Below are 72,089 nucleotides of genomic sequence, written 5' to 3' on the forward strand. Positions count from 1 at the left end.
AATCTGGCACAAAAACGCAACAAGCGGGCACCACTAATTTACATACTCCACCAAGCTCAGCCAGGATGACGTCTAACGCCATCCGGTTCTGAAGTGCCACTAACCTTATTGCTTTTTGTTCTAAAGTCATGTTATAGAGTATGTCAGTGGTCCGGTTGATGGTCCTCTCCAGTACTCTCGCTAGTCTTCTGATATCTTCAGAATTCAATATTTGCCCCCAAAATGGTACAAAGGATTTAGCTACGGCACCCAGAACTTGTGCTGAAGTATCGCCATTCTCTTCCCGCCTTGGACGAGCCTTTGAGATTTCTACAGTTCTTGCTATGAATACCCCGGGTAACAGAATCCCTAAATAACAGGTTCCCTGCCAATCCCTAGGTAACCATGGGAAAGCTTCATTACCGCAAACAAATTAGACAGGTTCGCCTACATACAAAGGTCTGTCCTCACTGGTCAAGTTCGCAACGTTGGCGCAACCCTTGAAACCACAAATTGACTGAGTACCATTCCTCTGTATGCAGAAAGAAACTGAATCGGGGCTGTGTTTAACAGTATAAGAAGGTGGCGTGGCATCCCTATTGCCTATAGGAGCCATCTTGAAAGAGATCAAAGATTGAAAAAGGATGAGACAGTCTATCAGAAGGCCTAATAGAAGCAACATTAAGCTTGCTCCTATTCGCAAAGAGAAAGCATCCCAGGGGCATTAGAACACGTTTCTCAAAATCATTCAAATTAGTTCCATCAAAGTTCCCTGAGATGCTATCGTTCCATCGGCCAAAAAACAGTGCCCTTAAAGAAGCATAGCATGCAGTAGTCAGAGGTAAAGGATCGATATACCAGCTCAGCCCCTTATCCCCATGTTTCGGTAAATTCGAGCAGACCCAACAATTAGATTTGTTAAAAATGGCATGTGTGGCATTCATGATGAGTAATAGAGTGTTTTTTGTGGTAACTCTGTGCTGAGAGTCTCTAGGAGATAGAGTGTGCAGATGCATGAAGGGTGTAGAAACAGTAGGTACATTTTCAGTGGGTAACAAATTCTCAAGCGGATGTACTTCTTCCAAATACCAAAATCCTAAGGCAATTATTATTGTGAAACCAGTTAACATGATCACAAGACAACAATACGTTTTCGGGGCCCACGCATTTGACTGTTCATTACTACGGTTGGTCACACAGTCCCTTATCTGTTCCGTATGAGTGGGAGCGGTTGCAGGCATTGTTTCTTCAAACGAATACTACAAAGTCTGTTTGCTGGCGATCTCCTGATCGCGTGTTTTCTTAATCCTTCCCAAACCCTAGCCAACAGAATTCCCTTATGTGCAAAAGAACGGGACAAAAAGACAAGCCCTCCGATGATTTTTCCTGATGGCACAGCCGAGCCGTGCAGTAAGTCTAACTCAGAGGTTGCAGATCGTACCTTGTGACTCCTGGTACTGAGTGATCTGCAAACAATATGTCGTTGCTTCCTGATGGAAGCGGTGAATTTTTATCAGACTCTGACAATGGTGCAAAAGGATCTGTTGGAGAGTGTGGAGATAAAGCGGCTGTTTCCCCAGGCCCCACGTGCTCAGGGAGAGTCTCTGACGCACTCTCAATGCTGCTTGATGTTACGTGATTGTTGGTTGCAGCGCAGGTAAGGGTATCTATATCTTCTGTATTGTGTGGCAAAGGGAAGGGAATCCTCTTGATGTGTGACGCGTGGATCCAGTGTTTCCATCCCGCCACTCGCATTGCGATCTGTGTGACCAAGAGAACTTGATGCGGGCCCCGCCAACGAGGTGCGAGGCAGGATGCTCTTTCAAACGACTTCATGAGTACCCAGCTGCCAGGCCGTATGCTGTGACCTGGGCCCTCGTATTTGACAGGGTGAGCTTCTCGCACATGTTGATAAATCAAATACAGATTTTTAGTTAACTGGTACAGTAATCGGAAAGAAGTACATGTCCAATGTCACACAAAGATCACGGTTTAGGCAGGCCCTAAATGTTAGCTGGCCTACTCATCACCACCTCAAATGGGGAGAGCCCAGTCTTAGTCTGTCGAGTCATTCTCATTGATAATAACACGATCAGTAAGGCGTCCGGTCATTTCAGTTTGGTGCCGGCACACGTCCTAGCGAGCTTGTTCTCTATGATGCCATTGTGTCTCTCTACCAAGCCAGCACTTTGAGCATGTCTAGCTGAATGGAACAATTTATCGATCTGTAATCCCGCGCATATCTGCAGAATTACAGCAGCGATAAAATGTGGACCATTGTCCGACCAGATGACCTTTGGCAAACCAAACCTAGGAAAATATTCCTTGAGCATGGTCTTTGCCGTTGTCATTGCTGTGGCATCTTTAACAGGAAAGGCTTCAACCCATTTACTAAAAGCGCAGATTACCACTAGTACATACTTGTAGTAGTTGCAACGCTCCATTTCAATGAAATCGAAATGTATGACCTCAAAGGGGACAGAAGGTGAACCAAAACTACCCCTAGGAGTCGATGTGCCCTTTCCCATATTATGCTGCAAACAAATCATACAACTCTGAACAAAATGTTCTGCTACTTTGGAGATTTTATCATTCACCCAGACATAGCAACCATCATTGTAATGTACGCATCCGGCAACAACCATGTTCCTTCTACTTTATCCACCCAACAGCCATCATCATCCAATCTTGCCAAACCCTCAACCCATTTCTTAGATTCCTCTAATGTGGCATCAGCTTGAATACTTTTCACAGATTCGATACCCTCATCCAAAGTACAAACATGTGTGGCTTCCCTTGAAGTATACATTTCTGAATAGAGATCAGTGGCAGTCTGTTTGGCTATCTGGTCAGCGAAAGCGTTCCCTTTTCCCACATTATTTATAATCTTCTGATGTGCTGCGCATTTCATAATTGCTGACTGAGTGGGGAGTGCAAGCGCTGAGAGTAACCGTACTATCAAGGAGCCGTACTGGATTTTGGTTCCATGCGAGGTCAAGAAACTTTGTTCTGCCCAAAGTCTACCGAAGTTGTGAACCACCCCAAAGGCATACTGACTGTCAGTATACATATTTACGGTAAGCCCTTCGGAAAGTTCACAAGTTCAAGTCAATGCTATAATCTCTGCGGCCTGCGCAGAGTTATGCGTGATTCTTTTGGTCTCCACAACCGTGCTCAATGTGGTGATTGCATGAGCAGCTGTGGATGTAGAGGCAGTCATATGACGCTTCGTCACTGCAAGCAGTACCCTGTGGGAAAGGTGAAAGTTCAGCCAGATTCAGGACACAACACCTCTGTATTTTAATGTGCGGAGCAAACAAGATCAATTCGTATATCGTTAATCATGCAGAGGTGAGGTGTTGCGTTTGTGTTCTGTTTAATAGAACATCTACAGAGTGAGGTACCATCAGGGTTAAAGCATGGCCTAGGACAATTCCCTCACTCTGTTTTACAGACGCAGCAGCAGCTGCGACAGCCCTCAAACATCTTGGCAAAGCGCATGCAACAGGATCAAGGGCAGAAGAAAAGTAGCCACACGGCCTATTCTTCCCTCCATGTTCCTGCGTAAATACAGCCAAAGCACATCCATCACGTTCATGCACATACAACACAAAGGCCTTTTCATAATTTGGCGTGCCCAAAACTGGTGCGGAACACAGTGCAGTCTTCAGCAGATCAAACGCTTGCTGGTGTTCCAAGTTCCATGGCAATGGCAAAGAAATGCCCTTCTTTGTCAAAGCCAACATTGGTTTAATCGTTAACGAGAAGTTGGGGATCTACTGCCTACAGTAAGAAGCCATTCCTATCAAGGCTCTGACTTCCTTCTGTGTATTTGGAACAGACATGCTAGAAATTATTTTTATCCACTCAGGCGTCAACCTTTGTCCCTCCTTTGACAGGAGATAGCCTAAATAGACGACCTCCTGTCGACAATACTGAAACTTTTTGAGTGAAGCTTTGTGTCCATGTTTAGCTAGGTGAATAAGCAACAACACGGTGCCCTCCTTACGGGCACTCTCTGAGTCAGCAGCTAAAAGTAGATCGTCTACATATTGAAGCAGTGTACAAGTGGTGGGCAACTCAAGTGTATTAAGCTACTCTTTCAAAGCCCTACTATAGATGCTAGGACTTTCCATGTAACCTTTCGGCGCATGGATAAAGGTAAACGAGCCTCCCCCTAAGGTGAACGCGAACAGATATCTACTATCTTTGTGTATAGGAAAGCTAAAAAAGCTAAAGAAAGCGTTCTTCAGATCCACAACACTAAAGTAAGTAGCAGAAGCCGGAATCATAGTTAATATTGTCATCACATCAAGCACAAAGGGAAATTGTGGAGCAACAATCTTATTAATGGCACGTAAATCAATAATGAAACGAAAAGGAATTGCATTATCACCTTTTTGTACACGGGCAAAATTGGACTATTGTACAAACTACCTGCAATTTCCTCAATTACCCCACGATGCACACAATCGGAGACTATGCATTTCAAAGCTTGCTCACCATCAACCGAAATCCTATACCGGGGAATACGTGGCAACTTTATTCCATGTTTCAAAATGATCTTAACATGCTCAATTTGTAGAACGCCGACATCCTTATCATCAATTGCTCACAAACACTTCGAAACATCACAAAATTCAGGCAGCAAAGGTCTGGTCAAGAACTGAGAGACAGAAAGTTGCTGTGGTGAAATCGTCAAACGCACTCCGTCCGAAGAACAATGAATTACCGCATTTAATTCCTTCAACAGATTCAACCCCAGCAAATTCTCTCCACAATTCGTAGTCAAAAGAAATGGACAGGGGTCGTGAATGGACCCAATGTATTGGGTACCGGTGAAGAAACCGGACAGACTACTGGTGTGCCAGAAAACCCTACAGAAACATTGGTTTGCCCTGACAGTGGAATGTTTGAAACCCGTCAATGGTCAATGGAACACTTCTGTGTTCCTGTATCTATCAAGAATAGATGTTTCCTATTTCCCACTATCATCTCAACATAGGGACCTTTCTGATTAACGGGAATAGGCGTTGGTTCCAAACCCTGCTTCGGGCAATCTTAGTGAAACAGAATGTCATTGAAAGGAAGTTCTTCAGAGAGGTAAACAGCAGAAGGATGATCAAAAATGTTTCTATTATCCACACTCGGTACCTGATTATCCTGCGAAAAAGGTTGCGAACTTTGTGAAAACTGACTTCTACCAGGACCCCCTACCCCAGGGCTTCCTCTAGATCGTCTACCCATGTTACCAAATGGGTTATTCGACCTCTGCTGGAGGATCGGGCATTGTGCACGCCAATGACCCTCTTGTCTGCAATAAGCACACTTTTTTATGTTTACAGGACCCAACGGCACAGTCCCTTGTGGAGCATACTGTCCCCTAAATTGTGAATTACCCCCTTTAGGGCCTCTAACAATTTGCTGTAATAGAACCTTTGTTTTCATGCCTCCCTTTCGTTTTTCAATTCTTTCTTTTTCGTTATTGACACGGTTCTCACAGTACTGAGCCATATGCAATACTTCAGACTGAGACTTATCTTGCCAAGCGCTCTCGGAGGACATAATTTGCGACTCAATGTCAGGCAAAAATCCACGTAAAAATGTGTCCACAAATAATCGTTTTCCAGACTCTGTGCTCAAATCTTGTCCACAGTAATCTGAGAACACTTGTTCGAACTGATTAATGAATTTGGTAGCACCCTCAGACTTCCCTTGGACACAAACAGTAAGTTTGTCCCAAATAATACTTCTTTCAGGAATTATAGTTTTCAATTTTGTAACTATTCTATTAGGCAAAATCAGTATTACGTGTGGCGGTCTCTCGCCAGCTGGCCTTTCTCTATCTAATCGAACTATATTTACCCATGTATCCCCTAACCCAGGTACATCGTCTACAGTCCTAATTTGTTTCCACAAATCAATAGGTAGGAGCACGGGAAATAACAAATCAATATCGCTCAAGATAAATACTGAGTACTACAAGACAGATTCTATCTCCTTATAGAACCCTGTTGGATTATTTCTAATATCGGGAATGGATTGTTTAATGGTGTTCACTTCCTGCCTTGAGAACGGGACATTAACGAACTGCGACACATAATGTGCAGGAATATCCTGAGCAGGTGCACCCGTTGCAGGATCAGCTGGAATCTCAACTTTTGGGACAAATATCGGAGTAACCTCTCTCATAGGCAACTGAGAAGTAGGCAAGTCCAAACACTTACTGAGCAACAGAGCTAAATCGAGCGCTAAAGTAGCTGAAGGAGTGTCAAACGAAAAAGCTCTCTTGTAGACATTCAATAATTCTACGGGACAACAAATCTTTCTTTTTATAGATTCATCCTGCAGGTATTCTACCATTACCTGTATCACTTTCCTCTGCATTTCTGGCATATACTGACTATACGTGTCATGTAAGCAAGTATGGATAGGTTGTTGTTAGTGCAAAGTAGCTGTAACGTTCCTTTAACAAAAGTTTTAGCACTGAAGTTGCTAGGTTGTTCTTAGGGCAACTGAAGCATAACGTCCCTTCACCAACATTTTTTCACTGAAGTTGATAGGTTTTTAGTAGGCCACTGTAACCAGACCCTTCCTTTAGCATAGTTTTTTCAGTAAATGGGATAGGTTTGTAGTAGTGCAACTTAACCATAACGTCCCTTTAACAATGTTTTTTGGTTAGTGAATTTCATAGGGTTTTAGTAGGCCACTGTAACCAGAATGTTGCTTTAGCATAGTGTTTTCTGTAAAGATGATAGCTGTTTGTTACTGCAACTGAACCATAACGTTCAGTTAACAATGGTTTGTCACTGATTCCTTGGCTGCCCTCATGATGAACTTGGGGAAAGGCTGAATTATCCAGTGTATGTATCCATTTGTGCTACTCTTCCTTTTTCTAATGGTGTTGGTGTACCTTAGCAATTACAGATGTACATGGTAAGTGTTGGTGAGTGTTTGAGTGGTTTCTATTTTCGTGTTAACATTGCATGGTGAATCTGTGCCGCACAGTACTGGCCGAGATGTCTGCAGGTGAGCAATATGGACGTTTTCTAGGGAGACCTCACTTGGCCGGCGTATGTGCAATCACACTGCAAGCATCCATAGGACTCCATTAGTGGCTGCATGGCCGCATCTTCGAATGCACTTTTAAATAGTTGTGGGAGCACACGTGTTTCTGTTTTACAGCTATACCCAAGCGTAGGGTATCCTCTGTGTGCTGGTAATACCACCCCTGTTGCCAGCCCTAAGGATTCATACGTACGTTACCGCATTTCAAGCACTCCTGCCGACTACGTGGGTGGCTCTGCAAACCTACCAATGTATGGTTGCAGCATGCCTGGCTGTGTGAGGCCCACTGGTAAACAAGGAACAGCAACCTCCAGTGTAACGTGGGCATGTTAAATGTCACATTAATTTCATTGATGTGCTGCTTGCCTTTCATGACCCGTGAAACAGACGCACCGTCTTTTCACTGAGCACTGTGACGGAAAGTGTCAAGGGGCCGCCTGCAGGTCGTACAGTTGAATAAAACATGTAACTGCAGGTGTGACAGTTTGTAGTGTGTCTGCAAAATGGCAAATCTGGTGCAGCTTTGTCACGCACATACTAGTACATGTAAAGGCAAGTCAGCAAACAGCAGAATGTTCAGAGAGCAAACAATGTTAGTGGTGGTTAGAAAAGTACTGTAACCACATGGGTCACGCTGAATAATTGTCTTCCTGCTCCACGTAATGAAGCTGTGTTTTACGTTGTTGTAAACATTCTTGTATTCCAGAATGTTTGCATCTCCATGAATGCTCCTGCTGTGGCTTATGGCATAGCATGAAGTGTTTGTACTGCATGTGACGACAACTGAAATGGAAGCACAAGGGACCAGTATCAGTCTACCAGCCTTCCAATAATGCAGTAGGGTAATTTCATGTTCAGCATTTTCCACATCTGCTGCGGCCAACAACAGGGGCACTACTGTAGGGCAGCGGAGCTCTAAAACATCCTTGCAGAACCTTTGCCGCGCAACAGACCCTTACCCGGCAAAGGGCATTGTATTGTGTATGCACTGCAACTAGCTACTCTACAGAGGGAAGGTATTTGGAAGTGTGTGGTAAGGGTCCGTCCGGGAGCATGACAATGACTGGCACCTGGAAATAAAAATAAATCCTTTCAGAGTTCAACAATGGAATTGCCAATGAACGGATGCAGGGCGGGGCGCACCGTATACACTCCACACAATGTGCGCAAAATCAAGGGAGGCGTGTCACTGTGATAAACATTGTCTTGAAATCTGCTGGTAAGGGCTTCACTGTAGAAAGAAGTTTCTTTACGTGTTGCAGAGCGTTTTGAAGAGTTTAAGTGTGCAACACTTAGAAGGGCAGCAAGGCAATTTGGATGCAGTGTGCAGAAATCAGGATGGCAGGAATAGTAAGATGAACGTTATTGGTGGGGAAAACTGTTTGTGCTGTGAAACGTCATATTCCCATGTGTGAAGTATGCCATTGGCACATGTCGTAGTAGGGCACAAATAGACTTCTTCGCAATGTACCGCACTTTCTCCATTTGCGGACCAAATTTCAAATAACACAGCCACGTCGGTTTCTGCGTAATGTGATAGAAAGTTATGCAGGAGATCGGAAACAGACACATGACCTGGGCAAGTGCCTCCTTCATCGCAAACGGCACCGAAACTCGTGTAACCGCCGGTGCCGTCCGTGGATCCAACATGGTGACAGTTAAAAAATATATGACGCACCTCACGTTTACAACATCCAATCAGCAGGCATGTATGATATCTGCAAACATAACGCTGCCCCCTTAGTGGCCCAGATGTATCTGTGATCCCAGAATTGGGAAGTGATTCTGCAGACCGGACCCAGATATAACTAACTATTTGTTTACATACTTTTTGGCAATGTTTTAAAAAACTACTGAATGGATTTACACAAAATTTACATAAGCACGTTTTTAAAACCAAGCTGCCATTCCTGGTGCAAATTTGATGAAAATTCGTTAAGCGGTTTGGGCAGTAGGCACAGCAAAATATTGTTTCCATTGCGTCTATGAAAATGTCCTCAAATTTTGGGACTCCCTTATAACTTTACCTCCCCACCACCCCTCTCCCCAGACGAAAACTCACCAATCTTTGCAGAATCATTCCAAGGGGACCATACACTTTCTTTGCAAAGTTTAGTGAGGATTCATCTATTGGAGGCAAAGTTAAAAGCCACCCAAAGAGTTCTCTTTCTATGAGTTGAGCAACTTAGCCATAACTACAGGGCCACTGCTGCAGGTCCTGTAATATAAAAGAGAAATGTGTGGATATGTGTGTGTGTCTGTTTGAAATGTTCATCATACTTCCCAACATGCTGAAACCTGAAATTTGGCATGTGGGTAGGTTCCATGGTGTAGATAATGTAAAAAGTATAAAATATACAATTTTCCTAAAATAAATGTAACGGTTTTTGTGATGGTCTGCAATGCTTGGATAAGTGTGTGTGTGTCTGTTTGAAATGTTCTGCATACTTCCCAACATGCAACACACCTGATATTTGGCATGTGGATAGGTTCCAGGGCGCAGAAAATGTAAAACCTATGAAGTATACATTTTTCTTATTTTGCTTTTTTTAAGGGTTCTGCAATGCTTGGATAAGTGTGTGTGTTTGTTCCAAATGTTCTGCATACTTCCTAACATGCTAAAAACCTGAAATCTGACATGTGGGTAGGATGTATGGCGTAAACAATGGAACAAGTATACAAATATACCTTTTTCAGATACATTTATTTTTTAAGTGGTCTGCAATGCTTACCCCTTCCATTTGGCTCTTCGCGTTGTAGTTTTGCTGTAGTTTTACCTTTATTGTTCCTAAAGTTCAGCAGTTCATGAAAACCTCAGCAGTTCATTGTTCCTAAACTTCCCACACTATCAGAATTCTAGCTGACATTAGCGGCACTCACTTTTGATGTCATGCAGTGATAAAATACGGTGCTTTTGTAGTAATGCTGGTGACAGGAAAGGGTGTATGTCTCTTCAACAGCGTCCGCAAATATGTTGTCCATCACATCATGGCAAATCTCTCATGACAATTACAAAAACGTAATTTACCATTTATGTTGATGTTGCTGCTTCCTCAATTGTAGATCAGGACGCCAATAATGTTGCTGCACAGTTTCAACGCTCAAACTAAAAGTTGCTGGAAATGATTTGCAGGATTCATGCTTTTCTCATGGTCAGCTTTAAGTGGCTTGCCCCAGAGTTGGAAACAAAGACAATTTGTTCACACTAGCTCCTACAGGAAAGACTTACAATATGGTCTACAAAGAGGCATTGGTTTAGTTCATTAAATACACTTCAAACTAGGACTGAGGTACAAATTACGTGCAAAGCATGTGTACACCTGCAAATAGACAGTAGAGAAAAAGAGATGTCAAAGAACTCAAAAAGCAGGACACTGGAAGTCCTACAGACCTCACTTCAAGTCAAACCAATGGCAGAAAAAGACTGGTGAGTATGTTTGAAATAGTTTTTATTTAGTGAAATATAACAATGCCAATATTATTCCCAGTTTTTTAGCAAATTGGGCAGGGAATATTAAGTAAGAAGAAATAATAAGTATAATAACATTCATTCAATTATTGAGTGTGATTGGGCCTGATGTGATAGGAAATGTTATTCTAAAAGCAGATCCTGAGTCATGGTTAATCTTACTAGGTATACTCTTCAGAAAATCCTAACTAATTCACTGACCCCAATTCTTGGAAAATTGTTCATATTGTGCCATTTTGTAAAAAAAGGAAATAAAATTAACCCAACGAATTATCATCCTACTGTTGAGAGGCAGATGCATATGCCATCCATAGCTTCTGCACCTCGCCCAGCTCAATACTCCTCGGTGAGAAACGTTACTCACTAACGTAACCGTACCACCCTTATCCCAGGCATGTTCAGCAGGAGATGGACACAATCTAAGCTGGAGATAGCACGAGTAATTAAACTAATGCTGTGACAATACATGTGCATGCATTAGACATGAAGCAAATGCGCACACAACATGAAGGAGGCTTACATTAGGTAATATATGCATTTATACATGAAGAATGTTAACTGTCATGCCCCGCGTTCCTGCACACGGACGACTAGGGTCATCCGTTTCCATGTGGAAGTTGCCTTGGCGACTATCTCCAAGTCGCGGGACACGCTGCACTACATTTCCCAGCATTTCCCCTTTTTGCGATCACGTGACACGCCGGCAACGCGTCTCACGTCCTGGGAAAGATAATCGTACTTAACTCAGCTTGTCCATGCAACGGGTGCTCCTAAAACTAAGCAGTTAGTTAAAGTGCCCGATTCTCGTTATCCTGTTTTCTGAATTTCCTGGACCCGGCTCATGCTTTAAGGACTATTCCGTACGTCTCCTCCCTTACCATTTCTGGCGCCAAAACCAGCGACTGTTTTCCCTTTGGTAATCGAACTCCTGGCTTTGTATACGGATTGCTCTCTCCTGCTCCAGTTTGTTGTGACGCTTTCGGATTTGCTTCCCCATCACTGAACTTCCAATTAAGCTCTGTTTATCCCCTCTGGCTGCTATCTTCACGGACTTCCTAATTCCCCTTCATTATTCTACGCATTCTGGATTGTTTAATGGTACTTTTCATTTTGTCACAAAACACATCACTCCACGCATCAACGTGACTATATGAACGCTCTCCTGATTCTACTGGTCACTACCTGGATTGCTTACCTTCACTTCAGGGACGCTTTGCTGAATTGAATAAGGGATTGCTTTTTGGACACTAGCTGCGCCCTCGTGCCGTTCGGGTTAGGTGAATCTCTGCACTAACTTCTACCAACTGGGACTTTCTTCCTGCATCACCTGGTTGCCGTGGTGTGTTTGGACTTACATAAGGTTGTGGGATTTCTTTCTGGCTAAGCAGGTAAGAGAGGGTAATTGTGGGTGGCTGGTCGCTGCATTTTGGGTAACCTTAGTTACTCTTTTGAATCATTGTTTTGTTTGCTCCCTTAGCTCTGTTGTCGCTGCTCCTGCCTTTTCACTCAAGCCCCTGGCCTGTTAGTTATAGTTAAATTCCTACAGGCTATGCTCTTGGGGGGAAGTCTTGTTTAGCATCACGCGCAAGGTGTCCCGGAAGAATCTGGTTCGCTGCACGTTCAAGTTACCTCAGAGCGGAAGGGCTCCCCGAAAGTGGATGCTGACTGTATCCTTTACACGGCTGTATCCTTTTATAAAGTTTGTCTAAACTGTGACAGATTTAGGAGCCTATTTTATTTTTGCCTGTCGGTCATGGACACCGGAGCTGATCAAATGGCTGCCTTGATGCAAGCCTTTGCGGCTTTGCGTACCGACATGGCATCAGCACATGCGACCCTCCATCAGCGCATGGATGTACTACAGAGTTTCGTGCAGCCACTACCACCTGATGAGGAGTTAGGTGATGCTGTTGCAGCAGCAGCTCCTCCTACACCCCAAGTTCAGCCTCCTGCTTCAGCCCCCATTGTGCTTCCTGGACCTTTCCCCTTGGCCCCTCCGGAACGCTTTTTTGGAGATCCAAAAACATATCGGACCTTCATAAATCAGTTCCGTCTGCATTTTCTGTGTTGGCCACTGGCATTTCCTGATGCTGTTACTAAAGCAGCGTTCCTTCTTTCCCATTTGGGAGGAACAGCAGCGGCTTGGGCTAACCCGTTACTCGAAGCCAACGACCCAGCCTTGTATGATTTTGATACCCTTATTCAATCCATGAATAGAGTATTCGACATGCGTTACAAGGCACAAACTTCCGATCTCGAGTTCCTTGCTATCAGCCAGGGCAAAACGGACCTTTTATCCTACCTTGCCCGCTTTAATCAGTTAGCAGCGGAAACTACCTGGCCCGAACAGAAGAAAGCAGCCGTCTTCTATAAGGGACTTTCGGAAGAGTTAAAAGACGCTCTATCAGTGGTACCGGCTCTACCGTCCAGTTTTCCGGAACTGGTAGACTTGGTTTTACAGGTCGATGCTAGGCTACGACAGAGACGTGGCGAATGGCGTATCCCTGATCTTCGTCTTCCAGCAAAGTCAGAAACCTCCTCTTCTACCTCTCCAGGACAGGTCGAACCGATGCAAATAGGGGCTATCAGAGTTCCATTAACCAAAGTCGAACGGGAACGGCGTATGGTTAATAATCTATGTTTCTATTGTGGCCAGTCAGGCCACTACATCCGTGTATGCCCTAGGCGAACTGTCAAGACGGCGGGAAATGCCAAGACTCGTCCTTAAGCCGAGCCCTAAGGATGAGTCACCAAACGGATGGCTCGGAACAATGTTCTCCCTCCTCACACATCTACCTGGCTATGTATTTTGTGATCCCTGGTGTGGAGCCTTTCACCAATCCAGTCATGATTGATTCGGGGGCTAACGGTAACTTTATGGATATACAGTTGGCTTGGTGCCATGGTTTAATGGTAGTTCCTAAGGTTAGACCTGAGGAGGTGCATGCTGTAGACGGTTCTCGTCTGGTATCCGGATGGGTAACGGAACAGACAACCCTGCTTTGCATGTCCACCACAGAAGGCCACACTGAACATATAGTGTTTGACCTTATTTCGGCCCCTCAGTTTGGGATCATTCTTGGTCTCCCCTGGCTTCGTCTCACAACCCTGTAATCGACTGGATCCAACAGACGGTGCATTTTTCTTCTGTGTTTTGTACCCAACATTGTCTTCAAAACCCAGATATGACGTCTGTTTCTCCTTGTTTGGCTTTGGTGGCTAATGTCCCCTCCATTAATGCCACGCGGAGGGATCCAACGTCCGAACTGCCGACGGTATACAAGGACTTTTCTGATGTCTTTGACAAGGGACTATCAGAGAAACTCCCTCCACACCGTTGTTACGACTGCCCCATCGACTTAGTGCCTGGGGCAGTGGTGCCTCACGGTCGTGTCTACTCCTTAACCATCAAAGAAGAGGAACATCTAAAAGAGTATGTGGATAAAGCATTGCGTCTGGGACATATTCGACCTTCCCGGTCCCCTGCTGCCTCTCCCATATTTTTTGTGCCAAAAAAGGAGGGGGACCTACGCCCTTGCGTAGATTATAGGGCCTTGAACAAGATAACAATAAAAAACCAGTACCCGCTACCCCTCATAACGGAACTACTTGACAAGATGACATCTTCCACCATTTATACCAAATTAGATCTCAGTGGGGCATATAATTTGGTTAGAATGCGAAGCGGTGATGAATGGAAAACCACTTTTAAGACGAAGTTTGGGCTCTACGAATACTGTGTCATGCCCTTTGGGCTCTGTAACGCCCCAGCCACTTTTCAGCACTTCGTTAATGACATCTTTGGAGACATGCTGGATTGTTATGTAGTGATCTACTTAGACGACATACTGATATTTTCGGATTCACTCACTCAACACATCCAGCATGTCCGCTCCGTGCTGCGGCGTTTACGTACTCACTCACTCTATGCTAAGCTAGAGAAATGTGTGTTCCACGCCGCCTCAGTCGAGTTCTTAGGGTTCCAAATATCGGCAAAAGGGGTGCTCATGTGCACTTCCAAAGTCAAAGCTGTGATGGACTGGCCGGTTCCAGACTCTGTAAAAGCGCTCCAGTCTTTTCTGGGTTTTTCAAATTTTTACAGACGCTTTATTGCCTCCTTCTCTGAAATAGTGGCACCTCTTACCCGTCTCACTAGTCGCAAAGTCCCCTTTGTTTGGAACAACGAAGCCCAGTCGGCCTTTGAGGCATTGAAAAAGGCCTTCACCACAGCTCCTGTTCTACAACACCCAAAGTCCTCTCTCCCTTTTATAGTGGAGGCTGATGCCTCCGCAATAGCGGTGGGGGCCATCCTGTCTCAGACCTGCCCTGCTACAGAGCGGTTGCATCCGGTGGCCTATTTCTCCCGAAAACTGTCCCCGGCTGAACGCAACTATACCGTCATGGAGAGAGAGTTTCTGGCAATTCGAGCGGCTTTCAAGGAGTGGAGGCAACATCTCCTGGGTGCTCGACACACCATAACGGTGTACTCTGACCATCGGAACCTCCAAGCTCTTTCACATGCAAAATGTACCAATGCCTGCCAAATACGTTGGCATTTGTTCTTCACACTATTCGATTTCACGGTTACATATCGCCCTGGCCTTCTACATGGGAAGGCGGATGCCCTATCCCGTGTCGGTACCGATTTTAACACCCAGGACTCGGTGTCGCCTATATTGCCCTCGGGTTCTGTGGTATGTGTCTGTTCGGTCTCCGCCTCACTCCTTGACCGAGTACGACAGTGGTCCAAAGATCATGCTTCTTTTCTCAATACTTTGGATGCCCAAATCATTACGGGTCTTCCTTATGTTCATGGGCTTTTGTATTTACCTGATGACCAAACCAGACGGAAGGCCTTGGAATGGGCACATGATACCCCGTTGGCTGCGCACCCGGGTCAGCTTAAAACCTGTGACCTGTTACACCGATGGTGCTGGTGGCCGGGCATGAAGAAAGATTCTGATTCATACGTATCTAAGTGTGCGGTGTGTATTCAATGCAAGAGACAACCTGGGAAACCTTTCGGTCTATTGCTGAAGATGCCTCTCCCACCACATCCGTGGCATACGGTTACTCTTGATTTCGTGGTGGAACTCCCCTTGGTCAGGGGGATGTCAACTGTACTTGTGGTAGTGGATGTTTTCACAAAGATGGCACGGTTTATACCATGTTCTGGTCTACCTACTGCTCCATTGTTGGCTAAACTATTCTTTGATCATGTGGTGCGTTTCTTCGGTCTTCCTACAATCATGATTTCCGATCGGGGCACCCAGTTTACCTCACGGTTCTGGAGAGCCCTTACCCATTCCTTGGGCATAGATGCACGGCTTTCATCATCCTACCACCCTCAAACGGACGGACAAACCGAACGCACCAATGGCACCAGGGAGCAGTACCTTCGTTGTCTGTGCTTGCAACATCAGACCGACTGGTTGTCCGTTCTGGGAACCGCAGAATTTGCCTATAATAACTCTCGGCACTCTTCAACAGGTTGTTCGCCGTTTTACGCTTTGTATGGTCTACACCCAAGGATTCTTCCACATGTCCTACCTTCATTGGACCAGATCCCTGCTGCAAAATCTACAAGAGACACATTGGTTGCTATACGCGATTCGATTATGTCTCATCTACTGGCTGCGCAGTCCCGGACAAAAACACAAGCGGATAGGCATCGTTCACCTGCCCCCTCCTATGCACCGGGTGATCGTGCCTGGCTCTCGACCAAGCATCTCAACATTCGGGGTAAACGAAAGCTTTTGCCTCGCTATGTAGGTCCTTATAAGGTACTGCATTGTCTCAATCCTGTTGCAATCCGTTTGGACATTCCATCTCATTGGCGGATTCACCCTGTTTTCCATGTTTCCCTCCTCCGCCCCTTTGTACCTGGTACCCGGCTTTCTGTTGCTCCCGCTCCCATCGATGTGCAGGGGGAAGACGAATATGAAGTGCATGCTATACTGGACACTCGTCTGCGTCACGGAGTGCGATCTTACCTGATTTATTGGAAAGGTTACGGCCCCGAAGATAGAACTTGGGAACCGGCCTCAAATGTGCATGCACCCCGGCTTTTGCGTGCCTTTTTTTTGGAAAGATTGCGTGCCCGCAGAGGTAGTCGCTCTTTGCGGAGGGGTACTGTCATGCCCCGCGTTCCTGCACACGAACAACTAGGGTCATCCGTTTCCATGTGGAAGTTGCCTTGGCGACTATTTCCAAGTCGCGGGACACGCCGCACTACATTTCCCAGCATTTCCCCTTTTTGCGATCACGTGACACGCCGGCAACGCGTCTCACGTCCTGGGAAAGATACTCGTACTTAACTCAGCTTGTCCATGCAACGGGTGCTCCTAAAACTAAGCAGTTAGTTAAAGTGCCCGATTCTCGTTATCCTGTTTTCTGAATTTCCTGGACCCGGCTCATGCTTTAAGGACTATTCCGTACGTCTCCTCCCTTACCATTTCTGGCGCCAAAACCCGCGACTGTTTTCCCTTTGGTAATCGAACTCCTGGCTTTGTATACAGATTGCTCTCTCCTGCTCCCGTTTGTTGTGACGCTTTCGGATTTGCTTCCCCATCACTGAACTTCCAATTAAGCTCTGTTTATCCCCTCTGGCTGCTATCTTCACGGACTTCCTAATTCCCCTTCATTATTCTACGCATTCTGGATTGTTTAATGGTACTTTTCATTTTGTCACAAAACACATCACTCCACACATCAACCTGACTATATGAACGCTCTCCTGATTCTACTGGTCACTACCTGGATTGCTTACCTTCACTTCAGGGACGCTTTGCTGAATTGAATAAGGGATTGCTTTTTGGACACTAGCTGCGCCCTCGTGCCATTCGGGTTAGGTGAATCTCTGCACTAACTTCTACCAACTGGGACTTTCTTCCTGCATCACCTGGTTGCCGTGGTGTGTTTGGACTTACATAAGGTTGTGGGATTTCTTTCTGGCTAAGCAGGTAAGAGAGGGTAATTGTGGGTGGCTGGTCGCTGCATTTTGGGTAACCTTAGTTACTCTTTTGAATCATTGTTTTGTTTGCTCCCTTAGCTCTGTTGTCGCTGCTCCTGCCTTTTCGCTCAAGCCCCTGGCCTGTTAGTTATAGTTAAATTCCTACAGGCTATGCTCTTGGGGGGGGGGAGTCTTGTTTAGCATCACGCGCAAGGTGTCCCGGAAGAATCTGGTTCGCTGCACGTTCAAGTTATCCCAGAGCGGAAGGGCTCCCCGAAAGTGGATGCTGACTGTATCCTTTACAGGGCTGTATCCTTTTATAAAGTTTGTCTAAACTGTGACATTAACATAGCATCCATAAAACATGAAGAATACTTGCATAAGCAATGTATAAACTAAGTTCAACATGAAGGACTCACACATATAGCTCACTAATAATGAAATTAAACAGTAATGGGCAGCCATCTTTTCCAAAATGGAGGCCACAACAAGTTTCTAATTAAATGAACTGCCTGAAGGCACAGGATAAGAACGGCAGTGAGAAAGCATGAGATAACGAGTCCCAAGATGAAAAGCACATATATTCTCTAACTAATTCAGAATAAAACCAGTCTTTGTAAACCAGGTGCAGGACAACTAAAAGCCAAAAGACTCCATGAAGAATAACTCAAGAGTGTCCACAGTGGTAAAAGAAACCATTACACTCACATTAATATTAGCTAAATTCCCAAAGGATGAAGGGTGAAATAATTCCAAACATTGCCTCATAACATGTGACCTATAATTGGAGAACACTGTCTATTCATTAGCAACACTCACTGATAGGACACCTGTCTTACTCCTTACACGTATCCCCAGATAAGAGACACCACACAAGGCAAAATCCAAAGAGATTACCCTGGTTCTTGGTCTAGAAAAGAGGGATGGTACCTTCCTTAATTGAAAGGAAAGCAGTCCGTGGACCTCTCTCCCCCTGCTCCTGTTTGGCTTTTGTCTTCATGACCTGTCTTATCCAAGCTTGGTCAGTATGATGCCAATGCAAACCCCCAGCGTTATGCCACCCACGAAGTAAGGTGCCAGCCAATTACATATTGAAGAGATGATGTATTTTTACCCTTATCAGTTTAGATGTGGTCCCAGGAGGAGCCATCAGACAAGCGTTACCCAATTAGAAATGTAACTCCAATAGAATGCATATGTAATCACCACTATTATCCAATTTGCGTACCTCGCAGGTTTTGGTAACTAAGATTACAGTATGATGTCAGCTATGACAAATATTGTATATGTAAACCATTGTTTTTGATAAGCATGTTGAGAGAGCCAATACTTTAATGCATGTATGCTGTCATTGCTTTATTTGGATGATAATAAAGCTGGGTTTTGCCTTATACTTTGTCTATTTCCGTTCTTGAGTCTGGTTTGAAATGGCTCCAGAACCTCTGCGTAATTTTGAACTTTCCAGGCCGATTTAAAGGGATAGTCCAGTAAAAAAATTTAGTTAAAAAATAGATAGGCAACATTAAAAAAAAAAAATACTAGCACTTTATTTTTTTTCAAACTTCCTATGTAAAATTTTGAGCTATTCAAGCTCAAAATTCGCAAAAGCGATTCTAGAACTGTCAGCTCCAGGGATGGCAGCTTAACTGCTGTGCTTCTGTGCCTGAACTTTGTTTTCCTTGATAATATTCTTGATATTTGGAAAAATATGTCAACTCCTAATACCCCAGAGGCCAAGAGACAGAAAGGAGGTGGAGAAGGTGATAATGGAGAGAGCAGAGAAGACAAACTCTTTGATATGCTGAGTAAAATGACGCTAGACATTGGAGAGATAAAGACAGCTCTTTTAAAGTCAGAGGAGAAATTCACTACAGTTGTTAAGAGAGTGGATTCTGTGGAGGAACATCTGAATGTAGTGGATGAGAAGTCTTTAAAACTATTGGACCAGATCAGAGAACTGAAGGCAGTAAATGAAAAGATTTCCTTAAAACTATCGGAACAGGAAAACTTCTCACGAAGAAATAACCTTTGCCTTGCAGGCTTTCCATAAAATGCAGAAAAAGGTAATGCCATTGACTTTCTTAATAAGAACTTGCCAAAACTACTGAATTTGGATACAGCTGTATCATTGGAGATAGAAAGAGCTCATCGGTCTCTTGGACCTAAACCGCCCTGGGTGAGAGGCCAAGGCATATTATAGTTCAATTCCTGAGATTCCCTGTGAAGGAGATGGTGTTAAGAAAGGCTCGGGAAATGAAGGATCTTGCCTGGGGCGGCAATAAGATCATGGTGTTTGTGGACCTTAGTAAAGATGTGATGGACAAGAGGAAAGCCTTTATGGGGCGAAGATAAAAGCTCAAGAGAAAAAGTTAAAGTATTACATGATTTATCCTGCAATCTTAAGGTTAGTGGTGGATGGTCGTTTGCATTCATTCACAGACAGCAAGTTGGCTGAGGCTTTTTTGATGGACTTGGACACAGACCCTATGGAAGGTACATCATCAGCATTTGAATCTAGGCTGCGGAAGAAAAAGGGAAGAGCTGTTCTACATTAGGATATGATAGTATATGATCCTTCATTATAACACTTCCTTTGTTTTTTTTAACACTTTTGCTCTAATTTTTTGTAATTGAGTTTTTGGAAAGTACTTGGAAAAATGGCCGCTGCCACATCAGCTTCGTTATTTACAATGAAATTGGAATGTTCGGTTCCTTGAAAATACACAGGATTGTGGTGAGCTTTCGGTGTTATGATGGAGAGAAAAGCACCTGCACAACACATTACGTTACGTGGACGTAACAGAGAAGACGTGCCCATGGAACTCACTTCCTCCCTGTGCCACGCCCCTTTCGCTGTGTTATACTCGGAGTTGCCTTGAGTGGAAAAGCGACGGGCTCCTTCTGTGTGCCTGCGCCGTGGATGGCAGTGCGCGGGCCCGGGACCCAGCTTGAGGCCTGCAGGAACAGAGATCTACGTGTTACAACGAGACTGTTTCTCGTATGGGAGGCACGTACTTTTTGATGTTCGTCAGGCTTTGTTTCCTACCCTGATGCAAGGTAAACTTGCCTCAGTAGTGTTGTGCTCACCCCTTGGTCCCTGGATCTGACTGTTCCACTCAGCTCCACTTGAGTGTGATACGTTTGGGTATCGACCAGGGTATGCACGCCGCATGGAGTCTGAAGTGAATCCACGTTTGGAGGATGTTGCACCGACATGTTCTAGGCAACGTTGTACTTTGGGAGCAACTGCTCTTTGGTCATTCTGCGGCAGGGGCTGGGTTTAATTGGCCATCGGTCTGCTGTCCCCGAAGAAGGCTTGGTATATAACGGTAAAGCCTGTCATTGTAGCCCCATTACTGTGTGTCCCTATTTCAGATGGGGAGAGTTAGTCAGCACATGAGACATGGGTGCAAGAATTGCTGTGGGGCTGCATTAAGATTGAGACTCCCTCTGACTACCATGGTGCGCATGAAGGTCTTTTTTTTTTTTTTGTCTCCGCATTGGCCCAGCCACCTGCCGGGGAAATAACTGGAAGAACAGTGGCTATTGATGTTCCCCAGACCCTTCTTCATTTTGCTAATGAGTTGCACACTCCTGAAAAGGGTTTTTTCAGTGCTACATCATTTTACATGACTGTTACTATGGGTGATTGGATGGGGAGGATTTGGAGACTAATTGCAGTAGTTCATACGTGTGTTGGGATATTTGTTGCTTGGCAATTCATATTTCCGCGTGTGACTCAGGGTGAAGGACCTCTGGCTGCTCTTTATTAATAGCAAGTGGGGGGCGGTTAAGTGTGGTGTTGGGAGTTATTTTTTGGTATTCTATGTGCCTGTAGCAGTATACTCCCGGCACTATATATGGTGCACCCTTTTGTGTGGAGGTCATGCTTCTACGCTCCATAGGCTCCAGTGTTAAGTATCTTTGTGTGACGCCCTATTGGCTTTGACCAGAGGAGGTTGAGTGGATCTTTTTATTGTAATGTACTGGGAATGGTGGCGGGGTGTGGACTGTGCCACTTTGTTGCAATGTTGATGTTTGCCTCAGACCTGTTCAAGGGGCAAGTGGGTAGATTGTCCATTAGAATATTAATGAACAAATCTGTTCTCAGCTTATCCTGATGGCCACAGTTAATCTTGTTGTGGGATGCCTTTATTAGATTTTAGCTGTTCCGGTCCACTATTTGCCAGTGTAGGAATGGTATGATTGTTTCAGGTACGTGAGGAGGGGTATAATTGGGAGGACTCACCTTGGTGATGGTTGGTAGGCTGGGGAGTGTGGAGCTAGTTGTTTCCCAGTTATTCTGGCTAGGGTAATTATTCTTTGTACATGGGATTATTAGTGGGTATTGTCCGGTGCCATTTACTTGCGGGGGGGTGATGATCTTCGTCTGTTTATTTGGCGGGAAGGGGGGGGTCTTATGACAACAGAGGTGGAGTATGTGGTTTGGAGGGGGGTATATATTGAATATGGGGTTTGGGGACCTCTGTATATATGTTTGGTTCATAAGGGACGAGTATCTTGGGGTGGTGTGGAAATGGGTTTTTTTTCTCTATCATTGTGATTTTTCTAATCTTTCGATTAGTAAGTGCTGTAAAAGTGGAGGTCGTGTTTGATATACACATTGGAATCTCACTGGGATACACTGGGTATTGGTGTGCAAGATTGGTAGGGATATGGGAGTTAGAATAGGCTTATTTATCATAGGGATGGTATTGGTGGTTAAACGTATGTTGTTCGGGCGGGTTTTTTTTCGTTTCTGGTGGGTATAGTTCAGAATGTTGTATTTGATGTATATAATTACGCTAATTTTGAGTCTGGTGTTTCTCAGACTAAAAATATGATACAATGCATTTATTTTATGTTTGTCTGTTTATGTATATGTCTTTTGTTGTTGTGTCTGCCCTTTCCTAGCTTGTTACTTTTCTTTTATTGGACCCTGCCTTTTGAGCCTGGAGGATACTGCAAAGGTATAAGTGCACGATATAGAGAGTTATGGTTGCTCTAGCTTTTGTATCTTGGAATGTTAAAGGGATTGGTAATGCTGTGAAGAGACGCAAGGTTTTGGCAAGCTTATGGAGAAGTAGAGCTGATGTGATTTTTCTTCAGGAAACTCATTTGGATGAACAGACTGAAAAATATTTGACCAATTCACGGTACACTAGGGTGTTCTCGAATGGTTACGATGCTAGGTGTATAGGGGTGAGTATTTTATTTAGAAAGGGCCTTCCGGTTACGATTGAAAAGTCGGTTATGGATGAGGTAGGTAGAATCATATTACTTGATATACTCCATGACGGAAAAAAAAATGACGATTGGAACTGTGTATGCACCTTGCTCATCAGCGGTGTCTTTTCTCAGTCAGTTAGGTCTTTTACTAGATGGTATGGATGGTGAATCATTGGTGTTGGGGGGTGACTTTAATATGGTGTTGAATAGTAGGAAGGACCGGAAATTGGACTGTAAATATTATAATGAGAAGATAAGTGATGAATTTAAGGCGTTTGTGTTTAAATACAAACTTGTGGATATCTGGAGGGAACTTCATTGTGATGAGGAGGAATTCTCCTTTTATTCACCTGTTCACAACTCATACTCTAGGATTGATTATTTCTTTGTTAGCGTTACGTTGAGTAGTCAGACGGAGTCCACAAATATATTGGAAAGGGGAATCTCTGATCACACCTTATTGGATTTGCAGTTGCTTTTGGATAATGTAGTTGTCAAACCAAAAAGGTGGAGAATGCAGGCTAATACACTAAAAGATAGTGTGGTTACAGAGGGCTTAGAAGCATGTATTGCCAGCTACTTTGAGGAAAATTTAGATTCAGCCGGCATTAAATCTGTTTGGGATTGTTTTAAGGCAGTATTGAGGGGTGAACTAATAGGTAGGACTGGGTTAGGCGATCCTCTGCACACCGATCCACTGCACACCAGAACACTGCTCACATTTGCCCAACATCTCCCTCCAGGGTTCGAGGCTCATGTGATTCGGTTAACCCAAAGGACCGAAAGCTCCGTACCAGGTATGGTGTACGGGCTCGATTGCAACCCTTCCTGCACTGGCAGTTGCCATGGAGAACATACAGCAGAAGGGGCGGTGTTACATCTCCACGCCGATCACGTGATCCAGAGTGGCGTTCCTCACGTGACCTTGGTGGACGTCACATGACCCAGAAACGTCACATGACCCAGAAACGCACAGTATATAAGGCTTGAGACACGGAACACTCATTGCTTCTCAGCTGTCTTCAGACCCTGTTTGGCGTTACGTTTTGCTCTTCTGTTTACCTTGACCTCGGAACTCTATCTTGGACTCCTTTGTACCTTTGCTTGGAACTGTTAACCTGTTGCTGGATTTTTGGACACGACCCTGACTTGCCTTTGGATCATCCCTTGGTACCTTGTTGAACTCCTATGCCATTTCCCTCTTGGGATTCAAGTCACGCCTTCAGTACTACAGGTGGCTTATCCTGCATCCACGCTATTCTGCGGTTCTACTGTTCTAGGGACCGCCTCATCTGAGTCTCGAACCTCCCTCCTAGGTTTCCTGGGTTTTCCTAACACCAGATAGGTAAGACTATTCAGATCCTTTGGTTAACGTGATATATTGCAATTGCCTGGTACTTAACCTCGTTCTTTTTGACAGCAGCATCGGTGTTCCAGAGGTTCCGTGGATCCGGGAAGTAACATCTCCCACCTGTGGCCCCAAAGGTCGCACAACGGGTTTCTTTTAGTTCCCCTGTGCGTCACTTGAGGACGGAGGTTTCAACGGTCTACACGACACTCAAGTCAGAACAGACTGAGAAGCCGTATAGTCGTGTTAGACAATGCAGGGATCCATGGAAGAACCCATAGCTGCTTTAGTCCAGGCGATTACAGTATTAAGGGCAGATATGGCCACCCCGAATACGGTGATTCACCAAAGATTAGATTCCATACAGAGTGTTCAGCATTCTCTTCCTGCAGACCCTGAATTCGGAGATGCTAGCACTTCAACCACACCTCCTCCCTTGGCAAATACCCCAGCTCCAACTCCGGTGGTCCTCCCAACCCCTTCCCCCATGGCCGCTCCTGAACGTTATCAAGGTGACCCCAAGAAATTCAGGACTTTCATCAACCAGTGCAAACTACATTTCTTGTGCAGACCTCTGGCCTTTCCTAATTCCACTGCTAAAGCCGCCTTTGCCCTTTCACATTTGGCCGGGACTGCTGCTGCTTGGGCTAATCCTTTATTGGAGAAGAATAGTCCGGTTCTTTATGATTTTGATCTGTTAATCCTAGAAATGTCTCGAGTCTTTGATACCAGACACAAGGCACAGTCTAGGGATTTGGAGTTGTTAGAACTAACTCAGGGCAGAGGGACTTTGATAGATTACATCACCCGGTTTAATCAATTGGTTGCCGAGACATCATGGCCAGAAAGCAAGCGGGCAGTTATCTTTTATAGGGGGTTGAATAACGTAATGAAAGATGCTCTAGCAGTGATACCTTCCATGCCCACTCAGTATCAGGAACTAGTGGATCTCGCTCTGCAGGTAGATGCACAGCGTTCAGAGCGCAGAGCTGAGTTGGGGTTTTCTTCCCACCCAACAGTTGTCAGTACCCCTGCTTCCAGTACTGAAGAACCTATGCAAGTAGGAGGGTTACGTAGCCCTATTACAACATCTGAGAGAGAACGTAGAAGGGTGGATAATGCATGCTTTTATTGTGGCACCACGGGACATTATGTGAAGGAATGTACTCGACGTCACAAGAAGAGTCAGGTTTTTCGGACAGCTCGACCTTAGATCCGGAGATCAGGTCGAGTGTTCAGTCTTCATCTCCGGGTACTTCTCTTGCCTTTGCTCGTGTCCAGCCCATCTCGGTACTGGCCACTCTTTGTCCCTCCACAGGTATTTCTCATGCAGTCACAATCATCATTGATTCAGGTGCCACTGGGAACTATATAGACATTGCGTTAGCCCATTCCCTCAATCTACCTTTAGTGGTAAAAACCCGACCTGAACCTGTTCAGGCCGTAGATGGCACTGCACTAGTCTCTGGTCCTGTTAGACACCAAACTGCACCTCTATTGTTGACCATACACGACATTCACACAGAGACGTTAAGTTTTGACTTGATTACCACACCTCAATTCGGTATCATATTGGGAATACCGTGGTTACGTGAACACAATCCTTTGATTAATTGGCAATCAGGCACAGTGCTCTTCGAGTCTGAGATTTGTCAGAACTATTGTCTCCCAACCCATCAAGTAACCGATACTCCTTCTCGGGCCTTGGGAGCTCTAGCTCAACTCACGATGCATGATGAAGGATCAGAGGTTGTGAATACCCATACCGTTGGGGGGGTGTGTCAGGGATTCCATCTGAGTATAAAGCATTCAAATCAGTTTTCGATCGCAGTTCTTCCGAGGTACTACCTCCACATAGATCATATGATTGCCCGATTGAATTAATCCCTGATTCCACCATTCCTTCGGGCAGAATTTATTCCTTGTCTCCCTCGGAAGAGCAAGCATTGAAACAGTATGTACAGAACGCCCTACGATTAGGACACATCTGCCCCTCTACTTCACCAGCTGCAAGCCCTATATTTTTTGTACCCAAGAAAGAGGGGGATTTACGTCCTTGTGTGGATTATCGGCGTCTTAATGCTATCACGAAAAAGGACAGATATCCAATTCCGTTAATCACACCCCTGCTGGATCACTTATCTCATGCTTCTATTTTCACCAAGCTGGATCTTCGCGGCGCATACAATCTAGAGCGCGTTCACGAAGGCGATGAGTGGAAAACTGCTTTTTGTACCTGTTACGGCCTGTATGAATATCTGGTCATGCCCTTCGGCCTATGTAACGCCCCGGCAACATTCCAGCGTTTTATGAATGACATATTCAGGGACATTCTGGATGTATACATGGTTGTTTATTTGGACGACATATTGATCCTTTCACGAAATTTTGATGACCATGTAAAGCATGTCCGAGAAGTATTATCCCATCTGAGGAAACATTCACTATTTGCCAAACCCGAGAAATGTCAGTTCCATAAAACGTCTGTTGAATTTCTGGGAATCCACATTACCCCTGGGGCATTATCCATGAACGAATCCAAGGTTAAGGCAGTCCTAGATTGGCCAGTTCCTCAAACACTCAAGTCCTTGCAGGCCTTTTTGGGCTTCGCCAACTTTTATAGGCGTTTTATTTCCTCCTTTTTGTTGCCCCACTCACGGCTCTGACCAGCCCTCAGGTACCCTATTGATGGCAGAGGGAACATCAGGAATCTTTTGACGCTTTGAAAACTGCTTTCACTACCGCACCGGTGCTCCAGCACCCCAATCCCGATCTTCCGTTCATAGTTGAGGCGGATGCCTCTTCTTTTGCTCTTGGTGCGGTATTGTCTCAGACATGTCCTACAACAGGCAAATTGCATCCGGTGGCATACCATTCCCGTAAGTTCTCCAATACGGAGACCCATTATACCATAACGGAGAAGGAACTTCTGGCTGTCATGGATGCCTTTCGTGTCTGGCGTCATCATCTTCTGGGGGCTAAGCATCCGATCACTGTATACTCAGATCACCGAAATCTACAGGATCTGGCCTCATTGAAGTGCATCAATAGCAGACAGGTCCGGTGGCATCTTTTCTTTTCATCTTTTGATTTCCATATTATGCATCGTCCTGGAACCTCACATGGAAAAGCGGACGCCTTGTCACGTTCCCCGGGTCGGGTCGAGTTGCCAACCTTCCCTGACACTGTTCTCGGAAAGAGTCATGTGATTTGTCTCTGCACTTCCTCTTTGTCATTGTTAGATTCTGTACGATCTTGGACTAGCAATCATTCCGACCAATTGCGGGATTGGGACCCCGTTTATTCTGATGGTCTGCCTTTCGTGCATGAACGTCTGTTTCTTCCCACACCTGACACTCGTAACTTGGCCCTTGAGTGGTCTCATGATGCTCCCTTCAATGCCCATCCCGGTCAAGAGCGCACTTTGGATCTCCTAAAGCGCTGGTGTTGGTGGCCCTCTATGAAGTGCGATGTGGAATGCTATGTCAATTCATGCGCTGTTTGTGCTCAGGCTAAACATCTAAGAGAACGACCGGTTGGGCTGCTGCTTCCGCTTCCGGTGCCTCCAAGACCTTGGCATACACTGACAATGGATTTCGTAACAGATCTCCCCAAGGTACAAGGTTTTGACACCATCTGGGTGGTGGTGGACACGTTCGCAAAAATGGCTCGTTTTGTTCCTTGTAAGGGTATTCCTTCGGCCCCGGTCTTGGCAGACTTGTTTTTTGAGCATGTGTTCGTGTTATTTGGACTCCCTTCGGTCATTGTTATTGTTATTATTATTGTATCCGATTGAGGGTCACAGTTCACCTCTCGTTTTTGGAGGTCATTGACTAAATTACTGGGCATCGATACCAGGTATTCTTCGGCCTATCATCCTGAGACCGATGGGCAGACCGAAAGGACAAATCAATCTATGGAGCAGTATCTTCGTTGTCTTATATTGCAACAACAGACCTCCTGGTTGACCGTTTTACGGCTTGCTGAGTTCGCATACAATAACGCGGCTCATTCTGCTACAGGTTTTTCTCCATTCTACGCCCTCTACGGTCAACACCCCAAGGTCTTGCCTGTCCCTAATGCTTCTGTTTCTTCGAATCCTGCGGCCACGGCTTGTCTTAGGGATCTGTCTGCTGTTCATGCTAGTACTGTGGTCCATCTCACTGAAGCAAACGCTTCTATGAAGGCCCGTGTTGATGGCAAGCGTCTGGCTGCTCCTCCCCTGGTTGTGGGTTCTAGGGTGTGGTTGTCTTCACGTCACCTTCGCCTTGCCGGAAACTGCTGCCTCGTTTCGTTGGCCCGTATGTGATCTTTCAGGTTGTGAATCCGGTGGCTTTTCGTCTAGTTCTCCCAAGTTCTTGGCGTATCCATCCTGTATTTCATGTCTCTCTCCTCAAGCCTTGTCCTGATTCTTCCCGCCTCCGAGCCCCTGTTGCTCCGGTGTCCCTGGCCTCTCCTGATGTTTTTAAAGTTTCGGCCATTTTGGGTTCCCGTTGGTTTAGGGGTAGGCTCCAGTATTTAGTGGATTGGAAGGGTTACGGACCGGAGGAACGTTCTTGGGTTTCCGCCCTGGATCTTGACGCCCCTCGGTTGGAAGCTCGCTTCCCCTCCCGGGGTCGTAGGCCGTTGGGGGTGGGGCTATGTTAGGCGATCCTCTGCACACCGATCCGCTGCACACCAGAACACTGCTCACATTTCCCCAACACCTCCCTCCAGGGTTCAAGGCTCATGTGATTCGGTTAACCCAAAGGACCGAAAGCTCCGTACGGGCTCAATTGCAACCCTTCCTGCACTGGCAGTTGCCATGGAGAACATACAGCAGAAGGGGCAGCGTTACATCTCCACGCCGATCACTTGATCCAGCGTGGCGTTCCTCACGTGACCTTGGTGGACGTCACATGACCCAGAAACGTCACATGACCCAGAAACGCACAGTATATAAGGCTTGAGACACGGAACACTCATTGCTTCTCAGCTGTCTTCAGACCCTGTTTGGCGTTACGTTTTGCTCTTCTGTTTACCTTGACCTCGGAACTCTATCTTCGACTCCTTCGGATACTCCTTTGTACCTTTGCTTGGAACTGTTAACCTGTTGCTGGATTTTTGGACACAACCCTGACTTGCCTTTGGATCATCCCTTGGTACCATGTTGAACTCCTATGCCATTTCCCTCTTGGGATTCAAGTCACGCCTTCAGTACTACAGGTGGCTTATCCTGCATCCACGCTATTCTGCGGTTCTACTGTTCTAGGGACTGCCTCATCTGAGTCTCGAACCTCCCTCCTAGGTTTCCTGGGTTTTCCTAACACCAGATAGGTAAGACTATTCAGATCCTTTGGTTAACGTGATATATTGTAATTGCCTGATACTTAACCTCGTTCTTTTTGACAGCAGCATCGGTGTTCCAGAGGTTCCGTGGATCCGGGAAGTAACATCTCCCACCTGTGGCCCCAAATGTCGCACAGCGGGTTTCTTTTAGGTCCCCTGTGGGTCACTTGAGGACGGAGGTTTCAACGGTCTACACGACACTCAAGTCAGAACAGACTGCCCATGCAAAGAATAATAATCAGGAAATGATTAGAAATCTCGAAAAAGAGATCAGAGAATTGCAGAGGGTTTGTGCGCATGATGCCTAGGTCAAAACAAACTGAAATTGCATAAATTGGAAGCGGAATTGAGGACTCATGTGCAAAACTTTGCAAGTAAGAGTGTGTTTTATTCAAAACAGAAGTTTTGGGAATCGGGGGATCGGAATGGTTGTTGGCTTGTAAATTTAGGGGACTGGGGGCGGATAACTGTGTTTCTTCTATTCAGACAACTGGAGGTGTTACATTACACAGGAATGGAGATATTTGTGAATATTTTAAAGTTTTTTACGAGAAACTGTATAGGGAAGACAGTGATCCTACGGTACAGAGATTAGATTCATTTTTGGGGAAAACTTCACTCGCTAAACTGGCTCTAGAGAAGCAGACTTTACTTGACTCTGCAATTGAAGAGGCTGAAGTTAGCACTGCTATATCTCAAATGAATGATGGAAAATCGCCGGGTCCGGATGGTATAGTCTTGGAATTTTATAAGACATTTGTCGTCCAATTGGCGCCAGTTTTGAGTAAGCTCTATAATGAATTCATGGCTACAGGGGAGATGTGTGAGTCAATGAAAGAAGCTTTGATTGTCGTAATCCCGAAACCCAATAAAGATCATACTCAGTGTGGAAATTATAGACCTATTTCGATGTTGAATGTCGATCTAAAAATTTTCACAAAAATTTGGGCCAATAGGCTGAGGTTATGTGTGGGAGATTTGATTGATGAGTCTCAGGTGGGGTTTGTTCCAGGGCGGTATGGTTATGATAATATTAGAACTGTGTTAAATGTGGTTGGTGAACGTTTTGGGAAGGACTCGAAAGATGTTATTGGGTTTTTTGATGCTGCAAAGGCCTCCGATAGGGTTAACTGGAAGTTTCTGGAATTCACTTTAAGGAAAATGGGGTTTGGTTCGAGTTTCATGAAAATGGTGGAATGTATTCATAGAGATGTTAGAGCCAAAGTTTTGGTCAATGGAGTGATTTCGGATTTGTTTCCTTTACTGAGGGGCACGCGACAAGGCTGTCCGTTGTCACCTTTTTTGTTTGATCTGGCATTAGAACCTCTTGCTGCATATATTAGACAATGTGAGATTGTTAAGGGAATTATGGTGGGCAAAGTTGAAGTTAAAGTTTTATCGTATGCGGATGACATGCTTCTTATGCTGTCAAACCCTGAGGTGTGTGGTGATGTCATAAAAAATATGTCTCAGGAAGTGGGGGAACTGTCGGGACATAGAGTGAATTGGGACAAAACTGAGATCTTTCCATTGTTTAGCAGATGTGATTGTAATGTCTTGCGTTCGTGGGATTGTAAGTGGTCTCTGAAGGGTGTTAAATATTTAGGTATACACATTATCGGAGATTTGAAGAAACTGCTGCAATTTAATTTGGACTTGGTAGTCACGAATATGTCGTTATTGATTAAGAGATGGGAAAGGTTGCAGTTGAATTTATGGGCGAAGATTAATGCAATCAAAAGGGTCCTCTTACCGAAGATTTTATATATTATTCAATCGATTCCGTTGTTGTTATGTAAGAAGCAGTTAATCCTAATTGAGAAGTTCTTTTCTTCTTTTTTGTGGGGTCCGGGAAAAAGGCCTCGGGTTCCAAAATATATACTGAGTCAAACGGTTGCGGATGGGGGGTTTGGATTCCCGGATTTGACAAAATATTACTAAGCCTTTTTGCTGAAAAAAAGCTCATATTACTTTAGGGAATGGAATGCAAAAGAACCTCTTTGGGTGTGCATGGGAAGAGACGTTTGTGCACCATTTGAACTGGGAAACTCATACAGTATGGGTAAATTACCGAATAAGAGGTTGCAGTTTATTCTGATTGTGGCGACTAGAAAAGTGATGGGAGAGTGGTTTAGGGAAAACGACCAGAGTTATGGTTTCAGCCCTGATGCTTCTATATGGTTTAATGATGTTATACAAATAGATAATAAATGTCTGAATTGGGTGAGTTGGATAAATAGGGGTATTCTGAAGTTGGAGGATGTGATGGATGGGGACAGGTGGTTGACTTTTGTGGAATTACAAGATAGATATGGATTGAGGCTCTGAGAGAGGAATAGATACTTGGCTTTGGTTTCTATGTTGAATAGTAGGATGGATATGGCGGATGGTTCTATTGGAAAGAAGCCAGAGATTAGTAAGCTGTTAGAAGGCCAGGAGTACTGTGCAAGTACTTATATGCCATGTATGCCTATTGATGAGAAACTCCAATTAGCATGGTCTAGATTGAGAGAAATTTGGTCGGAAGAGGTTCAGGATGATATTTCTGAAGTAGATTGGAAGAATGTTCTAAGGGTTACTTTAAACTTGGGACCCGATATGGGTTTACGTCTAATTAGACAAAAATTGTAGGGAGATTGTATTGGACACCGGTTAAGATGTTTAAGCTGGGGTTACGAAAACAAAAGGAAGTAGAACTGCTACCTTCCAGGTTCATACCCAATTTTTATCAATAAATGGAACAAATGGAAATCGGGGAGCCTGGTATAGTTATACTAATGGATTAAATCCCTAGGTTAGTAACCCATAAGGTTTGTCCAGAAAGAAGAAAGATCGAATAAGGAAACTCACACGTGTCAAAGGTTGTGAACATAAAAGGTTTGTATTAAAACAAAAAAAACATCAACAAAAACACATTTGAAAACAATATGTATGAGACAAATTTCAATAATCTAGACAACGAATAACTTGGTGGGGTACATAAGAACATCAAAAAAACATTTGAAAGCAATATGTATGAGACAAATGTCAATAATCTAGACAACAATAACTTGATGAGGTACATGAAAGAAATGCCCATTCAGGCCTTTTAGTATTTGCTGAATGGAGAGTATTTAAGCGTGACCCAAAGGGGAAAATATTCACAAATGGTTCTGGGTTTTAGAACATGCTCCATGTATAATACATGTAGGAGTCGAAAAGGTTTATTAGACCTGTAGCCATCTAGGTCCTGGAGTTGCTTCTATACAAGGAAGCATCTCATCTTGCAGGTGCCAAAGTGGCAGGGGGAACTGGGTCAGCTTGTGGAATACAATTGCTGGCCTAAGGATGTTTGTAAAATAAGTACTAATCGGACATATGGATCAATACAGCCCCCTTGCACATAGTACACGTTTCGGCTGAAAAATTATCCCATTTGGAAATGCTTCTGAGGGATACATTTTGTTCTATGTGAACCGCCTTCATCAGGGCGAGTGGGTGGCCCCTGTAGCAAGAAGATAAAAGTAAAGAAAAAACAAAAGGAGAGAATCAATGTCAAGTCCTTCTGTATCGGGACCCTAATTCTTTCTGGACATAACTGGGTTAAATTAGTAACAACAATTAAATTGTGCAACGAACCGAGTGTTCGAATTCATAAGAAACCTAAGTTTAGTAGGTGGGCAAAACTGAGAATGAATTACGTGAGTGCAAGAAATTGCAACTGTAATCTGTCTGTGGTGGTTGGAAGACATGCCTAACTCACCACAGAAACCTTGAGGTGAATCTCACTGTGAGGCAGGCACTCCTTGTGGGCCGGACCAGTCAAACCGCACTGTATGTTGCTTGGTTGATGAGGAAGTGGCTGAATTCAGTCCACAAAAATGGATACTGCAGGGAACATCATTCTGTGCAGAGAAAGCAAGAGACAAAACAGTGTCATAGCACTATCAATTGCGTGTGCAAAGAAGGCTCAATGGGTTCTGTAGGGTGTACTGGGTTGGGAGAATCCACCAAGAATGGAGCAAAAATAGAAAGGGGTTTGTTTGTGATGGTGGTGTAGTATCTGTTCGTCCCATGCAGGGACGTCACGCATATGAACATGGGCGGTACCTGGGCTGGAGGTGGCTAACTCCCTAGGTGTGTGGATGTCGTTCATATGGATGGGTGAGGCCGGACTTCATTTGTGCCAGCACCCGGCCTGGAGCAGACTGTGGCCGCTCCAGGCCGGTTACTAGTAGCTCCTATGCGTGTGGGCGAAAAGAGCCCTTGGCGCCCGATACAAATTTTGTGGTCGTGTGGTGAGCTAATAACTAAGGCTCAGAAATTTTGATAAATACCTGTTGAGTGATGCTGGAGGCACTTCCAACTTGGTGCCGTCTGGACGTAAGTCTCCAGATGTCCCAGGCGGTGCTGGAGTGTGCGTTCAAGCGTGCGATGCTTGTGGTCTGGCGAGCTGCTACAGACTGAAAGCATTCGTCTTGTTGGCGTGTTTGTAATGTCCTGGAGGTGTGTGGGAGTTGGCCAATCAGCTCGCAGAGCGTGTTGTGTCCTGATTGGTGGATGCATCAGGAATGCGGAACCGACTCTAGAAAGTCCGCTGTGTGAACGGGCGGAGTTGCCTTCTGGGGCCGGTGCTGGGAGTTCGAGAGAAGAAAGACAGAGAGTGGCGTGGAGTCCAAATTGGGACTTAATGGGAATGCCCTGTGAGGTCACTGTGCTGCGTGGAGGAAGGTACAGAGAGAGTGCGCCTAGGCGTCCATTTTTGCAGAAATAACTCGGGTGGGTCAGAGTGGGCCGGTTGTCCAATCGAGCCAGGCCTGAGTCCACCTGATTGACTGCCCGTGTCACGTTAACTGATCGGGGGGCGCTGCATGTGGGTGCACCCTGTTGTTGAAAAGCTAGACGGTGTAGTCAAAAAGTGTCATACCCAGGGGGAGAGCTAGTGGTGGAGCAGGGTATGGAGTAGAGTTTTTTGTAAAGAAAATAGTAGTAATAAAGACACGTCAGTGTCTGCTAACTATGCGCTGGTGAATTGCCATCATGACATGGTTGGCGAATTCGTAGATCAAATATCTTCATCTATGTCTCTGATGAGTGTTTCTCTGAGAAATGCACGTGTAAAGAGTGCAAGGCGGACCGTTCTCTCCCTTTTAATATGGGAAGATTTGCTGTTCATTGAGGCCATGTTGTACCGAGTCCAGTCTGTGGATCCACCTGCATTCAAGGTCTAAAAGTCTGCCTTGGATGTTGGGGTCAGGTTTTTTGTCCCACTTGGAAATGTTGTATTTTGGACGTAAATTGACAAACCGAGCAGGACCCACATGGGTAGTGTCCTTTTAGTGGTCTTAGGTTCCACAGATTGCTTTGAGATGGTCTCTTGATGTACATAGAGTGCACTAAGTGCTCTCTGATGTTCCGTGCTCTCTTGAATGCAAATCGGGGTGTTTGTTGGTCAGGGAGACATAGTCTGGCAATGGGCCAGTACTTGTGAATGATCTGTTTGACCTGGAAAGCATGCTGGGCGTGTGTTATCACGCATGTGATTTGGTCTTGAGATTCCTCTCTAATTTTAGGGGTAAGGAGTGAATCCCGGCAGGTGAAGCGTGCCCTCTTCAAAGATCTGGACACCAGCTTCCTGGGGTAGCCCCTTTCAAGCAGTCTATTGCTTAGTAACTCAGCATCATGGTAGAAGTCATCTAGGGCTGTACAATTCCTACGCAAACGAAGGAATTGTCTGTATGGTAAGTTTTCTTTAATGTGCTTGGGGTGGTCACTCTGGAAATGGAGGAGGGTGTTACGATCAGTTGGTTTGCGAAAAGTGTTGCAAATTAATCTACCCTGATTGTATCCAATCGTCAGGTCCAAAAAATTGATCCTGGTATGACTGTGTTCCATTGTAAATTGTATGTCTGTGCTGCAGGTGTTCAGCCAGACAAAAAAGTTTTGTAATGTGTCCTCTGTTCCTTCCCATAAGCAAATAACGTCATCAATGTATCGGCGCCATTGTTTAATATTGTCTTTCCAAGGGTTGATCGTATTGTGAATAAAATTCTTTTCAAATTTGGCCATAAATAAGATAGCCAAACTTGGGGCAAATGCCGCCCCCATGGCTGTCCCCTTAATTTGCAAGTAAAACTGTTTGTCAAATTCAAAAGAATTCTTACAGAGGGCAAGTGTCATTAGTTCAATGATGAATTCGGGTGGAGCCTTAGTCTCTCTATTAGTTTCAACAAGATATTCATATACGCAATCAATCGCGGCTTGTTGAGGAATGCTGGTATATAACGACTTGATGTCAAGAGTCACTAACAAATTTTTTTGAGGGTCAAATTCTAAATTTTCGAACATCTGAATTGTATGCATCGTGTCTCTAATGTAAGATTCTGTGGTGATGCTGATAGGTTTGATGAAATAGTCCACAAACTTGCATAGTGGCTCTAGAATGGATCTGCATCCTGACACAATGGGTCTACCGGCAGGGTTGGTGGAGTTTTTGTGGATCTTGGGTAGTGCGTATAGGCAGGGAGTTCTGCCTCCTGTAGTGATCAGAAAGTCAGATTCCTTCTCCGTAATCCAATCTCTTTCAAGAGCAAAGGAGACCATCTCAGCAATTTCAACCGTCAGGTCCTTCGTAGGATCTTTTTTTAAAAGTTTGTAGCTTTGTGTATCATTGAGAAGGTCCGTAACCATGTGGAAATATTGTTCAGAGTTCATTATAACAATTCCGCCCCCTTTGTCAGCGGGTTTGATAACTAACTCAGATTTTTTAGCTAGTGCATATAGGGCTTCTCTTTCTGCTCGTGTAATATTTTGTTGTCTGTGGTTATGATTTCTTTTGCTTAGGCTTCTGAGGTCACGCAATACGCATCTTTCAAAGGTAAGAAGATCCGAAGGGACTTGGTTCTCAGAGGGTGAGAAAGAAGACTTGGGATGTAGCCCTGTGTCATTTGGATCTTCATTTGTTTCATGTTCGTTAAAAAAGGTTCGTAATCTGACGGTCCGTAAGAACCGACGTATCTCCATCTCGGTGTTATACCAATCTGTGTTTCCGGATGGTACAAATGATAAACCCTTCGTAAGGACTGAAATTTGTGTGGCAGTTAGTTGGGCATTAGCTAAATTGAAAATGGGTAAGTCCTGGTCGGCCGTATGGTTTATCTCCTCCGTCGTCTCGGACGTCTGTATTGGCCTTGGAAACCTGGGTTCCAAGGTGGAGGACCCCATCTTCCCCCTCCTCGTCCTAAAAAAGGGGGTTGGAAGGGTGGTGGGGGATAGTTATGTGGTTGGGCTTGGCCAAATGGGTTAAATGGGTATGGGTTATAGTTAGGGTTGGAGTTCCCACTGGATGAACTACTACTTAATCCGGAGAAAGATACCCCCCTCCTTTTGGCTTTCTGATTGCCTGACTGTGTTCCTCCTAATTGATTCAATTTTTTGCAATATCCTTCTGTGGTATAAGGATAAATTAATTCTGTTTTAAATTCTTGAATGTCTTTCTGTAGTTTGTTAGTTTTTTTATTCACAGTATTTGTTTTGAAAATGGCAAATTGTTTGTTAATTGCTTCTATTTGATTTTTGGCGTCAATAATGAGTGCGCTATTTGCAAATTTTCTCTCTTCGTCGTCCAGTGTCTTTTGTAGTTCCAAACTGACTCTTTGTGCTGTTGTGATTGTTAGGACCATTAGGTCCCTGCTACACTTGGTTGCAATGTAGCTGAAGTTCGTAGTGTATTCTTTATCCTCAAGAAACAAGCAAGGTTCATTCCTAACAACTAGTCCCGTAGGGATGATACTAGCTCGTAAATACTCCTTCAGGAAGTGTCCGTGTAATTCAGTCCTAAACACCTTTTTTTTAAGTTTCAGGAGATCGTCTCCTGTGCTTGTGGTGGGCCCAGGTATATTGGGCCCAGTAGGATCAAAAAAAGATGGTCCTGATAATAGGTCTGATGTCTGTTCCTCTGTATAGCTTAGAGTGGCACTTTCTGCCATTATATGTGCCTAATTTGCTGTATGATGGCCTAGTGGGGAGTGCCCACCCTCTCAGGTAGAGATTCTGTATACATATGAGTCAAGGTGAGGAATTGCCCAAATTCTGTGCACTGGACAAGGAATATTTCTTGGGCAGTGCTCACAAGGGTAATGGTATGGCCAAATTTGTTTGGTCGGTCTTAAAGATTGTATACCCAACGTCACCAGACCGAAAGAAACAACCTGGGGTTGTCTAAATAGCAATATATATTCTGAGGGCTTCGGTGTGCCCAGGGTGACAAGTAGCAGACTCAGGCATCAAAGATACAAAAACAAAAGGAAGTAGAACTGCTACCTTCCAGGTTCATACCCAATTTTTATCAATAAATGGAACAAATGGAAATCGGGGAGCCTGGTATAGTTATACTAATGGATTAAATCCCTAGGTTAGTAACCCATAAGGTTTGTCCAGAAAGAAGAAAGATCGAATAAGGAAACTCACACGTGTCAAAGGTTGTGAACATAAAAGGTTTGTATTAAAACAAAAAAAACATCAACAAAAACACATTTGAAAACAATATGTATGAGACAAATTTCAATAATCTAGACAACGAATAACTTGGTGGGGTACATAAGAACATCAAAAAAACATTTGAAAGCAATATGTATGAGACAAATTTCAATAATCTAGACAACAATAACTTGATGAGGTACATGAAAGAAATGCCCATTCAGGCCTTTTTGTATTTGCTGAATGGAGAGTATTTAAGCGTGACCCAAAGGGGAAAATATTCACAAATGGTTCTGGGTTTTAGAACATGCTCCATGTATAATACATGTAGGAGTCGAAAAGGTTTATTAGACCTGTAGCCATCTAGGTCCTGGAGTTGCTTCTATACAAGGAAGCATCTCATCTTGCAGGTGCCAACGTGGCAGGGGGAACTGGGTCAGCTTGTGGAATACAATTGCTGGCCTAAGGATGTTTGTAAAATAAGTACTAATCGGACATATGGATCAATACAGCCCCCTTGCACATAGTACACGTTTCGGCGGAAAAATTATCCCATTTGGAAATGCTTCTGAGGGATACATTTTGTTCTACGTGAACCGCCTTCATCAGGACGAGTGGGTGGCCCCTGTAGCAAGAAGATAAAAGTAAAGAAAAAACAAAAGGAGAGAATCAATGTCAAGTCCTTATGTATCGGGACCCTAATTCTTTCTGGACATAACTGGGTTAAATTAGTAACAACAATTAAATTGTGCAACAAACCGAGTGTTCGAATTCATAAGAAACCTAAGTTTAGTAGGTGGGCAAAACTGAGAATGAATTACGTGAGTGCAAGAAATTGCAACTGTAATCTGTCTGTGGTGGTTGGAAGACATGCCTAACTCACCACAGAAACCTTGAGGTGAATCTCACTGTGAGGCAGGCACTCCTTGTGGGCCGGACCAGTCAAACCGCACTGTATGTTGCTTGGTTGATGAGGAAGTGGCTGAATTCAGTCCACAAAAATGGATACTGCAGGGAACATCATTCTGTGCAGAGAAAGCAAGAGACAAAACAGTGTCATAGCACTATCAATTGCGTGTGCAAAGAAGGCTCAATGGGTTCTGTAGGGTGTACTGGGTTGGGAGAATCCACCAAGAATGGAGCAAAAATAGAAAGGGGTTTGTTTGTGATGGTGGTGTAGTATCTGTTCGTCCCATGCAGGGACGTCACGCATATGAACATGGGCTGTACCTGGGCTGGAGGTGGCTAACTCCCTAGGTGTGTGGATGTCGTTCATATGGATGGGCGAGGCCGGACTTCATTTGTGCCAGCACCCGGCCTGGAGCAGACTGTGGCCGCTCCAGGCCGGTTACTAGTAGCTCCTATGCGTGTGGGCGAAAAGAGCCCTTGGCGCCCGATACGAATTTTGTGGTCGTGTGGTGAGCTAATAACTAAGGCTCAGAAATTTTGATAAATACCTGTTGAGTGATGCTGGAGGCACTTCCAACTTGGTGCCGTCTGGACGTAAGTCTCCAGATGTCCCAGGCGGTGCTGGAGTGTGCGTTCAAGCGTGCGATGCTTGTGGTCTGGCGAGCTGCTACAGACTGAAAGCATTCGTCTTGTTGGCATGTTTGTAATGTCCTGGAGGTGTGTGGGAGTTGGCCAATCAGCTCGCAGAACGTGTTGTGTCCTGATTGGTGGATGCATCAGGAATGCGGAACCGACTCTAGAAAGTCCGCTGTGTGAACGGGCGGAGTTGCCTTCTGGGGCCGGTGCTGGGAGTTTGAGAGAAGAAAGACAGAGAGTGGCGTGGAGTCCAAATTGGGACTTAATGGGAATGCCCTGTGAGGTCACTGTGCTGCGTGGAGGAAGGTACAGAGAGAGGGCGCCTAGGCGTCCATTTTTGCAGAAATAACTCGGGTGGGTCAGAGTGGGCCGGTTGTCCAATCGAGGCAGGCCTGAGTCCACCTGATTGACTGCCCGTGTCACGTTAACTGATCGGGGGGCGCTGCATGTGGGTGCACCCTGTTGTTGAAAAGCTAGACGGTGTAGTCAAAAAGTGTCATACCCAGGGGGAGAGCTAGTGGTGGAGCAGGGTATGGAGAGTAGAGTTTTTTGTAAAGGAAATAGTAGCAATAAAGACACGTCAGTGTCTGCTAACTATGCGCTGGTGAGTTGCCATCATGACATGGTTGGCGAATTCGTAGATCAAATATCTTCATCTATGTCTCTGATGAGTGTTTCTCTGAGAAATGCACGTGTAAAGAGTGCAAGGCGGACCGTTCTCTCCCTTTTAATATGGGAAGATTTGCTGTTCATTGAGGCCATGTTGTACCGAGTCCAGTCTGTGGATCCACCTGCATTCAAGGTCTAAAAGTCTGCCTTGGATGTTGGGGCCATGGCGCACTCTTTCAAGAACCCACCATTTGATGTCTTGGGTGGTGTGCTTTTTGTCCATGTAGTGTTGTACCAAAGGTGATATGAGATTTTTGCACCTGATCCGTGACCGGTGTTCAGAAATCCGTGTGCCAATATTGCGCATGGTTTGCCCGACATAGCTTAACTTGCAAGGACATTCTATGCAATAAACCACTTGGTTGGTTTTGCAATTAGAAATGTCTTTAAGAGCCCAGGTTTTTTGTCCCACTTGGAAATGTTGTATTTTGGACGTAAATTGACAAACCGAGCAGGACCCACATGGGTAGTGTCCTTTTAGTGGTTTTAGATTCCACAGATTGCTTTGAGATGGTCTCTTGATGTACATAGAGTGCACTAAGTGCTCTCTGATGTTCCGTGCTCTCTTGAATGCAAATCGGGGTGTTTGTTGGTCAGGGAGACATAGTCTGGCAATGGGCCAGTACTTGTGAATGATCTGTTTGACCTGGAAAGCATGCTGGCCGTGTGTTATCATGCATGTGATTTGGTCTTGAGATTCCTCTCTAATTTTAGGGGTAAGGAGGGAATCCCGGCAGGTGAAGCGTGCCCTCTTCAAAGATCTGGACACCAGCTTCCTGGGGTAGCCCCTTTCAAGCAGTCTATTGCTTAGTAACTCAGCATCATGGTAGAAGTCATCTAGGGCTGTACAATTCCTACGCAAACAAAGGAATTGTCCGTATGGTAAGTTTTCTTTAATGTGCTTGGGGTGGTCACTCTGGAAATGGAGGAGGGTGTTACGATCAGTTGGTTTGCGAAAAGTGTTGCAAATTAATCTACCCTGATTGTATCCAATCGTCAGGTCCAAATAATTGATCCTGGTATGACTGTGTTCCATTGTAAATTGTATGTCTGTGCTGCAGGTGTTCAGCCAGACAAAAAAGTTTTGTAATGTGTCCTCTGTTCCTTCCCATAAGCAAATAACGTCATCAATGTATCGGCGCCATTGTTTAATATTGTCTTTCCAAGGGTTGATCGTATTGTGAATAAAATTCTTTTCAAATTTGGCCATAAATAAGATAGCCAAACTTGGGGCAAATGCCGCCCCCATGGCTGTCCCCTTAATTTGCAAGTAAAACTGTTTGTCAAATTCAAAAAAATTCTTACAGAGGGCAAGTGTCATTAGTTCAATGATGAATTCGGGTGGAGCCTTAGTCTCTCTATTAGTTTCAACAAGATATTCATATACGCAATCAATCGCGGCTTGTTGAGGAATGTTGGTATATAACGACTTGATGTCAAGAGTCACTAACAAATTTTTTTGAGGGTCAAATTCTAAATTTTCGAACATCTGAATTGTATGCATCGTGTCTCTAATGTAAGATTCTGTGGTGAGGCTGATAGGTTTGAGGAAATAGTCCACAAACTTGCATAGTGGCTCTAGAATGGATCCGCATCCTGACACAATGGGTCTACCGGGAGGGTTGGTGGAGTTTTTGTGGATCTTGGGTAGTGCGTATAGGCAGGGAGTTCTGCCTCCTGTAGTGATCAGAAAGTCAGATTCCTTCTCCGTAATCCAATCTCTTTCAAGAGCAAAGGAGACCATCTCAGCAATTTCAACCGTCAGGTCCTTCGTAGGATCTTTTTTTTAAAGTTTGTAGCTTTGTGTATCATTGAGAAGGTCCGTAACCATGTGGAAATATTGTTCAGAGTTCATTATAACAATTCCGCCCCCTTTGTCGGCGGGTGTGATAACTAACTCAGATTTTTTAGCTAGTGCATATAGGGCTTCTCTTTCTGCTCGTGTAATATTTTGATGTCTGTGGTTATGATTTCTTTTGCTCAGGCTTCTGAGGTCACGCAACACGCATCTTTCAAAGGTAAGAAGATCCGAAGGGACTTGGTTCTCAGAGGGTGAGAAAGAAGACTTGGGATGTAGCCCTGTGTCATTTGGATCTTCATTTGTTTCATGTTCGTTAAAAAAGGTTCGTAATCTGACGGTCCGTAAGAACCGACGTATCTCCATCTCAGTGTTATACCAATCTGTGTTTCCGGATGGTACAAATGATAAACCCTTCGTAAGGACTGAAATTTGTGTGGCAGTTAGTTGGGCATTAGCTAAATTGAAAATGGGTAAGTCCTGGTCGGCCGTATGGTTTATCTCCTCCGTCGTCTCGGACGTCTGTATTGGCCTTGGAAACCTGGGTTCCAAGGTGGAGGACCCCATCTTCCCCCTCCTCGTCCTAAAAAAGGGGGTTGGAAGGGTGGTGGAGGATAGTTATGTGGTTGGGCTTGGCCAAATGGGTTAAATGGGTATGGGTTATAGTTAGGGTTGGAGTTCCCACTGGATGAACTACTACTTGATCCGGAGAAAGATACCCCCCTTCTTTTGGCTTTCTGATTGCCTGACTGTGTTCCTCCTAATTGATTCAATTGTTTGCAATATCCTTCTGTGGTATAAGGATAAATTAATTCTGTTTTAAATTCTTGAATGTCTTTCTGTAGTTTGTTAGTTTTTTTATTCACAGTATTTGTTTTGAAAATGGCAAATTGTTTGTTAATTGCTTCTATTTGATTTTTGGCGTCAATAATGAGTGCGCTATTTGCAAATTTTCTCTCTTCGTCGTCCAGTGTCTTTTGTAGTTCCAAACGGACTCTTTGTGCTGTTGTGATTGTTAGGACCATTAGGTCCCTGCTACACTTGGTTGCAATGTAGCTGAAGTTTGCAGTGTATTCTTTATCCTCAAGAAACAAGCAAGGTTCATTCCTAACAACTAGTCCCGTAGGGATGATACTAGCTCGTAAATACTCCTTCAGGAAGTGTCCGTGTAATTCAGTCCTAAACACCTTTTTTTTAAGTTTCAGGAGATCGTCTCCTGTGCTTGTGGGGGGCCCAGGTATATTGGGCCCAGTAGGATCAAAAAAAGATGGTCCTGATAATAGGTCTGATGTCTGTTCCTCTGTATAGCTTAGAGTGGCACTTTCTGCCATTATATGTGCCTAATTTGCTGTATGATGGCCTAGTGGGGAGTGCCCACCCTCTCAGGTAGAGATTCTGTATACATATGAGTCAAGGTGAGGAATTGCCCAAATTCTGTGCACTGGACAAGGAATATTTCTTGGGCAGTGCTCACAAGGGTAATGGTATGGCCAAATTTGTTTGGTCGGTCTTAAAGATTGTATACCCAACGTCACCAGACCGAAAGAAACAACCTGGGGTTGTCTAAATAGCAATATATATTCTGAGGGCTTCGGTGTGCCCAGGGTGACAAGTAGCAGACTCAGGCATCAAAGATACAAAAACAAAAGGCAAAAACACAACGCGGTTGTGTTTGAAAACGCTGCGGTTTTTCTTTCCGAGTTTCTCAGGCTCCACCGAGACGGAGGAGCCTGAGAAACTTGTAAAGAAAAACCACAGCGTTTTCAAACACAACGTTGTATTTATGTTTGCGGTCGCTTCAAAAGCGACCGCAAACATAAATACAATGTTTTCAAAGCTGCGGTTTTATTTCTAAGTTTTCCGGGCTACTCCAGCCCAGAAAACTTAGAAAAAAAAAACGCCAGCTAGTGCTTATTTTTTAAAAAAATAAATAGCACTTACCGAGATTCAGCTGCAGCTTTCCTGCTCTGGTATCCGGTCCCCGTCCTCCGCGTACAGCACCAATGAAGGAAAAGCCACCCAGCGGTAGCTTTTGTTTACTACAGCTGGCTGGCTTTTCCTTCATTAGTGCCGCAAAAGCAAAAGCCAGCACAGGCGGGCATCAATTTCACAAAATGGATGCGCCCATGTGCTTGCTTTTGCGAATTTTGAGCTTGAATAGCTCAAAATTTTACATAGGAAGTTTTAAAAAAAAGAAAGTGCTAGTATTTTTTTTTAATGTTGCCTATCTATTTTTTAAATACATTTTTTTACTGGACTATCCCTTTAACACTGCAGCAATCTTACGTGTTGTCAGCACGGTCTTTGCAGGAGGATTGCTAAATCACTTAGTCATTCGGCCATTTCAAACTGGTTTTAGGAAGAGTATGGGAACACAAATAAATGGTATTGCTTCTAAATTTATTAAAGGGTGGAACATTATGGTATTCTTAGTCTTCCTTATGCTTGGCATATGTGGATTATTCTTTCTCCTTTGACAGGCTAAACTTAAATCAACTATGGACATAACTTTATAACTAGGGAATTGCCCAGGCACTTCTAAAATGGATCATACATCTATATGAGGAAACCACTGTTCAGGGCCACCTAAATGTGGAGGGCTGATATACTAAAAGAAATGTAAGCTAACAAAAGAGCAAAACAAGGCTGTGTATTTTCACCATACCTCTTCAATGTATACATCACCCATACAAGAGAGCCATAACAAGGGCCAGGAACTCTCCCCTTAAATTAGGCCATCAGAGCCAATTGTTGTTTGTCTATGTGGATGATGTGCTACAGTGTGAAAAATTGTCTATTGGCTGGCACCCGTCTTTGAAAAAGGTAATAGAATATGGAAATAAGAACACTCTAGACCTAAGTACAGACTAGACAAAAAATGATGATCTTCACAAATAAAGATGAAGAGTATGATTTCAAGTTAAAATTGGAGATTGTTGTCACAACACAGGTGTGACGCTAGTCCCTGTGGCATGGGTGGAGAACACAACGGCCTGTGTTTGCAGCTCCATTTTGCTCTGCATTGCAGTGGAACAAGTGGTCTAGTGTTTGGTTATCACGTCCCGTTCTAGCTTCTGGTGTTTCACCATTTTTTTCTGTGATGGACGGTGGCTCACTGCATTGCAACACAGGACTCTCCTGCTGACGCCCTGGCCGGCATCCTGCTGTATTCTCCATGGACTTCTTGCTAATGTATACCTGGTTGTTCCTTGCTTCTGCTCTTAGCATTCTTCTGCTGCCTGTGCCTCTGCCTCTCTTCCCTTGCCCTCCTTTCTGGATCCCTTTTTCCAGACTTCCTCTTACCTCTCTGTCTGCTGCTCCACCCCTTCTGCCTCTACCCTCTGCTGCTGCTCCTCTTCAGATCACCTCATCGCCTGGCTACTTCAGTCTGGAATCCTGGACTGCTCCCTTGCCTAGACCTCATCTCCTGGCTACTTCAGTCTGGAATCCTGGACTGCTTTCTGGCCTGCACCTCTACATCGGTGTAGAGAGGATTGTTTTGACACACATTTTCCCTCTTGGCAGTCTCTGTGTGGCTCACCCTTGGCACTGGGTGTTATTCAGAAGACTTAAGTGCCATGATGGCTCATTCCTGTGACTGCCAATACCTCACAGTACTAGTTCCACAAAAAGGTGGTAAGTGGGGAAGTTGAGGTGAGTGAACCAGTAGACCCTGACAAGAATACATTTAGAAGTCGTCCTGGAATTAACGTGTCTTGACAATGCTACATCCAATAGAAACGTACAACAGCTCTAACACTGTTAGTCCTCACAACGTAGACAATATAATTATTATTATGGGCATTTCAGTCTACTAGTGCTGAGTTGGATATGTTGCAAAATATTGTGGCTATCATTTTGCATGGGTCAGATCTCAGAATTGATGCCAACACGAAGGGTTAGGAAAGGTTGGAAGCACACACGTGCAGATCACTTCCAGTCTTGCAACAATCAACTCTGTGTTCAGCTTGCAGATTTGAACTAGATGTGACTTCTCTGGGAGATTTAGAAAAACAAGGGAAAATTGTATATGTAAAAATTTGAAAGACAGTTTCACTGTCTTAATTCTATGATGTAAATAATATATATATTTATTGAACAGCTCCACATTTTAACAAGTATATGGAAATGTTTGAAGATTTAATAATAGGATACATTGGTGATAATCCTTCTTAGTATACAAAATGCAGAAATTTGACTGCTGTGTCAGCCTTGTGGCATTAAGTAAATAAGTGACAATTTGGTTGACCAAAAGAAAAATGATCAACAGAACGAAATAAACAATTAAAGATGAACAGGATGAAGAAATGAAACAATACAAGATAGGATGAATCAAAGATGGAACAAAAAAAGAAAAGATACAAGTTGGAATGATTGTAAGAAGGAAAGAACAAAAGAAAAAGAAAATGCTAAAGAAGGAACAGGGGAAAGGATTCAATGATATAATGATGGAAAGTTGGAATAAAGGAAAGAGGAGAAACACAACAATATTGAATGAAGGAACAAAATAAAGAAACGTAACATGTATAAGAAAAAACAATTAAGATAAAATGAAAGTTGAAAAGGAAGACAGAAAGAAAGTGAAAAAGAAAGGAACATGTAGATGGACTGAGGAAAAAAGAAATATTGAATGAGGGATGAATGGATGTAAAGAAGAAAAGATGAAAGGAAGGAAATCAGAAAGGAAGTAAAAAAGAAAAAAGAAAGAAAAAATGAATCAAAGAATGCCAAAGTAAAGAAGACCCCGAATCAAAGAACGAAAGAAACAAAGAATTAAACTAGAAAGAAAGGGACATTGAAGAAAGAAAGTGGGCATATGGGTCTACTTATGGCAGTGCTGAGTTTGCTTGTCTGAGATCAAGAGAAATGGTTTAGTTGTGGGACTGCTGCGTTCCCACAGGTACAGTGCCTATAGATATACACTACAAAGAGCCAGGTCTGGGTGATGAGTACGCATGTAGTATATGTGCAGATTCCCTTTAAAAGTCCACAGCTATTATCTTTTATCGAATAGAAATGTCAGTACTAAGACAACTATACACGTGATAGAATGATTAGTGCATTCCTTTTTCAAGGATTTAGCAACCAGAGTATCGTAAAATACAAGTACATAAATAACTCAAAAGCAATACATATGTTTAAACAAGCAAAGGTTACACATCGATAACAAAACAATAAAAAAGAAGCAGATAAGATGTCATACCGAAAATCTGTGTCCATGCTGATATGGTAATTGTCGCAGGTACATATAGAGGGAGAAGGGAGAGAGAAAGGAAAAATTGATGTGCTAGGTAGTCATCTAAACACTGTCTATGTATGTGTGTTGGTTCAGTTATGGAAATACCTCAACTGATAACTTCGATCTTAATGAGGGGAGACTTATTAGACTTATGCATCTGTCATCTGTATCCATTTTTCTGAGGTGGGTGATCTGTGCATGGTGTTGATTATGCTGTTGTTAAGGTATGGTATAATTTAAAAGTGTATCTGGAAGTCAGCGGATGTGTAGGTACGCTTACCTCAAAATTATCTTCATACAATAAATGCTTAAATGCTTGCATTGCTGCCTTACCTTTATTAATGCATACCCATTGGTCATTCCTGGTAGGCCTATATCTGAAGATTATATAGAAGCTAACATCATGAATGGTAAGACATACGGATGTTGTCAGTATAATTTGCTTACAGTGTGTACAATATATCCATGTTTCCAGCTGTGCCGTAAAACCAATATGTGTGTGCATGAGGTGTATGAACATTGATTGGTTCCTTACATGCAATGTGGTGCTATGGGGCACATGCATTGGATAATGACATACTTATTACGTAATTATACATTGGTTGCCCCTGTATGGGCGTAGTGCTTCCAATGTCACACGGTGCGTGTGTACTAATCAAGGCAGCGCATTGCCTAGTGTCTAGCATAATGGTGGCTGGCTTGGCACACATGGCAGAGTTTTGGAATGAGGATATTGGAGTTAAATAAATAAAGCTGGCATAGTGCAATCCTGGCGACAAATATTGAACCTGTTATTAGTGCCTCTTTGTAGTTCAAACAGCCATGATCGGTGTGTTCCTTGTTCTGTTGTGGTGTCGGGTGCCATGTTGTTACCATGTTGGTGTAGTGAAGAATGATGTCATATGCGAGCACGTGCCATCAATCATGCTCTTGTCTGTGTGTTGTTGATGCTGTAAGCTGTAAAGTGAGTTGCAAATGAAATAATGGAGCTGATACAGTCTTGAAATGTTAAACATAATCCCAAGTTGTGTTCATTGTGATAGCATCTTGATATGATGTCAATTGATGTTACAGGTATAAGTGTGCTATGTCTGTTGCACCCACCGTTGTTTATTCTGTGTGTTGTTGATGCTGTAAGATAGTATGTAGTATTTATTATTTAGTATGTATTTAGTTGCATAGCGCCTCCAGCCGTGAGGCAACTGAGTGCTGTTCTTACATTTTATACATTTTGTACACTATTGCAATTATTAGTCAAGGTAAATACAAAGGATAGAATTACAAATTAGTGGGCCTATACATAGCAAATCATAATCACATCCTGAAAGTACAAACAATGGCATAGAATATACAAATTACAGTCATAAGTACAGTAGTGGCAATGAAGTTGTAGATCATAATTAGTAAATGGGAAGGTTGTGATCCTGGTCCAAGAGCCACGATTTGACCTTGTTTCGGAATACCATGGAAGATGGTTCTGCTCTTATGGAGAATGGAAGCGGTTCCATTTTTTTTGCGGCCAAGACTGGGAAACTAACTCTGCCCGTCCATTGTTGGTTAAATCGTGGTATGACGATACAATGTGATTGTGCAGTTCTACTAGGTCGTGACGATGTGTCACCTGAGAATGTGTCGTAGAGGTATATAGGTGCCTGATTAAAGAGGCACTTATGTGTTAGGGAGAGGGATTTGAGATCTATTCATTGCTTAATGTTTTTAGCCAGTTTAGATTATGTTTGGCTGTGGTAATATGATGTTTCCTAGGGATGTTATAAGCTGATCTCACTGCATTATTTTGCATGACTTGCATTTTGTTAATATTGTGTTGTGAATTTCGTAAGTAAAGCACATTACAGTAGTCTAGTTTAGATAGTACTAAGGCTCTTGCTACTGAAATATAGTTGGTTGTAGTTAGGTATGGATGGCAGGCTGTGATGAGCTTACATCTATATGATGTCGCTGACGCTAGGGCATTAGTTTGTCTCTCGAGAGATAGTGTAGAGTCAATGTAGATACCTAATGTTTTGACATCCTTAGCTACTTTAATAATATTCCCATCAATGTTGAAGGCTTTCAAAGAGGTTCTTAACTTGTTCAGTTTGGTTGGGGAGCCAAGTAGGAGTAGTTTGGTTTTGTCATCATTTAGACATAAACCATGCTTGGCCATCCATATTTGTATCGTACTGTAGATGTAATTCAATGTTTTACTATACAAAACAAACCACATATAGACTTGCACAACAGCACACGACGATTACCGACCATAAACCACCCCAAGCCCAGCACACGGACCCACCGGGCTGAGGCTGCCAACAGCACTTCACTGCTCTCTTGCACTTTTCCAGCTTATTCCCACTAACCTACCCCCTCTCTTCCCCTTTTTCAGAGCCGCCAGAGCACCAGGGGACCACTTCGGTGGTGATAGTGCACAGTACAAATGTCCTTTAACATTAACATTAACATAACATCTACAAAGTAATCACCAGTGATAGGGCTGAATATCTGAGTGTCATCTTCATAATTTGTATACGTGACACCCAGATAATCGAGTAGATCAAATAAAGGCTTGGTGAAGACATTGTAAAGCATAGGGGACAGACAAGATCCTTGTGGTACTCCATAAGAGACTGGCGTGAGTGGGGCTGATGCAGACGGTGCAAAGACTCTCATAGATCTGTTGCTGAGGAAGGATTTGATCCAAGAGTTGGCCAAGATCAAGATGCAGAGTGAGTTGAATAATTAAATAATTGACCTGATGCAGTCTTGGAATGATGAACATAAGCCCAATATGTGTTCATTATGATATAATCTTGATATGGTGTCATTTGATATTACAGGTTTTCATGTGCCATCTCTGTTGCACCCACCTTTGTTTATCCTTGACATTAGGACGTGTAATAAAATGAAAATTGTAGTTTTGATATGGTTTGTGCTAAAGATCCTAATAATTTTTTTTGTGTGTATCCTAAGAACTGTAATTGCAAGGCCTATTGAAGATCATATATATATGAGAACATGGTATAGTGTAGCTCATTGAGACAATGCTGTACACATATTACGAGTGACTCAAAGATCCTAATTCATGCTTAAGATGATTCGGTTTTTCTACATAAGCATCCTGAGACAAGTATTTAGAAGGTGTTAGAGACCATGGATATGAGTATATGGTATCTCACAGTGAGGGTTTTAAAAGCTAGATACACAAGAAAAGTTGAGAAATATAAGTAAAGTATTATAGGGTCTATGACTCAGCAGAATCTACATTTCAGTACTTGGTGAAACTGCTACAAATAGTGTTAGAAAAAAATAAATAGCTGGTCTGATAGCACTGCGAGTAGGAGTGCTCGCTTTGACATCTGGGCAAAGCCTGCTGGTGCAGGTTCAAATACCACAGGGCCAAACTCAGCCTTTCATCCTTCCGAGGTCAATAAATGGGCACCACACACCGTGGGTATAAGCAGCACTCAGATACCCGAGGGTTCGTAGCGCTATATAAATGCTAAATTAATTATTTTTTATTATTATTAAATGTACATGGGAAAATTAAAGAAACATTCCTTTGTAAGAAAATTCACATGATTCCACTATATATTGCAGTTCCATTTTTTTCTATATCCCATACTATTCCAGATTCATAGTCCTATAAGACTACATGCATTCCATGCTCTATGATAAGACCCTATATCAACATTCTTTTTTTACAGATGCTTTTCAACTCCATCCGTCATAATTTGAGTTCTTTGTTTTTGCCTTGCTTCCCAGTGATGGGGCTTTGTAAACCAATACATTTTACGAGATTCTTGTCTTCGAATTGGTGTTTTATTTGCCAGTGTGCTGCTGTTGGTAACCTGAGATCCCGACTGCTTAGTAGTCCCATGTGTTTGCGTATTCTACACCTTAGATCCCTTACGGTAATAACAATGTGTAGTTTCTGGCAAATGCAGATTATTGCATAGATAACATATTTCATTTTGCAATTGATTTAATTTTTGCTATTTATTTTCCTCATCTCATCAATAATTAATATTTTTGTGTTGTCAATGGCATGAATGCACATGGTACAAGTCCCACATTTGCGGAAGCAAGTCCTGTTCTTGATGAGCCAACATACCTCCTTGACACCCATAGATGTGTTTGTAATCATATATGAAGGTTAAAGACTGTTTTGTAAATTTGGTGCCTTTGTGTAGATGATATTATGTTTAGTTCCCAGAATGTTCTTTAAGTCTGCATCCAACATTAAGTGATGCCAATGTTTGCAGAGCATCCTGTGTAGACGGTTACTGTCTGTGCTGTATTGTATAATCATTCTAGCCTCTTCTTTCTTGTTTATTATACTTTTGCCTTTTGGGGTGAGCAAGTCCTTCCTGTGTGTCCTTTTAGCGGTCTCTCAGTAGCTTTGTTGATGGTGTTAGCTTTGTAGGCATGTTCTATAAACTGTTCCTTCAAAATGGAATTTTCCTCATTAAAGTTAGTTTCCTCACTGCAGTTTCTCCTCACCCTTACAAATTCTCCTGTATGAATGTTCTCGATTGTGCTTCAATGATGATACCTACTTGACAAAAGAGTGGAGTTTACTTCTTTTTTCATTTCGGAATGTTTGGTAATTACTTCAATGTTTTAAATCAAGATATTTCAAGACATTTCCTGTTCATATGCACTATGGATTACAAGTTAAGAAAAACAAAGGAAGGGACAAAGATTGTCTCCTAGATTGATTTAATCATGTTTAGCAAGGTGCTTACCAAGAGCACCTGGAGACCATGAAAAAGGCAGTGATGTGCATTATAAGTCAACATAACAAAACATAACCTACAAAATGTATCAAATAGCAAAACCAACACCCCAAAGCAAACATACAGACACAAAGAGATGGAAAACCTAATAGACACCAAAAACAGAAAAGCTATGAAGCAGAAAAGACGTATCTAATACATTCTGGGACTCAAGGCTACTGTAACCATTCATACAATCCATTAATTTCTAAATAACCAGTGCTAAATGCAGGAAGGGAGACAGTTTTCACAAACTACTCTAATTAATGAATACATCATGTACAAATGTTCTGTTTCCACTCAGTATGCTTCTGCAGTAGTTCAGGTAGGTTGCTTCTTCTTCATCTGACAATGACACAAGCAGTGTGAGCACCCCACTCTGGAATATAAATTCTTCTCAGACGGAACAAGTCATAACCAAAACTGGTGTTCACCTAATTTTAGCTTTTGGACACATCAAGATATTATTCCGGACTACCTCTCAGGGTATACAAACATAGTTTTTGAAAACATTAGATATGACATTAGTATTGAAGTCTTTTAGTTTATTAGCCATCCTGAACTATGAGCATGTTTTCAACGGAAAACACAACAAAAGACTAAGGAGTCTTATCGAGAATGTACAAGGCAAGACTCTATTTATTGCTGGTTTGGAAATCATAAAATGAACAGCACCTCATTAACCAACCACGAAAGCTAACCCAACCCACCTCCAGTTCGCCTTTCCCTTATATCTTCCCCTGGTATGGCCCCTTACAATACATGTTTCTTTCGTTTGACCCTTCCTGCACTCAAAACAAAATAGTACTCCTTGTATATGTCCATAGTCTGTCTTCCGTTTTTACCCCGTCTCCTGTCATCACGTCATCTTCTACTTCAGGGTCGGTCGCTCTTGTTGGACGATGTCTGGCCTCCTCATCCTCAGGTGAAGGGCATAGGGGCCACCCCCTCTGACATGCATCCGGCAAAGAATAGGGCTCCATTGACTGAACTGGTATGAGCCAGTGAAATCCGAAAATGATGCCCAGATTGCCTTCACCCAGACGCCCAGAGAGCTCCTGAAAGCACTGCCGTAGCAGTCCTACAATGCATGTCCCTTTATAGAGCCCACTGGGAAATCATTACCTCAAGCCAGTAAATGATGGTTTCCCTATCCAATGTCCGCTATAATAAAAGAAAAATAATAAACAATCAGGCATATAAAAAAGTGACACTTCAGGCAACTCACTGACAGAAAAGGGGAAATAGGGCTTCCAAAAAAACTGTGAGTGATGTTGGTGAGAAACCGGAGAAGCATTTAAGTTTCAGGTTTGGTCCACTTTTTGTGGCATGATCCCAAATAAAATATTTGTTCACTTCTAGCTTGGTTATTGTCCTTTGTGGAGACCACTTGACCATGTGACACTACCAAATAGGCTTACTATTTCACCAGAATCTCGGAAGACCCCAACCCTTTCTTCAGGCCGATTCTGAATCACGGAAATGACACATCTCCCAATGTTGCCCCTTCTACAATGTGTGAACGTTTGCAAGCTATTTTCCTTCAAAAACACCACCACCTCTCTATATGTTGCTTCTTTCTTCATGGATTCTGTCTGCACTTTTTCCCCTCCTCTTTCCTCTTCCAAAGATCCTTTCTCTCTGTCCCATTTTCCCTCAAAGCTATGCAACCCTCTCCATGCTTCTGAAATTATTAGTCCCTTTTTCTGCAGTTCCCCTATCTACTTGAAATGCATAGAGATCAATAGACACTGCAAACCTTAGTTTTAGGGTGTTTATTGTATAGCAGAAAATAATGAATTAGATTTGACCAAGGTCACATTGCGGAAAGTCAACACGATGCAAGGTCTTCAAAGCTTATTTATAGGGCTGCAGTCCTCAAACCTTCCTTCTCCCCCCTAAGCTCCAACTTGTTTCAGGAAGCTAGAAGTGACTCAAGATCATTGGGGTTGTAAGTGCTCCATTCTTCTTTCTTGGGCTTTAACATTTCTTAATTATCTTATGTAAACATTTGTCAGATTTGTCCAATTCTTCTTCAAGAAATATTCGAACAACCACCAATTTCTGCATTGGATCATCTGGATGTTGGACAGGCATCATGCACATTAAGGCCCTTTAAAGTATCATGATGGGCCCTTGGAAAATGGTCCTCCTCTAAGCTCAGAGTCTACATATGGATGCAGTCTTGGCCAACCATTCCCTTGGCGTGCTTTCTCCTAGCACACCATTTCCTTCTAATCACTAATCCTTTCCTCCTCTCTGGCATTCTCCTCCCATTTCTCTGTCTGTCTATTTCACCTGTTGGTCCCTGATGATCTGCCACATTCTACTCTCTTCCTTCACTCTTTCTTTTTCTCTTGGCTTTTCATATTATCTTATAACATTCATACTCCTCTGTACTTACCGCTTCTGTTTGCTGTTCCTCTTCAACTCCTTCATGTTCTTCTCCTCTCCTCTGCACCCCTTTGTGCTAGCTTCCCAGCCTTTTCACTGCTGCTTTTCCTGCCAGTTTTCATATCTGATCTTCTTTTGATAGCTGATGTTCTCCCCCACCTCCCCCATGCTGCTCTTCCTAGGATGTTTAAATTCAGAATGTCCCAACGGTTGATGTTTTCACCACCTCCTCACCACTGCTTTCCTCTGTCTCCTCCACCTCCTATTTTCTCTCCCACAATCTGTTCATCTTCTTCTCCATCATCCCCCTCTTCTGCCCCTTCTCCACCTCCCTCTTTTCTCCTCGCCAGTACAGAACCTTCTCCCGATTTGTAGTTTTACAGGCATATGTTTATCTTTTCTTCAGGCAATGCCTGTGAACCCCGGCCATACATAAAACCTGTTTGTTGTAGAACACCTTCTCTAAATGGTCTACACATGCTCAGTTGATCTGCCGACGCCAGTATGGCTTCATGTTCTACCTTGCACCATCTACCTGAGGGTCACACCGTTCTTTAGCTGTAAAATGAAGTCCTTGAATGTATGATCCTTTACTGGCAACACTCAAAGTCTGGAATACTTGCTATTCTCATAATGAGGTTGAATCCATCTGGATACCAATATGGAAATTCCGATTCCATCTCAACTGTCAATTTGATTTCTCTTCTTCATTTGTTAAAAATTTGTTCTCACTCATCTCGGATCCCCCATAATGCCTGCTTCCTTCTTTGAGTTTTAGAGATCAAGGATACCCAATCCTTTAAGAGTTCTAGCTTTCTTGCCCATTTCTTCCTCGAAAATAACATCTCTCTATCCCTCCAAATCCACCACATTGGCAGCAACCACTTCTTGTTCTCGGATTCTCAAATAAAAATGCAGCCACATCTCCAACTTCCATCATTAACATATTAATGTCGACTCAACTTCAGAAGCAGATTTTACCTGAGTCTCCCTCCTTTAGCAATTTGTACGATGCACAGTCTGGAAAATAAAAATGCTCACCTCCTCAGACTGCAAAACTATGATCCCATTTCCAAAACCATAAACACTTTCAACAACAGGGCGATTGTTTGCAAAATAATGCAGTTCAATTGCATCTGTGTTGTTCACAGATCCTTTTATCAAGATGGAGCCTCAAGCCACGTCTGCCAACTTGAACATTATAAACCCCCCTCAAAAGACTCTGGGCCTGATTCATGGAAGTGTTTTATTATGGCGCAATCCCATAGGAAAACGTTCCATGAATCATGCCCTCTGCTTTACCTTCTCCTCTTTGCTTCCATTCCCTGCCAAAGAAAATCCACATCTTTAAGAGGCCCCATAAATGCACATGGGCTAACCTCCAACCACCAGGAACATTTGGGACAACTTGACCTTCCACAAGGCATTAAAGACTTGTCTTCTTCCCCATTAAACTCCTGACTTTTCCTCATCGTTATGGCCCAACAATTGGACCACTAAAAAAAGCACACAATATGCCATGTCTGTTCCAATTTGCACTTCGATTGCGAGGATTGGCTGGAGAAATGCAATACCTCTCCCACAGCTTTTTTTGGCGGGTAATTGGCGGCCAATCTCTCACTGTTGTCTCAGCCTTTCATGAAGCTATACACAATTTAGATTACGCCACAGGCGTCTGAATAATACACTTTCCAGACAAGTCTAGTCACGCGAGACCACTGAAGCGGAAGCTGGTGCAGTTTCTCATATTGACATTTAACTTTACTAAAAAGCACTAATACGGTCAGACAACTGAGATAATGTATTTCAGAATGTTTTACATCTCCACATCATATTTATTTATTTACTACTTGGTTCCATTGGAATGGGTTGAACTTGCACATCGAGAAGAAGCAAACGTGGGACGAATACACGCTGTCGGTGTTACAAATATCCCACATGTATTAAAGTCACGTCAAAAGCATGTGTACATTTCACAGTCGCACATGGAAAGAAAACATCTCACCGGGTCATGCTCGGATTTAAATGGTTATTCTATAATAACAGAACTAAAACCCGATGGAGGCAGAACAAACATTTTTCATTCTCCAGTACATATTTAGACATCCTGGGAATTCCATTTTCTGTAACAAAAAACTCGTGTAATCAAAAAGGCGTGCATCAGCAGGGCACTATAAATGTAAGGCGCTCCTCAAGCGCTTGCAGAGAATTACTTGGGGGAGTACCTTCAGTCCCATTTCTTCTGCATGTTTTAATGGAACGTTCAAAAGCATCATTGTTCTGAGCCACATTAGGGCAATGGCAAGGCAGTAAAGGGAATGCGCGCAGAGCCTCTGCTCCACGTTGGTGGAGAGGGCCTTGAGATTCTTGTTTGCTCATATTGAGCAGCATTTGTCATTACATGACGCTTTAGCCCAGGCAAATACAACTCTTAGATTAAAGGAAAGAGGACTTGTTGCAGCAAAGTAGATGTTTTCTGACAATGGTTGGATTAAAATCACACCACGGGAACAATACCATGTTATTGAGGCATGCCGCTAGGCCCCAGGTGGCCTAGTTAAAATGAAAAAACAAAGTAGCCTCTCATGCCAATGTATTAACACTATCTGCTACCATTTTAGCCCACCCGTCTACATGTTTTGTGAAGCGGCCCATCTGCCTAAGGTATTGCCTGTCCCTGACATGTTTGATTTCATAAGGAAATGAAACAAAATGCAGGCTACTGGCCTGCTTGTAAAAGGCGAGTCTACCTATTGTATTTGCAGTGGGATAGTATGCCAAGGCTTTACAGTCTTTTGAACTCGCTGAAGCCGTTGTTATACTATTAGTCTAAGGCTTGTATACAATCTTCATTAGCACCTTGCAGCCCAGCTATGGAACTCTCTACCCACCACCCTAAGAGCCGACCAATCCTTCCACAAATTCAGGAAAAAACACTAAACTTTGGCTCACCTCCAAAGACCGGCCACCCGTTTAGCTTGTTTTCCTTCAATCCATTGTATATGAGCTAACTTTGTATTACAACTGTATTGAAATAACCATGTACCACAACTTGTGTATTACATTGTATACATTTATTGTATTGTACTATCATGTTCTTTCCAACTTGTGTTGTAACTAAGAAAATGCGTGTTCTTGTAAGGTACCCAGATACCTCTGGGTGGGGTGCGTCATATAAATAAATAAACAAACAAACAAACCAGTCGGGGCTGCTCAGAATGTAGTTTGTATTCACTAGTACAAGTCCATGTCCCTAGCAGCCTAAAAGCCACTCATCTCTTACTCTCCAACCCACTCTTGAGATAGCCACCTGTGCCCCGAAGCAGCCATATCAGGCCTTAATTAAAATATGTGACATATCTCCAATGTCTATCTGTCCTATTGAAGTCCCTTTTCTGTGTTGATTATGTTGCTGTACTCAACATAGAAAATGGAATTGAGTAGTAGTATACAGGAATACCTTTCGTCACAGTGACAGGTGGTCCCTAAGGGTTGACCCCAAGAACATGATGCCCCACTCATTTTTAAGTTATTTGTAATCAACAATGTATTTATATTAAAACATTGATTCATTTTTTATTTCTATTTTTATATGTTATGTTATGTTATTTGGCATTTATATAGTGCTCTATATATCAGTGGTATGACTTCAAAGTTCCGGTAGGTTGAACACCCTCGGGGACCGAAGTCCAGGTAAGTAGAGTGAGTAGAGAGATTTAGAGTCGTAGGGTGCGTGGGTGCACCAGTTATGTGAGCAGCTGGTGTGATTGCCTGATGATAGCTGCATCTTAGCATTACGTGTGGTGGTGGATATATCAGTTGAATGTGTGCAGTCTGGTGAGTGGACGCCCAGACCAAATTCCGCCTGCGTTAGGTCTGTATGACGCTTATGTGAGCAGCTAGGCCGGTTTGTCATTGGATATAGCTGCATTTTATTAGAGTGATGAGGTGTTCATGGGGTAGTGTTCGTATGTGAGCAGCTAGGCTGAATTTATTGAGTACCATAGCTGTACTCTAAATGAGTGATGGTTTAGAGTATAGAGTTAGCGTAGTGATATGATATGATGGTTCGTGCAAAATGCGCCTAAGCATAGTGCGCTTTGAAGCAAGTGGTGAGGTACGGACATTGGGTACATGCCAGGGATGGTACATGAGGACCGGGGGGGCTGGGTACATATAGCAGGGAGGCGTGGTAGGAACAAACAGCCAGCAAGAGTAATGTAGCGATATCACGGGAGCAGGTGGGCAGGTGAACACAGCGACACATGGGCGCACCGTAGCAGTTGTCTGGGCTTACAGCGACAGGATGGGGGATAGAGGGATACATAGTGACATTATGGAGAGCAGGAAGGTAGGGTATACAGCGACAGCGGGCACAGTGGGACACACAGAGGGATCATGGGGACTACAGGGGGGACGACACAGAGGGATATATAGCAGTATTACACGAACAGGAGAGTGGGGGTACCCAGTGACAAACGGGCACAAAGAGACAGAGGGTTTAGCTTACAGTGACAGGGCAGAGGGGTACAGGGATAAATAACAACGTGGGGAAAGGGGTTAGGGAGCACAGCGACACACACGAGCCGTGGGGCCTACAGCCTCATCACGGGAACTGGGGGGAGGTCAATACAGAGGGATACACTGTGACATTACGGGGGCAGGGGGTAGGGTACACAGGGACACACAGGGGACACAGCAACATCACAGGGACTAGATGTGTTGTCAAAGGGACTAGTGGGGATAGAGCGGTTGGGTATACAACAATGGTATGGGCTAAGGGGGTTACAATGAATAATGGTATTGGGTTAGCAGGGGACATAGGGGCAGTACAGGGGCATAGGAGTTGGGATATATTGAGGCATCATGGTGACTTGGTAAACAGAGAGGTGTATGGCAAATAGCATTTATGACAGCACAAGGGTACATAGCGATATCAACACAACCAGTGTGTAGTGCGCAGTGACAACATGGGGGATAAAGCAGAAGGGGGATAGTGGGACACTGGGACCAAGCGGTATGGGGGCACATGGTGATATCGCTGGAGCGGGTGGGGCATATAGCGAGGGTTCTGGGCCAGAGGGTACACATCGGTCTCACAGGGATCCAGGGCGATATCACAGGGATCTTGGGCAGGGGCACATAGTGATGGCATGGGCCAAATGGGATGGGGGCACAATTTGGGAGGTGTGAAGATCTAGGGAGATCCATTATTCTGTATTCATGGAAAGGGTTGTCTATTGCATGAATCACTGTTTGTGTTAATTGATGTATCGCTTACATTGTATATAGTCTTTCGGTGTTTTGTAGATTCAGTTGCTTCTGAAGGTTGAGGTTGGTGTTATGGAAAGAGACATACTTTTAGTACTTTGCGGAATGTCATATAGTCTTGGGTGTGTCGAATATGTGGGGGAAGCGAGTTCCACAGAGTCTGGGCAAAGACCGAGAAAGCGGACCCTCCAATCCTGACAGAGTTACTAGTAGGGATCACTAAAAGGAGGGCAATGCTTGATCTTAGGGAGCGCGGTGGGAGGTAAGGTTTTAGTTTTTCTTGCAGATATAATGGCCGGTCTTGTAAACTGCACGTTGAGTGATGCACAGGGTCTTGAAAGTGGCTCTTCATCCCACTGGAAGACAGTGGAGCGTTCGGAGAGCTGGAGAGGTGTGGACTCTAGGAGCCAGTGCGAGGAACAGCTTAGCGGCAGCGTTTTGCACTCTTTGGAGTTTGTTAAGCTGGTATGCCGGGGCTCCTAGGTATAGGGAGTTTGTATATTCCAGTCTCGACATTACAACAACATAACCGCTGATAGTCTGTTCGGAAAGGAGAGGTAGAGGAAGATGCGTGAGATGGTAGTGGCAGCATTTAGACACATTGAGCCTCATTAAAAATTTGGTGGTAGCCTTGCCGGTAAAACCAACAGGTTGCCGGCAAACTTGCACATTTTTCCGGCCCCTGGCAATGGGGAAATACAGGGCCATTACAACCCTGGCAGACCCTGTATTTCCCCATTGCCAGGGGCAGGAAACTTTTACTCCCCGTTCCCATTTGAGCCCCATAGGGTGCTGGTGCATCCAACATGCTCTGCTCGGGTGAAAAGGCACCTGCGTGCAGAACTCGTAGTTTGCCGGGCCAGTAACTATGGTACCAGCAAGCTTACCAGTACCATAGTTACCGGACAGACAAGCTCATAATGAGGCCCATTGTTGATGTGTCGGGAGAGGGTTAAGCTAGAGTCCATAGTGCAACCTCGGTTTTTTACTGTGTCAGTGTCATGATGCCTACCTCCACGGAGCCAGGTCCGACCCAGCGACCCCAGAGGCAGGCATCATTTCCCCCAGGGGAGTGCCAGCGGGCCCAAGCTGGGGCCCTTTGGACGCAGTCCTGGCGCCTTAGGCGCCAGGCTCATGTTGGACCTCTCTCCTGGCGCCTTAGGCGCCAGGCTCATAAAGCTAGACATGTGTTCAAGTGTTTTAATGTGCACTTACCTGATGCAGACCATGCTGCCACATCCAGGCACTCTTGAGGCCTGAATGGAACTACTTTACCTGTGGGACTACTTTCCACCCGGGTGTGGTCGGGGAAGGATACATACCTGATCGGAGGAAGGATACACACTTGGGACTTCTTCCAAAGCTATTTAGACCACACCCGATCAGCAACTCACGCTTCGCGTTGTTCTGCTCCTCGCAGCTGGACGCTCACCGTGTCAGCTCCTGCATCTGGACTTCAGCCACGCCTGTCAGCATCCTGGGTCACCTGCAAAGGTAGACAAGAGACCTTACCAGCTAAATCTGCACCACGGAGACATCACACCGACGATCCTGAAAGGGAAGACATTATTTTTAAAAGCATTTCGTTACGATCGCTGCAGCGCTGCATTTCACTCACCTTTCCTGGGTTCCTCCATCTTCAGCAGCGATCATCCGGATCCACAGCCACTTCCCAGAGCCTAGAGAAAAAGACAAGAATAAGAGGTGAGGGAAGGAAGGGAATAAGACTTACCTGTTGGGTCATTCCCATTTCATTTCGGGTCTTGCTGCTTCCATTCATTTTCCGGACCCCGGCCCCTATGGGGAAAAAAGACAAAGACATTGAATGAGCGTATGCAAAGTCAGTTCCCGAGCGCTCATCCAGAACTAACCTGCCATTTACTGGAACTGGAACTGCACGTTTCACTTCGGGTCGGCGCCATATCTCCGGCATTCCGAACCCCGGCCCCTAAGGGGAAAAAAGACATAAGCATTAGCGCTTGCTGCAAAAAGACAATGAACATTATTATTAAGCTTGGACTTTTGAACTTGCAACAGAACTTTTACAGAGCCTTACCTGAATAGTCAAGCTTACCTGAACTCCCATCAATCCTCAATCCAGTGAAGTAACTGGGTTTCAACGCGCCCCTGCATCAGAAGCAGGATGGAGAGCTCATCCTTCCTGACCCTAAGGTGAGACTTCATGGGGAATCGTGGAAGGGTATCGTGGAGGGTTGGAAGAGAGTGGGAGGCTTGAGCATAACTCAGTCAGTAGGTAATACTCCCTTTTCACGCACAGGGGAATATTCCTGCGAGCCGGAGAAGCCAGAATAGAGGGCCCTTCCTGTCCATCTTCAGAGTCCTGCGCTTCACCATTGAAGAAGCATCAGCACTCAAAGCCAGACCTGCGCCTCCGTGGGAATCAGGTGAGCGTTACAGTCAGGGATGGGGGGTTGGCACAGGGAGGCGGGCCAAGGGAGAGGATGAGGCAGAAGCACAGTGTTGCAGCACACCATGATTTCGGTTTTTGTTGGGTTTAAGAGGAGGTGGTTTACTGTCATCCATCGGTCGATATCTAGGAGGCAAGCTTCGAGGTCGGGCTGGGGGTTATTGTCTGAATTGTGGAAATTAAGGATGATTTGGGTATTGTCAGCATCGTTGTAGCACTATATATTGTGCAGGTGGATGATTTTAGAAAGGGTGGACATATAGAGGTTAAATAGGAGGGCAGATAGACATGCTCCTTGCGGTACTCCAGTATTGACCGGGCGAGCAGCTGAGACAAAAGGGGAGAGGAGGGTTATTTGTTTCCTGTTGCTGAGGAAGGAGGCAATCCACTTGAGAGCGGTGCCATGGATTCCAAGGGAGGGGAGATGGCCAAGGAGGATTGAGTGGTTAATCGTGTCAAAGGCTGCAGAGAGGTCGAGGAGAATTAGTGCAGCGCATCCTTCAGAGTCTGTAGTGACCTTAAGATCATCCCAGATTGAAGTCAGCGTGGTTCCAGTTCCATGCCGGGGTCTGCAACCTGATTGTGTGGGGTTGAGGAGGTTGCTGGATTCAACAAAGGTGTTTAGCTGGGAGTGCGCTGTTCGGGCGATGAGTTTTACAAGGAATCTGGTGTTCGAGATGGGTCTGTAGTTTTTAGGGTCGAGGGGGTCTAGTGATGGCTTTTTAAGAAGAGGCTTGACATGTGCAATTTTGAAGGCATCAGGGAAGATGCCAGAGCTGAGAGACTTGTTTAGTATGGTTCTTGCGCATTCTCATGTGCAGGTGGACAAGAATATTTCTTTTAGGCGGGGCAGGGGTCAAGTGGGGAGCCAGATGGTTTTCAAGGAGATAGTAAGTCGAGAAATCCGCCTCTGGAGATGGGTTTAAATGAGTTGAAGGTGGGCTGGGGGGAGTTGTAGGTTTGCTTGGTTGTTGAGGGGGGGAGAGGAGGGACAGTTTGTTGTTAAGGGCGATCGTCCGGTCAAGAGCGGTGATGTAAAAGTGTAGAGATAGTGAGTTACAGAGCGATTGCGATGGGGCAGATTGGGTAGAGGTGTATGTGGGTTTGACAAATTCAGAAATGATTCCTTAGAGTTGGTTGGTGCTGTTTCCACAGTTGAGAATTTGTTCATTGTAATAGGCCTTTTTGACATTCCGGATTTTGGCTTTGTAGTTACAATGGTGCAAGGCGAAAGCGAATCTGCTGATATCTGTCTTTGATGTTCGCCATTTGCGTTCCAGAAGTTTATTTAGTTTTTTTTGGCGTTCCTCAGTTCAGGTGAGAACCATTTTGGAAATGGTCCATTGCGTGAGGAAGCGGGGCGTGAGGGGGTGAAAGGAATTAATGATTAGTTGAGCCAAGAGTCGAAGTAGTCAATGGTTAGGGATCTGGCAGGAAGGATGTTGTAGGGGATATAAGAAGAGGGCTTCTGCAAGGTCAGGAAGTATCTTTACTTTGTTCCAGCATTTGAGGTCTCAGGGGAGGTCACGGGGGGTGTAGCGGGAGGGACGGGGTGAGGATGGACAAAGGGATGTCAAAGTGGTCGGACCAGATGAGGGGTGTGGGGGGGTAGATGAATCAGGTCGTGGGAGCTAAAGATTGCACCTAGGGTGTCCCCCTTATAGTGGGTTGGACCATTCATATGAAGGGAGAGGTTGAACGCATCAAGGCTGTCGACCAGTGGATGGGTATCTTAGGAGAGTCAGAGAGGGGTGATTTACTTGGATGGTGGCTACAGAATCACAGAGGTTGTTTTAGAAATGTCTGTCATAGCCAATGGGACTGTAGATGAGTAGGAATCTGTGGGAGAAAATCGGAGGTAGCGAGAGTTTAACTAGAAGGGATTCGCATGATGGGATGCATGTCTGAGATTCAATGAGTGAGACAGAGAACTGAGATTTGAAGATGACTGCTATGCCACCTCCTCTGGAAGGTCTGTTGAGCGGGATGAGCGAGTAGCCGGGTGGGCATGCTTCAAGTGCAACAAGGGCAAAGTCATCGGAGAACCAGGTTTCAGTGATAAAGACTAGGTCTGGTTTGTCAGAGGAGAGGAGGTCGAAGATGCTGTGTCTGTTTTTCACTACGGAGCGGGCATTAAAAAGGATGCCGTTGACTATGGCGTGGGTTGTGGTCATGGAGGATGTCATTGGCAAGTGAGCAAGAGGAGTTTAGGGGGTTTGAGGGTGAGCAAGGGGGGGGCGGTGGGACATTCTGCGTTGGAAAGGAGGAGTAGTTAGGGGGTAGGATGCCATCAGATCTTGAGTGGTGGGCCAGGGGGTTAGATTGGTTACATCGGTGGAGGTTGGGAAGAGTAGGTGGACGGAGGAGGATATGTGAGGGGTGTGGGTAGAGTTGAGGAGGGGCGGGCTGGTGATGAGATGGTTTGTGAGAGTGAGGTGGATTCAGGGGTTAGGGATTGGAGTGAGTCTCGAAGGGATCAGAGGTCCGATGTGCAGGGAGAGAAATCAAGAGAAAGGGGGTGGAAGCAGGGGGAGGGCAGGGGGATTGTGATGGTGTCAGTGATGGAGAGATTGAGAGGTTGGGTTGATGCAGAAGTGGTGAGGAGTAAACAGTCACGGAGGGGGACCAGGCTTGTTTTCTACTTTTTACGTGTGTATGAATGTTAATTTAATTTCTTATTGATATACACATATTTTGAGCGATCAAAGTCACTTTATTGTCCTAAGACAAATGATATGACGGCGGCCCCCATACGGGTGGAGCATGCAGGTGAAAGGTCAGTGGGCTGTTCCCAATTATCTTAACAGCTGCTACACTGGCAGGCATGTATAGGCATGTTCCTAATGGTCTGAATAGCTGCTACGCCAGTGAGTATATTTGGGCATGTTCCTAAAGGTCTGAACAGCTGTAACGCCACCGGTCACGTCCAGGTCTGTTCAGAAACCATGCGGTTTATGAGGCGTGGTGAAACTTTTGTGGTATGTAGTGGGTGATACAGGGATTCTGAGCTCTATATGGGCACACGGCTCAGTTACCTTTTCAAAGTGTGCTTTTATCTCTAAACTGAACCTGAGAGTGAAGAATCTCCAAAGGGGAATGGTGGTGATTGTTTCACATAAACTCTAAAGTTCGAAAGCAACCGTTGAGGATGTTTGTGACAGGACTTTAGATCTAAGATGTTGTTAAACAATCCCAACCTTTGTCAGCTCATAATTCCAGCAAAATTTGCTATTAGGACGAGGAGCTCTTTAATCGGGAAACCGAGGTGGTTATAGATGGTGTGGGTCGAGAGATTCAGTGGGAGACCCGTGAGCGACCATTGTACATGTACGTTGTAAAAGAGGACGAGCACGACAGCGGTTTCTATGAGCATATGGCGGGATTAGAAGAAATCTTTGCGCAACAATTTGAGGATGATACCGCTGCGAAAACTGCCTATAATGAAGGCGTTGAGGATGTTAGAAATGTAAGTATGAAGCAATCTGTAATAAATGCTTTTACTATCTCTCCTTTTGGAATTGTGAAAGGTAATGCTCCTTGTTTCCTCAGCAAAATGTTGAAAAAGCAGTGTAAACAGATTTGCTTCTCAACAGCTGTGAGTTTTTATTGCCGCTGCTTAGAGGACGCATGTAAGGCTTGTCAATTTGCAGAGGAAGTGCTACAAGTTGAAAGACGCATGGAAAAAATGCGACTGTAGGAGGAGGTGTCTGATCAAGGTCTAGCAGCTGCAGTGGTAAAGGAGTGTTTGAAATGTGATTATTACCACAATTGTTAAGGCCACCATTACCAGGACCCACAACAAGGTGCGCACAAATGTCTCATTGATTCATATATGCTGCGTAATATTAGAAGAACATGTTGCATGTTAAACATTAACAGAGTCTTTATAACATTGAACAATGTGTATAGCGTACTAGGGTTGACGGTAAACCTTGGTATGGTTAAGCGAGACCTTGGGAGAGATACGTTGAACCTGCGATCCAGCTTATACAAATCTACTCCTCAGATCTAGCCATGAACTGAGGGATGTGGTTGATATAGGTTTATATGAACAAGAGGCTGATTATTACATTACTAAAAAGACTCATATCAGATGTTTGAAAACCCGAAGTTTAGCGTATGGCAACACACACTTTGTTTAACCACGATATATATTTTTACTGTCAGAAAAAAGCTACATATGACAAACAAGCAAAGCACCTCTAAAAGTGAAAAGCCGGATGCAGATTCTGTTTTCAAAGTCAGGTGCTTGTTCATTAAAGAAATAAATACTCTTTTGAAAATGAACATTCCTAATTTTGAAAACTGTCAAGAAAGTGATCTGTATTCGGCATATATACCGGGTCACGGATGGTTACAGAACCGGGTTTAAAAAAGGTGTACATTAGCTTTTCCTGGAACCCTATGTAGGTCTCGAAGCAGCTTTGGACCTGCTATATTGGTCCTATTTTTGTACTGAATGTCATTGTTGTACCAGTATCAATTGTACGATTTGCTGAATGTGACTAGCGTATTATTTAGCCAAGCCCACAAAAAGTATGAGGGTGCATCTTTTATAAAACTGTCAAAAATACTGCACTGCATCTAACACAAACTATAACCCTGATTCCTATAGAATGCAAAGTAGCCTACTTGTGAGAGTATGAATAAAATAACAGTTTTAACGGTCTGAACATCTCCTGTGCATTTCTTGCTGGGGAGGGGAAGACATTGGACAAGCTGTTATGCAAAATCTACTATGATGCGGGGTTAGTGGTTAACTACTGGGGTATCAAACCCCTTAATAAAGAGGTAGGGGCCGAGTTAACAATCAGCCATAAAGATCCTACCGAAATGTGTCACGGCTCATTCCCTCACAGGTATTATGAGAGCGTATCCAATGTCATAAAGAGCTTCAATTAGAAGCTGGTTGACATTGAAATTCACAGCCATATCAAAGTGACTCGAGACATCTATTTAAGGAAAACATTTCTTAAAACGTCTGACCCAGATCCCAAATTCACATGTACCAGAAAACACTTTAGTGTTTTAGCAACGGTATATAACATGAATATGATCCTCAAGACAAAACGTATGCAGATATTAAGTTGGGGTTCTACACTCTCTTTCAGTACTGTTACATTGTAGTATCTCAGAGGGTGTTTGACAGTCAGAAGCGTGCCTATCAAGGGTTTTAACAATAGTGTTTGTGAATATGCGGTATATAAAAAGAGACAGGGCCTCATTATGAGTTTGGCGGTATCTCGGCAGTAAACCCACCAAGATACCATGAAACAGATTTACTGTTACCACCACTTGGTCCTGTGGAATTACTGCCGGATTACAAGTGGTCTTAGTCCCCATTTATGGGGGTCATAGGACTCCATGGGGATTTTGGCAGAATTACCACCAACTGTAATTCTGATGAAATTACAGTTTTTTGCTGGCAAGGTGGTGGAAATTGCGCTGGAGATTTTTTCTCCACCTTACCTCTGAAACCCATTGTTTGGTGGTGTGGTAATGCAGCCGTAATGCAGTGGTACTGCACTGTTTTTGGCCACAACGCCAAACTCATAATGAGGCCCATGTGTAAAGTCTATTTTGACCCTATCAACATTGTGCTAATGGATGGGCCGGCAGCTCCCATCCCATTCAAGTTTGGAAAGTTGATAACAAAACTACACCTGCAACCTTTTTTGACTACTGATTATGGTGCTGGTGAAAACTATGGGGAACCTTCCCTTTACAGGGATTAGTACATAGATTAGTACATAGCCCACTGTAATGTATGGTGCTGGTTTGAGAGGTAGATTTAAAAGCTTCTTCAGAGGAGCCATGCCGTTCTTGAGAAGGGAGTTACCAATGGCCAAGCCGCATGTGACAGCTGCTGCTAAAAACATTGCAACTGAGGTGATGGCCTTGTTGTCTGGTGCTCTGTATGATAGTATAAATGAAATCGTGCAACAGACTGTGCAGCAAGGGGACAGGCTAATTTCTGTGTGTAAATCTCCCGTCAAAAGAAAAAGAAATTCAAAGCTATGCCGTGGACCCCACAACCCTATAAAAGAAGAAAAAACATACTACTGCCGCAGTTGCGAAGAGCTTGCAAAGGACATGACCTACCGTTAAAGAACATCTTCTAAACCATGGGCTTTGTGCACTACACGTGAGCAGAATGTGCCACATCCAAATTGATGTTTTACAGATTCCCTCCACACAAACGAGAGAAGAAACCAAGTACTTTTTGGAAGTCTCACCACTGGAAGCCCTTACAAACTGCAGAACTTTTGAGTTCTTTATAGCGGGATCCCCACTTTACCTGGAACTAAACAACAGACTGTAACTAGGGCTAATGGGACAAATATAGAGGACAAGGCATGCCTGACACCTGTGGCACGCGTGGCCTACCCAATAGCCAGCCTGTTTAATCAGGTGGACGTGACACTCAGGGGCTGTCTCATATCCCAATCTAGCCACTGTTACACTTACAGGGCCTGTATAGAGCTGCTTCTAAACCACAGGAATGATGCCTTAGACTCTCAATGTACAGCTGCACTCCTCCACAAGGAAGTGGCGTCGCTAGGGGGGGGGGACTGGGAGGGCCGGGGACCCCCCCCCGTGAAACCCTGTGCCCCTCCTTGTGCCCCCCTACCTAAAACGAGCAGTGACCATGTACTCCCCCTACTTTTGTCTGAGCCCCACTACTTTTGTCTTTGGCCCCCTCTGTGCCCCTCCTAAATTTGATTCTTGGCGACGCCACTGAAGGACAAGGCAGACTTTCATGAATCTACAGCACTGGATGTGAGAACAGTGGCTTTATCAAAAGGGCCATATATTCTGCCAGAAGTCAAAGGTTTGATCTGATTGGACGTGTATATACTGGTCGGCTTTTCCAAGAAAAACTACAAATGAATGGGCTGGACGCTAAGCTGAAACTTACAAGGAATGCAGAAAATGTCTGTCTCATCAGAAGGGATACAAGTTAAAATAATGTCTGCCAGTTTGTTTGTTAAGCATTCACAAATTTCACCCAGCATTCAATTGGCGCATTCAGAGGCCCTTCAAATTGCTAATGCGAAATACACGGTGGATAGGGTAACTGTCAAACGTATCAACATTCCTGGGGATAGCCGCATCAACAGTCAAGATAACACGAGTATGGGTCAGTTCCCTAAATTGGTTGTCATAGAGTTTGTGGATAACTCCAATGTTTCAGACTTCTACACTGCAAATTTCATCTTTAAGTACATGAATCTGTCTTACTTTGCTCTGTACAGCGATGGCATGATGATACCTAGTAAGACCCTTTTGCTTAATTTTGATACAAATAATAGCGTTTGTGAGTACATGAACCTGGTGGGAAATCATTTTAATTGTTTTTCATGCAATAATGTGGCTCTCAAAATAACGTTTTTTGTTTTTTTGACTTTTAAATATTTTGTTGATTATTTCGTTTTATATAATGAACTAACAAAGAATCTACACAACATAAGTTTGTGTTCACAAAAACTGCTTTGAGTTGGTTTAAGTTCTAACGGATGAACACAATGTGGCACTTCCAAGGACAGGTTCTCAGGGTGGTAACATTGAGAAAGACGATTGTCCCTTAGTAATCATCGATTGTCACCTGGAATGTGTCAGGGCTGTGTGCGCTCCGCAGGGTATGGATTTTAGGTGAAACATTGCGCTACAAGCTGTGGACGGGCAGCCTCGGCACGTGCCCTTTCCCCTCCCATGCGCAGCCACCGTGCTTGTGGTTGGGGATGTAGGGGCACCACCATGTCCACTGGTATGCCACACTGTGTTGCAACGTTGTGCAGGACACATGCTGCCACAATAATCCTGCACAATACTGGTGGTGCATATAGTAGCTCACCACCAGAGTGGTCAAGGGAGCGGAAGCGTGACTTTAGCACTCTGAATGTGCTCTCCACTATGGCCCTAGTTGCAGTATGGGCTGCATTGTATATTACCTGGGGTGGTGTGGTGGGGTTCCATATTGACGTCATCATGTAGGTGCTCAGAGGGTAGGCACTGTCCCCTGTGGAGGTGAGATGTGTTGTCAGTGGTGTGGGTTTGTCTGTGTGTGTCATACATGCATTCACAGGGCCATTTGTATTCACCAATGAGACATTTGTTGCCATGCCTCCCAGCTTCCAGGGCCCGCTGCATGGGTGACATTCTGAATATGAAACTGTCATGGGTGGACCCTGGGTAGTTTGCATATACAGAGGTAATGATTCCCTTGGCATCACATACAACCTGCATGTTGATGGAATGCCAGTGCTTGCGATTGTTATAGATGTGCTCTGTGGCCCTAGGTGGACGTAGGGCTACATAGGTGCAATCAATGGCACCAAGCACTTCTGCGAAGTACGCCACCCCGTAAAAGTCCTGGACCACAGCCTGCCTTTCTGCAGAAGGTCTGGGCATATATATGTGCCTGCGGACTGAGGGGCGTGCAGTCATGATAGACAACACCTGGTGAAGGCAGCATGACTGCGTGGCCTGTGGGATGCCCCCGACAATGGCAGTTGTCCGCTGAAATGACCCTGTGGCCAAAAAATGCAGTACATTGAGCACCTTCTCCAAGGGGCTCAGTGCTTGCGAGCACAGGGTGGGTGATGTGATGTCATCTTCCCACTCTGTGACCAGGTCTAATATGATATGAGGTGGAAACCTATACCTGGCATAGACCTGGTCATCAGGCATCCCAAAAAGGCTGGTCCTGGGTAACAAAATGCATGCTCTGGCTATCCTCCTCCTCCTGCGGTGTCCCACGATCACGGCTGCGAAGAATGGTACATTCATCGTAGCTGTATACGTGTGTTGGCTTTTGCGCACACTTTTTATACCATTGCTTTTAGTGCGCAGAGACGTTTAGGCCAGTTTTCGGGTGGCGGACGTGTTTACGGATTAGCGTGTCTTTTTCCAGGTGCCGGAGAGCCCTATTTGATTCCATGTATAGGTGTTGTTAGCACACATGTGGGTGTTGCAAGTATTTTACTGTGGTACTTCCCACGTAACTCCCACATTTACGCTTGTTTTTCCCCATTCCAAGTTTTCCAGCCTCTTTTTAGGTGACTGCGCTAGACGGTCTGCACCTTCCCTGGGCATCTCGCGCATTCATGGTGTGCAGTGACATGTTGGACCCGCGCGGATTCAGCGCAAGTCTAAGGTAAGCCACGTGCAATGAGTTCCATGAATCAACAAACAGGCGCTTGCGCGCGTTTTGCACGCAAGTGCCCATTTTTCCGCTCAATTTTGTTCCATGAATGGGGCCCTAAATCTCTGGGAATCATGGCTAAACCCACCCAGTATAAATGAAGAACACAAAGAATGAATAATGGATGCATATGCAGAGTGGTCATTAATTAAACTAATCAACAGTTGGTAGGATTCTTCTACAGGTTTGCCTTGCTTAACAGCCAAGCAAGAATTTAGAATGGACAAATATCTGATGCTTATTGTTGGCCCATTTGTAAGAACACTTTAGCCTACATGGGGTTTGGGAAAACTACCTCTTGCAACTGTGGCGTATAGTAAACTCGGACCATTGCCCGTTCTGTGCTAATGTTACGCAAACATTGCAACATGTTTTCTTTATCTGCCCAGCCTTTGATACAATTTGTTTGTTGAAATCCAAAGACTTCTCTAAATACCCATTGTGCCAGAACCTTGTGTGCTGCCGAATCATTGTGCAGAAATTCGATAAAAGCAGATGTTATATATGCGGTGTCTGATTATAGAAGCACAACTTGGCATAAAATAATCAGATTTTCGTTGGTTCTGTAATAATTAATTTTTATACCATGTTTAATTTTTCATGGAGGTATGTTTAACTAATGTTAAGGTTTTAAGGTGGTTTTAGATTATTTTAATATAATTAGAGGAAGTTAGTCTTATTCATAATGAACTGTTTATATATTTTGTATGTATGTATTTTTCTATACGTTTTATGGCACTGACATTGTGAAATAAAGTTTCTTAATTGATTCCCAAAATTGTGATGACATTTTCCAAAATCATTGCCTGACACAGCCTCCTCTAAATTGAAATTAAGGAGAAGATTCGTTGAATGTTTAAAAAGATGTTAAGAAAAATAAAAGCTGTTTCCGGCGTAATCCCAATTTTTTCCGCTTAGACAAAAAGGTGTGTCCA

The sequence above is a fragment of the Ambystoma mexicanum genome, chromosome 4p (genome assembly GCF_040938575.1).
Source record: "Ambystoma mexicanum isolate Mex_15411 chromosome 4p, UKY_AmexF1_1, whole genome shotgun sequence".
In the NCBI taxonomy this organism is placed as follows: domain Eukaryota; kingdom Metazoa; phylum Chordata; class Amphibia; order Caudata; family Ambystomatidae; genus Ambystoma; species Ambystoma mexicanum.